At 42.3% G+C, this 61,529-nt stretch overlaps 4 protein-coding genes across 4 annotated transcripts in view; 2 read left to right on the top strand and 2 right to left on the bottom strand.

Moving 5' to 3' along the window:
* Nucleotides 1-831: 831 nt before the first annotated feature.
* hs3st3b1a (heparan sulfate (glucosamine) 3-O-sulfotransferase 3B1a) lies at nt 832-12,801 on the bottom strand (the record flags this gene model as incomplete). The annotated part of the gene is made up of 2 exons (XM_079176847.1): nt 832-2,373; nt 12,308-12,801. The coding sequence occupies 2 exons, from the start codon at nt 12,799-12,801 to the stop codon at nt 1,755-1,757; spliced, it is 1,113 nt and encodes a 370-aa protein (XP_079032973.1). The 3' UTR covers nt 832-1,754.
* A 13,654-nt stretch (nt 12,802-26,455) lies between these two features.
* On the top strand, nt 26,456-50,900 carry arhgap44a (Rho GTPase activating protein 44a; the record flags this gene model as incomplete). Its single annotated transcript, XM_079176786.1, has 22 exons — nt 26,456-26,508; nt 37,724-37,763; nt 38,309-38,413; nt 38,554-38,630; nt 38,792-38,903; nt 39,087-39,163; nt 39,308-39,422; nt 39,600-39,668; nt 39,848-39,929; nt 40,441-40,568; nt 41,218-41,329; nt 41,835-41,916; nt 42,106-42,186; nt 42,884-42,997; nt 43,083-43,174; nt 43,757-43,940; nt 44,793-44,810; nt 44,912-45,100; nt 46,214-46,726; nt 48,391-48,536; nt 48,632-49,033; nt 50,746-50,900. The coding sequence occupies 22 exons, from the start codon at nt 26,456-26,458 to the stop codon at nt 50,898-50,900; spliced, it is 2,946 nt and encodes a 981-aa protein (XP_079032912.1).
* A 5,125-nt stretch (nt 50,901-56,025) lies between these two features.
* On the bottom strand, nt 56,026-57,313 carry LOC306710043 (RING finger protein 222). Its single transcript, XM_079178418.1, has one exon. The coding sequence runs from the start codon at nt 57,232-57,234 to the stop codon at nt 56,614-56,616; it is 621 nt and encodes a 206-aa protein (XP_079034544.1). The 5' UTR covers nt 57,235-57,313; the 3' UTR covers nt 56,026-56,613.
* Nucleotides 57,314-58,417: 1,104 nt separating this feature from the next.
* ndel1b (nudE neurodevelopment protein 1-like 1b) overlaps nt 58,418-61,529 on the top strand; it is a 7,500-nt gene continuing 4,388 nt past the window's right edge. Inside the window, exons 1-2 of the mRNA XM_079178191.1 lie at nt 58,418-58,476; nt 60,455-60,551. Coding sequence (XP_079034317.1) covers nt 60,466-60,551 — 86 coding nt within the window. The 5' untranslated portion in view covers nt 58,418-58,476; nt 60,455-60,465. The remainder of the gene's footprint in view (nt 58,477-60,454; nt 60,552-61,529) is intronic.

Genomic DNA, 61,529 nt, shown 5'->3' with positions numbered 1-61,529 from the left:
TTTTAACATTGAAACCTGACCTCACTTCATTTTGTCGGGTGTGGAGCGTTAAGTGTCACCCAGGGACACAAAAAAGGAATGCTAGTGTTTTCCATAATATGTCACGTCTCTCCAGATGAGAAACCTGACACTTTGTTATGTGTTACTGGGGGTCATAGCAACAAAACCCACTCATTGGTGGCAGCGGCGAGGCTGAGACAGCATAAAGAAAAACGCTGCTGTGCTAATTAGCCAGTTGACGGTGAATTAGAGAAAGCAGTACACCTTTGCCCGCAGGGATCCAGAAATCTATACAGGTACGGTGACACAAGTTCAGCATTTAAAGAAAGTAAAACAATGACATGAACCAGTATTTTTTTATATAATGTAGTGCTAATTTAGTACAATAATCTAATATAGTAAGATTAGGGACTGTTGATGATTTTGGTAAAACATATTTATTTCTTACTTCATCAAAAAGACATGACCGCACCTCTTAATCAACTTCTCAGTCAAACCTGCTTCATTTCCATGTTTGTAAAGCAACGCATAAAGCAAAATAGTGCCGCTACAACAACGGGGTTGCAGTACATCGTTATGGAATGACGTCTGTTCAAATGCTGACAAATGTTTGTCTATAAAGGTTGAATAAAACTCAACCATACACTAAATGAAATTGAGAAATCTAACCCAAGGTAGGTTCATTGTAATTCTCCTCAGCTATGATATATATATATATATATATATATATATATATATATATATATATATATATATATATATATATATATATATATATATATATATATATAAATATCTTTATTTCAGTTGGTGTATCATGGCTAAGGGCAGCATTAACACATCTAGTATCACCTGTGGTAAAAAAAAAAAAAAAACTAGCCAGGATGATCCATGAGAGCCATTTCAGAGCAGATCAATGAATGTGATTAAGACATATGAATCATTTCCTTTTTGGAAAGAGCAATAAATGACAGGCATTATGAAGCCTGTGCAGCAGGTTTTTGGACAAAAACATCCCAAAAGTATCGTGGCACGGCCCTCTACTGGTTCCTACTCAACATTCCTTTGTAGAAATAATATAAATAGTGGTTAAGTCAAACCATTGCAGTGGAAACATATCTTATTATATTAATTTGAAGTTGGCTCAAGGGTCAACCATAAACTTACTACCATTAATGGATCCATGTTTTATTGCGGTCCTCGAGAGATCAAGGCAGTGCCATCACTCAGGTCTAATTGACATGATGAAGAGCTATTACTGTATTGATCCACCTGGCAAGTGGCACTGGATCAGCTGAGGCCTGTATCGACCTGACTAAGTGGGTCCACAGACCTCTGAGGGTCAGGCAAATGTTAAGGGGATATTACCAGTTGTTTGTAAAGTTGGATCTTGTTCAGTTTAAGGTGAGTCAAAAGAAGCATTTGGGAAAACTGGTTATCCACACAAAGCCCCAAAAAACCCCATCCTGATGGAAAACAAGGATACTGACCCTGCTCATGTTACCCGTAAAAACATTGTGCTTTTATAAAAATGTTCATGTACTCAAAAAGGCTCTAAAACTGGAACATGAAGTGTGTTGTGGATCATGAATGAACCTGGTTAGGCAGCTTAGTGAGTTAATATCATAACAATAAATTATCATAAAATAGACTTCTGAATTTTTTACACATCCACTAAATAATGTACATACACCGTAAAACAATATCTCCAGAGTGAAAACACAGACAAGGGACAAGCATGAGTCTGTATCCTCTCAATCCCAGCCAAAGTCATGACCAGTCATCTGGTAAAACCTGCTATTAAAGGGTTTATAAAAGTCCCTTAGTCTCTGCACCACCTCTGGGTCAATAGTAGGATGGGTCCTGCCTTTGGTTTTGCCCAGGCAGTGTGGCTTGCTGTTCCACTCAGGTCTCTTAAGGCAGGGGAAGCCCTTTGCTGGGTTAAAGTGAAAATGCTTCTCCGTGACCACCCTCCGGAGCCCAAGGAAGTCCTGGACGCGAGCCATCTCACCTGCGGGGTCGCTAATAAGACGCTCTCCGCTAACAAACAGCAGCTGCTCCGAAGGGAAGTACTGCAGCCAGCGCTCGAGGTGCTTGGCGTACATGCCGATTTGAACGGCGCTCCATGTGGTGTCGATCAGACCCGCTGACATGTTCTTAAACGTCAGGCTCTCGAAAGACGGGATGTCCGGCTTCTTGGAGCGAGTCTGGGTGTAGTCTGAGATGGCCCGGGTGACAGGATCCCGGACAACTATAATCAGCTTTGTGTCTTTAGACATGGTGTAGATTCTTGCGGGGACCTCCTTGGTGACATAGTAGCTGGGGGTCTTCTCCATGGTCAACTGGCCCTCTGATGACTTGGGCATCAATTCCCTAAAAAAGGACACAAACACACTGTATTACATTTGTGCTACAAGCACTTTTTATCTGTACCATTGTATATTCTCTTCTTTTAAAACAATTTACAAAAAAGCCCCGATACGGGGAGATGAGAAAAACACTGACACAGGAGCTCCGTGGACGGTTTAAAGTGCTGTCAGGCATGAAGTAAGTCCATCACCATCAAGAAGACAATCATAGACATCATAAGCAACATTAACCGAGTCTGTGAGTGTACCTATGGTGACAGGAGTCCTGTCAATCATCCGTGATTGCGTGTGAACACAATACACAGTTCATGACATGTTCTAAATACAAACCCTAAAAGGAATACATTCATCTGCCCTGCTGCTGCATTTAATCCTCTTTCAAAGCCCACAATCCTCACATTGAAATATTCCACACCTTCATTACATTATACAAAGAACGGTTTAACTGTGAAAAGGCAGCATTATGCTTCATGCCAAGACAGACGACTGTGACTGCACCTTTCTTCTCATGTTTGGCTGTAATTTTGTGTAAAATGGGAAGATTTGGAGGAGCATTGCATTCCTCGGGAGAAAATGCAAAGCTTGGGAGCTGTCTATTCCCATAACTCTATATTATTTTTCACCCTGGATGGCTCTGGTTGATCATAATATAGCCTGTTAACTGCAGCTCTGACTGGATAATGGCTAAAGTGAGCCAAGGGGGATTAGGACTAAGCCAAACACGCTGGAGCATTAGAGGCTGGTTGACTGCCTTGTTGGCTGGCTGCGTGGCTGGCTTCGTCTCTGAAGAGAGAAGGAAAGAGGGAGAGAGATATGTGGCCACGACCATGAGACTCAATGGTAAGCAGTTAATCCAAGAAGAAATATTAGTTTTTATTTTACTTCAGTAAAGTTTTTATTCCTTTTGTATATTTTTATCTTTAGTAACGTTTTTTTATTCCTTTTGTGTATTGTTATCTTGTATATTTTTTATCGTTATTGTTGTTCGCTGCTGCTGGATGGCTGAGGGCTACCAAACGAAATTTCGTTGTATTGCTACAATGACAATAAAAACCTCTTTATCTTTATCTTTATCTCTAGTAATGGACACAATAACCCAAACACAGCTGAGGCAGTGTCAGAGCGGTGTTCACTCAGCAACATCTTATGGTTCCTATAAGGTTAAGTTGCATCAAACTGCAATTTATATGAAAATGTTCCTCATCCACCCAACAATGTAACAATGTAGAACGCATATTAATTCAATTCAATACCACCGTGGACAAGAGACCCGAGAATCACAAGAGTTGAATCAACTCTTCTCTTGCAGTGACCAAAATGTACTGTTAGCATTTATTGAAGGGGTATTGCATTTGCATTCGATCTATCCAAGGTGTTTGTGTATTAACCTATTTGCATTACACATAGTATAAAAAAATAAGGATACACTCGACACTAATTATGAACTATGAACACTTCCCCACTTGTATTTGTGTAAAAATACTTGCACATGCAGCATTTCTTATGTATGAGGGTGTACCCTTATGTAGGTAAAGATACAATATCTAATTGGGTGCCAATGCTTGTGAACACACCATCCCTCCCATGTATGTTTTATACGCTCATACAGTAGCAGAAGATGAGGAATTGAAGAGATGTATTTAATATATGCTTCAAAGTAACATGTTGGTCCCTGCTGTTCACTATCGGAGTATATTTCACACAGATTCAACAAATACCTTGAAAGCAAGAACAGAGTCAGATGTCTTGTTTCCTGCTATATATGTGGATGGAAATAGATACAAACCATGATGTAATGTGTGTTCACAAGCATCAGCCCCCCACCGACGTCCCCTCCCCACGACGTACCTCATTACGGTTTAAGTCAGTCAAAAAGTCTTACAGCATTTGGTAATATACTCATGTTGTGATTGTGAGAGGTTGATCTAAATCAAACAGAAAGCAGAGCAGCCATGTCATTAAAGTGATTACAATCATTTCCAACCATCTGTTGGTACACGCACAAGGAGCTTCAATATCCCTCTCCAAACCCAGAAGCTTTCATCTTGCACATGTATGTGGCGGAAAAGAGCTTAGCTGTAGTGATTATGGGAAAAGGTGGCATCACATATTCCTTGCTTGTGGCATGCAAACACACAAGGGGTTCTCTTTCTCATGCAATTTCATCACCTAATGTCACCTGCTCATTCTTTTCTATAGCGGCCCTGGGTCTCAGACATTCATTCCACTTTTCACTCCCTGAGTGTCGTGGTCACCATTATACGAGGTAGAAAAAGCACAACCCTAATCAAGGTAATAGGTGGGAGAGGAGCAAACAAATCAATTTAGAAACCCGACAAGTATTGTCTGTATCTCTTGGCTTTACACAAGCGAAGCGCTGGAGGCCTTCCTTGGGGCCTCAAGGGACACAAAAACGTACTACTGTACCAATCAAACTTTCCACTTAGTCCCCGAGCAAAACAATCTGTGTGAGAAGGACATGCATTATTCATCTTAGCAGAGATAGAGAAGGGAAGAACGTCTCTGACTAAGCGAGGAGTGAGAGAGTTGCCTAAGGGGGGCAGATGTAGCAAGCTTTCACAATTTGTTCTGCTTAATAAACAATGTCGCCTGGAACCAATAGCTTTCCGTGCATCCTCATTTATCAATCGGCTACAGAAAGGCATCATTATTCAGCTTCAAGGCAGGAAAAAATAAGAAAAAAACAGCGCGCTGACTTTTGCCCCTTCATGAATTTTGCAAGTTTCTATTTGACTTCCGAAAACAAAAAAAACGCTGCTTTACTCTAAAATTGTAACACCTAAGTAGGCTGTAAAGTCATAAAGCCAGGAGTCTGTGCTTTAAAGAGTTTCTACCTATAATTGGTGCACTGAAAATACCTCTATATTGACGCTACACATGAACATCCTCTGCCCTCTAACCTGTCCTGTTAAACTCGCAGGAGAACTGCAGGGGCTGAGGAGATAACAGAGGGCGGCAGAGAGGAAGACTGTTAAGAGAATGAGATAAAGCAAGAGAGGAAGGAGTGGAAGGTGCAAAGAGAGGATTAGATGGAATCAGGTGCACCGTTGGAGGATGAAGTCGACCCCCCCCCCTGACCCAGAAGCCTAAATCTAAGTTTTTAAGTCACCGGGAACTTTAGATGCTGCGTCTGCCTATTCCTGCTGCAGTAGCACAAGACAAGTCACCCCTACAGCAGCCTACAGACAGATATTAATCCAGGAGTGGTGTGTTGTGTAATTTGCCAGTGTTATGTCTGCTGGGCAGTCAGGTGTGTCCATTAAAGTGGCTTCTGGGTACCAGCGTTTGAACGCTGGTGCCTTTTGCTATCAGGAAGCAGGTTCAAAGGTAGGGATCTACAAAGGCGCTGCGTGCTGGATGATGCCCTCGCTGATGAGTTCAACAAAAACAAAAACCGGTGCAGAAAACTCCGACAAGACTTACACTTTTTGCATCATGCAGTATTCTGCTTGACTGACTCTAATTGGAATCTGATATTTCAGAATTTCAGACCACCGTGCGAAGGGACTGCCCCAGAAAGAAAAACGGTGCATTATCTAATGCCATGATGAGTCCTAATCTCGCACTGCAGGGGTTGAGCTACTGTGGGAATCGCTCTCAAAGACAGGATGAGAGGTGGTGGTATGCAGCCACTTATAACAATCAGACCAATACACTGGGAGATGATTACCAGACAGATATCAAAGAGGAAAGCTTCTTAAGGGGAGGTGCTCTGTGGTCATTGCAGCTCATTTTATCATGCGTGTGAAAGTCGTTGTCGTTGCGCTCAGGACCTTCAGCGTTCAGTATCTCAACAGCATTCCTGAACAACAGTGATAGTGCAGAGCATGCCTTTTTCCCATCCTCCATTATTACTGTCAGTATGCAGAACTTAGGGCCAGACAGGCCCAGTCTGATGAGAAGAGGAGGAGGAGGAGGAGGAGGAGGAGGAGGAGGAGGAGGAGGAGGAGGAAGAGGAGAAACAGTGCATGAGACATTCTGGCTTCCCACACACAACTGTCAGCCTTACATTAACGCATAACAATTTGGACAGTCAGTTGTTTTCTAGACCCAATGAGCACTTTTTCTCAGGGTGGTGGTGCTGGAAAAACATAAACCAGCAATGCTAAACTTTTACACACAAAATCAATATCATTGGTTTGTAGCTTATGTAAATAGATATGTATATTCAGAGAAACTTTGGCGAAACGAAGCCAAATAGAGCATGAGAGGGAGTCTGACCGGCGGTTTTTGTGAGGACAGCTCAGAGGGAAGATTCAACAGGTTTGACCCTGACTTGAAAAATGAAATAAAGGAAACGATCTATAGAAATGTACCTTATTTACATGAGCCAGAATATGTTACCCTGACCAGGAGCTTACAGGGAGCACTACAAAAAAACACAAGCCAACAGTGAAACCTTGAATGGGATCCCCACCGATTTTACACAACAATGTCTGTTTACAGGTCTTGGAGTACTACTGTGCAAAACATTGAATAAAAACCGTTGTTACTCCAGAGGGATCTGTGCGGAATTTGATAAACTGCTCTAAGTGTGTCACTTGAGTCAGCATCAGTTGGGGTGGAAGACAACAAGTGTAAAAATGAAAAAAAAGTGAGGTAAGAGTTACAAAAAAGTAAGCTTTCCATACATCTGTCTTCATCTCTGCTCAAGGCTCGTCGCTTTCTACCACACTGGGTAGCTCAGCGCACGGTCGCAGTAAACATGTGGTTAAAGTTGTGAATATAAACAAAACCACCTAGGTTTAGAAAAAACATCATTGTTGGGCTTACAATATAAGTGATAATAAGTAAGTGAAATGTAAACAATGTTACATAAGTGCGGAACACGTCACAAACTTCACTAACGTAACGTCAAAATAACTCTGCAACACTGGGACACTGGTCTCTTAGTTGAAGGATTGTGTTTGTTTGACCTTTCCACCTTCACTCCCTCCTTTCCACTCTGTGTGTTTGTTTGTTTTTCATTTTTTATTTTACGACATCACACTCATGCTTTCTGAGCATCTAATAATGAATAGAGCCCGGCGCGTCTCATACTAAAGGGTGCCTTTGTGCATCGGAGTCAGATGTCGAAAGGCTTGACAAAGTGCCTGTGTTTGACGCCTTGGGAACAAAAAACAAGCTGGAATCTCTGACCAAATTGTCGGAGGGCGAGTTGAATTGTGGGCATCGTAGGTGCCAGGTTTTGGCAAGAAGGAAGAATAAAAAAAGGAAATATCTGTAGCTCTGGTGCATCCATCTGTCCGTCGTGAGTCCAACAGTGTTATAGGAGTGCAATGCTTGTCAGTACTCTTTCAACAAGCAGTACTATTGACCATGACCTGGAATAGTGAGACAAAGTACAAAGTGAATTCTCAATAGTGTGACGAAGGGACTTCAGTGAAGAGCTGAAAGACACCTGCCAGCAGCTAAAACAACTACTAAATAACTCTGATTCTGATACTAAGGGCAATAATGTCATGCTGATATATTAGCAATGAGCAAAGCAGTACAAATTGAAAACATTGGTCAACTGCAGCTGGGATTGTCAGAATGAAGCATGTTTACGTCAATAAATATGGCCATTGTTCAAAATATCCCCAGTTATGATGGTAGTTTCCATTTAATGGGGCCAATAAAACCCATTCTTTGCATATAATGAGATAATGTGGTAATTTCTCATATGCTGTGGCCTGAGAGGATCAGCAAAAGCAAACAACACGTCGGAGAAGCAAACCAAAGATGGCTGAGGCAGATTGGTGCTTTTTCTCAAGTTGCTCTGACTTGCCGTCAGGGAGCCTCTGCAGTGGCGAGAGAAAGATAGAAGCAGGAAACAACACATTCTCTCTGAAGATACTACAAAAGAGAGAGATGAGGAAGTCAACAACTCAAGGGGATATAATGGAGTGAAAATGTTTTGTTTCTGTGTTTCCAAAGTGCTGTAATAAGTGCTGCGGTTTGACAAATTGCCTCAAGCAAAAGCCCAGGGGGTTGTTGCAGCAAATTAAACCTTCAACCCTTATAGGGAGGGGAGTTGCACATTACCGGTATTGACAATCTGGTGGACTTATTCTAGGAACGCCAGCATCATTTTAGTCTATCGCAAGAAACACATTTTTTAGAGTGCAAGGTTTTATGGTTTGTGGAAATATTTTAGGAATGTTTGAAACAACAGCTACCATGTGTGAATTTTTTTTTTTTCTTTGAAGCATCTGATTATCAATGCAGTTTTCCCTTCTTTTCCTGTCAGTGTGCTGACACATTACTTTAAGATGGGGGATGTACCTATATCGAGTGCTCTCTCGCTTACGCCGATCCCCCTGTGTCCGTCCAAAGAGCTTAAAGTGTTGAGTAAGCAAAATTCCACCAGTGGACTCAAATGAACCTTCTCTTGGGAAAAAAAAACTTAACTTATCCAGATAGAAATCTCTGAGAGTCAACTTTCAGGCAAAAAAGCGTTGTGTTTGGGTCTTTTCTTGGGCAGGTTCCAATGAATGCTCTTTCTGATGAACTCCTGCTGGGCTTCGTCAAAGGGCACTTTCACCCTTCTGAGCACATTTGCATACAAAGTGAAGGCAGAGAAAACATGTTTCACACTAATTGTCTGCTCTTTTATTGTCAGGGTTAATGCAGACCTCAGGGGTTCTCCAGCATCCCCTTTCATTGAGCTCAATAATACTGTTGCGCTTTTCTAAAGACTCACTTTAAATTTACTGCCCTCTATCTGCCACAGGCCTGCAGTAAGCCTCCCTGGGGTTTTAAGGAGGATTAGGCCGTCTTCACTGACACCCTCAGTGAGTTGGTAAGAAGACCACTCATTGTTCTATATGTGGAGCCTCAAGAGGAAAAACACAATCCCAGCAATTAAGTCACATCTACAGTATATCACTCAGAAGACCTTAATATGAGCATGCATTCAGCAGATGAAGAAGACATACGGGAGGAAGTTGTTGGCGTTATTAAAGAAAGGAGGGGCCGAGGACTTGCCTTCTGTGTGAGAGTGCACAATAGTCTGCCTGCTTCTCAGTTTCTGCCGCTGGGTGACAGCGTGCTGTATTGTGGTTGGTGTCCTGCTGTGCGGGGGCCTCTCCGCTATGTGGGGCCTCCAGCAGGATGGACAGAGCAGACCTCCAGCAGGATGGACACACCAATCACAGTAGATAAATGGTGTGAGCACAACTCAATGCCACCGCAGGAGCTGATAAGCCCACCCAGCGGACTGTTCCTCTCCCCAAGCTACTGCACGCCATCAGTCTGGGGGCAATCATGTGAAACATATGGGGAAACAAATCCACACACACCTCTGCCTGGCTTTTTGCTCTTAGCTTATCTTTAAGACCAACTTCTGTGCATACAGGACATATGACTGCATGGAGAAACGTTTCAACAGGTTTGAAAAAGGCGTGTTAAACTGCTAAAATGCCATGTGAAAATGCTCATTTATCAAGTTGACAAGAACTCATCCGTCCAATGGTGTGCTGCACCATAAGGCCAGGCGAGGGGTTTTCTGAGCTCCACTAAATGATCAGTAAGAGTTGACTTGATGTCATGGTGCTTTGCTGTTTGGGGTCTCACTGTGACAACTCATGCCAAGTTGTTTTAATTAGCCAGATCACTTCTCTGGGAAAAAGATGAATCAGTTTTCCACATCCACAAGCTACCACTGTGAAAAGCTCGCTGGCATGTCTTAATTATATACAACTGCTTCTTTGACTGTTACTTACATAACATTTCAGAGTATCCATCTTTAATGATAGCTTCTGCTTCCTTTTAGACATTACTCATTGTTAGCGTGCACTACTCGTGCATCACGTGTGGATTTTAAAAACAGCATGAGAGTCAAAGAAATCTTCAAACGTGGGACGATTTCAATTTGTTCTTGTTGCTCAGCCTGTAGAGATGGACAAAGGACCACTCTCCACACACTGATCATCCAAAAATGTCCTAAACCTGTCCGGAAATTCTTGAAGGAGCTTAGGCGAGAAGTCCTTTGAACAATGCTTCACTTCCCCTGTTGTAGCTTTATGGAGCCAGCTTTGAAACAGTGTCTAGATCCTTTGACATCGCCTGTTAATCCCTCGTCTCAGTCAAATGGGCACTTGAAACCACAGCATCTCTCATTTTCTCTTATTAACAAATTGGTTACTCTGATGGAAGCCATTCAATGTCAAACCATTTCCGGGAACATTTTGGGTACATAATAGATCAATAATTTCCATGAATTTGGTGCGTTTGTGAATTATTTCCAGTAAGCGCAACAAGTTGTGTAACTGTGCAGCTGAGTCAATAGTAAAGTGCTTGCACATTGTGAGGCATGGTACAGTTGCCATGACAGAGAACACACAAATGTTGCGTTACGCAATGTTGAAGGTCTGCCTTTGACATTGTAATATATTTGTATTGAAGATCAAAACAAATAAATGCCACTGAATTAATACCCTGGATCTCATAATCTTTATATCACGCTCCTGGCTGTTCAAGGATGATGGCGTGATGTAACTTGCTGACACCTAACCATAATCCAAGGGTTGTTTCTCTCTTTGATCAGCATCCAGAATGCATGTCAAACCTAAGTGGAAGCTTTGCTTCTTCTATTACCTGGTGCCCCCTTCTTGTCAGAAAAACCACATCATGACTAAATCCAAGGACGGACATAAACATTCCCAGAACTCTGAGGTGATGAAGGTCATGCAAACAAGCAGAAAATCAATTGTGTTCTGTAAATGAACTTAGCTGAGAAGAGTTGCCAGAAATGTACATTTTTAGTCTTATTAGAAATGTGGGTATGGTGTTGTCCCCTATAACCTGTACTGACATTAGAGGTTTTGATAGCACCTGCAGTTGTTAAGGTTGCGAGGTGCACCGTGTTCAAATGTCCTGGTTCTGCTCTTCATAACATATCAACACTGTGTGGTATTCTATAAAATGCAATCACCATCATCTTCAACTTAATTTCTATCAATAACTGTGATTTTCTGTGAATTCCCTGTTTTTCAGAAAGATATTACATTATATAATAATAATAATAATACTTTAATTTTATATAGCACTTTTCTAAATACCCGAAGACGCTTTAAATCTTTGGCTTTATATCTTTCACTAATGTTTTGTTGTTCAGGCCTAAACCATCTTGAAAAGATTAGTAATGAAGTAATCAACATGAGAAACAGTGAACATCTTTAGTTTAAAGTCACTTTCAGTTTACCTTCCTATTATAAATGGAATTAAATCACTATAAAGTTACAGCACACATCAAATTTCACTACAAAAAACTTCTATCTAATAAATGAGAATAATTTTTATTCTTAATGTTTTGAAATCTACCAGTAGGTTCTTATTTGTCTTTGTCAATAAAAATGGCTTTCATTAATTGCATTGCACAGCATATCTTTCTTTTATTTTCTCACTTTGGTTATTTTTATCTTGTTTTATCAACTTGCACACCTATTATCCTTGGAAACTTTTAAAATGTATTTATCACATGTATGTTCTTTTTAATTAGCTAAAATATTATGAGACTTGTCAAGGTAATGTATTATAGCGCAATATAAGAAAGTTAAAAGATATATGACGGTGGACTTTTAAAGGAGCAAAGTATCTATTTAAAATGTGTTTTTGTTGGTCACAAAGGGTTAGGGTTAGGGTTAGGGTTAGATGTAATTGAAATGTAGCCAAGTAGCCTACTGTTTTACGGTTTTCATATGGTTAAATCATATTAAGTAGGTAAAAATGACATGAAGGTGGCACGAGGTGGAAATTGATTTTTCAGACGAGGGACAATGATGTGTGTGTTTTATTCTGGAGAAGATGTACGCTTCCAGAGAGCATGAGCTGCCCCTGAGCAAGGCACGATGCGCAGAAGCCCACTACGTATATGTGTAAATGAAGCATCTATCTCCGAATTAATGTTTTAAAACAGCGGATAAGTGAGGTACCTGTACCACTCCAGTCCCTTGTCGTAGTTGCGGTCGAAGAAGTGCGGCTCTGCTCCCACCGCTCGGATGTCTGGATGCAGGCGCAGAAACTCCAGCAGTGCCCGGGTTCCTCCTTTCTTTACCCCGATGATGATCGCCTGGGGCAACTTTTTACTTTCCGACTCATTGAGGAAACCTGACATGGCATTATCATCCAACGCCTTCGCCTCGCCTCTAATTTCATCCCACTCTTCTCCTCTGCTGTCCAAATCGTTCTCGTTATTCAGTAAGTCCCTGGACGCCCCGAGAGAGGACTCCTGATTGTCAACTTCTGAATCGTTTTCGTGTCTCTTCACCGAGCCGTAAGTCAGGTTTGGCAGAGTTGAGCAGTAGCCAACACAACAATAAACCATGTACACCCAAAGTGACAGCATTATGCAGAACACAAATAGTTTGTTTTTCACGTGGGATGATGGCACAACATGTAGATTGTGTAGAATCGGACTATATTCCATAGGACCGCCGTGGAAAAGTTATATTCCAGTTAACAGGCATTTTGGCAAAGGCGCCTCACTCCTCTGCCATGACTGAGATCCTGGAAAACCGGTGCGCAATTTCCCAAAACACAAAGTATAGCCAACATGGAAACTGATATTGAAATGCGGTCGTTCACCTTCTGCTTCAACTCCAGTTCTGCTTGGAAAAGATGATGGATGTCTTTATTCTTGATAGAAACAAAAATGTGTAAAACCAATAAATAAATGACAAAAGACGCAATAATGATATCGCCAGGTGAGCGATACGCACGTCAGGGACTGAGTTTGTCTCCCATCACTTGCTCTCAGTGTGAGCACTCCCACAGCAGCACCAAGTTATCTAGGCAACAGCATCAAGCATGCCAGAATATCAAAACCCTTTTCCGGTAGAGCCTTTCAAAGTAAACCTAGTTAGGCTCTGGCGAAGTAGGCTCAATAATATAGATATATATAATCTCCTGGGAAATGAATTTAGCCTTGCAAAATACGTCTGTTTTACATATATTTGCCACCATGATTCACATAGATGGAAGTCTAAATAATAACTGAAAGCTTATGCCAATAACAATTATGAAAATAAACTCAAGAAATTGGCTTAATGGAGCATATCCGCTCTATTAGTATCGCTATTTCTTAATACGTCTAATAATGTAGCCTTACTCGTCGTAAGTGGGTTTATTTATTTGTACATTTTTATCTATTTTGTGGCACTGGTAGGCTACTCTTCCAGTGATTTGCTGTGCTGTGCAAAATACTCATTAGCATCTTTTATTTTGAAAGCTGTGAAGGTTCCGGTCCTTTTCTCTCTTTTTCATGTCATTGACACAGCTCAGTGTCTCAGAAACACAGGAGGGCGGATGACGAGAGGAGTTTAGCAATCCCTCCAATCTGTGCATGATTACAGCATTTCTAATGTCAAACACTGGATGACATTAAAAACCAACTCAATTTTAGAGGTAAATTGTGGCTCGTTTTAGTTTGCAATTAGGATGGAATAAGCATATTTTCTTGTTACAGTATATGTAGGTCTACAGCTGTTTGAGAAGAACATGAAATCAATTATCAAGTTAGTCTCTCGTTATTTGCTATAATAACATAAAAATTACCTTTTGTGTCAAGTCATTTGAGGTTAATGCCTATTACATTTTTTAATCACATTGTGAAAATATTAAACACATACACGATGTTTTCGTCATGCTCTAAAAAAATAAACACTACAATTATCCCACAACAGCTTAGAATTGTTTACTTGCATGTTTGCATCTTTACATTCGCACTTCTGTCATTTGAAATGTATCCAAACGTCAGCTTTAGTACAGCACACAAACAAGCAACATAAAAAAGTGTTACGGATCAACTGTGTCTTTAACAGCTTCACACTTTTCCCGGTACTGTGGGGGAAATGGTCCAGTGACTCAAAGTTAATTGGCTTCATAATCCTTCCTAATTGTCCTTGTAATCATTCCAAACAACATGAGCACGCCATTCTACATAAAAAAAACAATTTAATAATTTACTCTTTACTCTGGTGGTGAAGAAGATGTGTGACCATGACTTCTGAAATGCCACCACAACGTTGGTGTCTGTGTGTGTGTGTATGTGTTAGCACCTCCTCTTGATGCAGGGTCAAAGGCCTTCAGTCCCACCGCACCCCTGAGCAAGCAGAGGATTAGCAGGATTACCCCAGAGCTGCCATGTCAGTCAGAGTTTCACCAGAGACAACCCTGCCCCCTTCATCTAAGCCCCTTATCTCATCTCCCAGACACTGCTATGTATGATATATATGCTGTGTGTATGTGTGTGTGTGTGTCTTCTAATCCTAATAGGTGCATTTCCACTGTGTATGAGCACAAGATAACCTGTTTGGGAAAATGTGTGCGTCAAGGGGTTTGGTTGGAGCTACGCAGTCATGGTTTGCCCTTTCCGCTCTGTGTACAAACCATGTTTGTCTTTGCACTGCGTACTTGTAACTCTCTGGGAGGAAGTGGAGTGGTTTAGTTCAAGTGTTGTTAGAGTATTAACTTTATGGTTACTCTGTAGTCCAAAACACTCTTTCCTGTGTTTAGCAAAAGGAAGAGGCCATTTATAGGTTTCCATGTCATTAACAGATAGTCTGGCACACAACCCTTTATTCCTACACTCAGAGCTCCCAGTATGAGGAAACCACTATACGTCTGTTTTGAAATAGTAACAACATGTTTGCCTAACTTGTCCTTTTTATGACAAAGTATTAGTCGCAACCAAAGTTTTCCTGACAAATTCAGTCGGCTCTTGCCAAGTGTAAGCCCACTGGAGCACTCGTATGGAGCGCAGCCAGGTGAACAGGGTAATATAGTATGAATGATGAATGTCTCCTTAATTGATCAAAAATATTATCTTTGGAAATGTTGCGACTGACACAAGAACATTGAATCTGTGTGAATTAAACCAAAACAAGTGTGCAAAAGTATGCAGTATTTACACCGGAAGAATTGTAGGTGCCTACAGAGTAATATTGCCGTCCCACCTGACTAATGACAGTCCAATATTCACTGAGCAAACTCTCATCCAGCTAGTTGCACAATGTGCTGTTTAATGTTGGGCAGGTGGGATACAATGGGTTAATCAGCACTTCATTGCTGAAAACAACATGATTTAATCTAATATCATTAAAATGCATCAAGCTATAGTATAGTTACCTCTTAATGTATTTAAAAATATATCCAGATATATTTATACAGCATCTAAATAGTACAAATATTTATAAATTTTACTCTATCCATTTCATAAATACTATATAAAATATCTTCCTTCTCAATTAACTACCCTTTCTATTTCTAAGTATTGGGACTGGGTCTAGGTGATGCTTTAACTTAGGATAATATATGTGACAATGTCAGTGACCCTGTCTTTGCGCTTACTAAACATATCTATGTCTGTCTGTATTCAAATATGTGTATCGAGATACAGTATGTGGGTATATACCTTTATATGTGAATGTGAATATACCGCTAATATAAATACTTTTGTTCTAGGTAGATTATTGATGGTTTCAATTGTAAAAAAAAAGCTAAGGCCTTCCATTAACTATCTTTTAGAGTCACTACCATTAAATAATGTATTCATTCAATTATTCATGTATCTCTAGTATCTCTCTTAGAGTCAAAACAAAGGACACCTTATGGGACACATAAACACACAAGCAGACAAAGTTTTTCCATTAAAATTGTGTGAGCTGATTTGTTCCATCTGTTGTGCTTCATGTTGCACTGAGACAACACCTCACACACACACACACACACACACACAAGGACATCTCACAAGGACTCAGGAGAAGTAAACCGGACATACTGAAGGGAGTGCTTGACTTGTTCTACACATCCTCAACACGATTACACTAACTGAACCGTGTTAACACACTCCTCTTCTGCAGCCTAAACAGATGACATACACAGCAGCTCATACATGAAAACCAGACGGTTTAATAAAGTCCTGCGTCAGGACACACACTGATACTGTGTCGTCTGTCGTATCGTATAGCCACAGTATAAACAAATGCAACCTGAGCTAACCTTTGTGTATTTGGTTTGCCATTCTTCCATTTATGGAGACATTTTCTAATTTAGTGGAAGTAAAAAGTTCAGAATTTTCACACGAGGAAGTTGCTCACTTCATTTTGCTTCGTTGCTTCATTTCAGGAGAAGAAAGCCCAAAGCTGTGTGTTTCTACCTAACCAGCACACATGCCGTCCCACACAACTGCCTGCACAATAGCTTTATGGTGCTGCTCACAACCTGTGCCAGTCAACATTTTTTTTTAAACTCACTTTTCAGCATTACTGCAGTTGTGTTAATAGAGTGGGAATCAGGTGGATTCGTGAGCCCTGCGTGCTCTGCGTATAATCACAATCTATGATTAGGTCTAATGTGCACATATTGTCTAATAGACAAATAAACATATCACGTTGCACTAACGTCACTGTTGGAGCAACCTCCAGATGTCAGAGATCTGAGCCCATTAGAGGGCAAAGTGGACTGATGGATGATCTCATCCGCCGCTCTATCCCAGAAAGAACAAACAAATGCAAACAACAGAAGGACCGACAAGGTCTTACACACGCAAAGCCCTCAAGCTAATGACAGGGTTATTAGGTGAGCCTAGAGGCAGATCAAGACACTGCTCTGGCTCCTTAAGTCCTCCTTCAAGGTATTCAACTCTGGTTAAGGCCATTTAAAATGTCTATAAATTCTCTGAATCCGTGCTAGAGACCATCTTATCTTCTGTTGAGGAGTAGCCTTAGCCTGAGCGGATTTCCCCACCTTGATCCTGTTCAAAAGGTTTTATTTCTCACTGCTGTCCACCTGGACCTGGACGCAGCCCTGTGCCAGGTTGGCTTAGTTTAGATGTTCTGGTCCAAGTCTTGCACAAACCAACAAAACAAAACAAATCCCGTAATGCTGTTAGCTTGTTTATCTTAGGTGAGTGAGACACAGTTGCTCAAACCAAAAATAAAAATGCGTTGACTTTCATGCTTTTGGGAATGAGTATTTGTGAATCTGGATGCAATGCTTTCAAAAAGAAGAATCCGGATCTCTCCTCAAACTGCTGATGACAATCACTTTAAAAGCCTTTATCAAGTCAGACTAATGAAAGCTCTACAAATGCATGTTATATTATTTAATTAAGAGAATTACCTTTGTTTTGCCCTTTTGTTACCGTAAAATGAAGGTTTTTTTGTATTGCTAGTGTACAGACCATAACGTTTTATAGCACTGAGGTTGAAGTTGTCTCAAATGTTCTTCAGCATCAAAACAGGTTTGGAATTTCTGTAATCATATGAGTTGTCTTTTCACAACATCCAGATGGTTCACGACTTCATCATGCAGTATCGGGTATGATACAACACTTCATTTTCAGGTCTATTTCAATTTAGTTTATGTACACAAGAGTGTATATAGAGCAACAATTTTCAAAGTTAAGTCAAATTATCAGTACAAGTGGGCCATGTCAGAGCATGGGGCTAACATTTCAGTTACATTTTTTATTTAATTATTAGCCATTACATGCTTTTTAGCTGTTCTGTCTTCTGTCTTTTGTCTTGTAGTCATAATTTGATTGAGGTCCTAACTAGGGATGTCTTGAATGTCATAAATGTCAGAAGATGGCAAGTTCCATCAAAAGCAAATCCTATTTTACAGCTGCTTGTGCTTCATACTTCTCCTGAGAGACGGTTACCATAATCACACCAGGGTGGATCACTACGTCTAATTATTAGTGGAAAACCATAGGTTTGGATATGAGATGCCTTCGATATCTCGTGGAGTTTTATTATGTACAGGAGGATAATGCTTTTATTTATCCTTTCTTCCTCTTTATTTACAAGCTATCAGTGTGTTTTTTCAACCCACTGCTTTATTATCATAATGCAGCTTTACCATTTGACCATTTCTAAAGACAGATCTTACCAGTCAAAGAACACAGGTTGACTGTGTTCAAAGGACTGCGGCGAATATTCACTGGCATCAATGGCAACTAGAAACCCTCAAGTTGAAGGCTTGGAGGCTGTTAGTCCCTTAGGGGGTATATCCTGGATGAAAATGTGGCCCATTATTCGAGCTGGGAACAGGTGCTTTCGGCAAAGAACACTGCATCATTATGGCCCTGTGGGAAATGAGGGAAAATATCAAGGTCCAAGAATTTACGATGTGGCCTTTTAGAAGCAAAGCAGATCAGATGCCGGGGTTGTGAGTCAAACGAGAGAGGCCATTTATAGAATAAAGATGGGAAAACAAGGAACGCTTCTTCTACATTAAACAGGAATGGAAGAGAGTTTTTCTCAACCAGCATACTGCGAGTTAATTGGCCACGCACATGAATATTATGATCTGGGCAAAAAGTTATTTTGATTGCGCCATGATGGATTCCATTCATTATCGTAATTATCATGTATCACTAGATGACTCATGTTGCAGCTATTTTATATTTTAGCATCTAATAAAAAATAAATAACTCTTTAATGGAGTTCTCTCCGAGTTCTCCAAATCATTTTGTTTTATTTTTCTTAGAAGCACAAAACAAAGAGCTGAGCATGCTGCGGCGTGGTTCTTAAACCATTTGCTTGGTTTGTGACTTAATTATTTGATCTTTGCGCTCAGCCAGTATTTATTGTTCAGTGGAGAGACTGTGCATGTCAGCAAATACTCTGAGGTCACAAGAAAGCAGATCTGTGGCCAAGAAAAAGTTCTCACTGCAGCTCCGTCTAGGTGGAGGTCCTCATGAGACGCGTTATGATCCACATTTCCACCACCTCTCCTTCCCTGTGCTTTTGTTTTAACATTCCTGGCGAGCCTCTTTTCTCCCTTCCCTGACATTTAACTCAACAAGTACTTACCAAATCCTGCTTTCCTACTCAGACATCTTGAGCATCTCTTGAGCAAAGTTAGACGAACCATTGGCTCTAAAGCTATAACTCACTCAGGGTGACCTACATGGATGCCTCTTGCCACCCATGTTGTTGATCAAGCCGTGCTCTGCAGCTCCGTGCTCACTGTAGCCTTCATCCGGGGCCATGGCTGCTGTCAGACAAGAGCACGCACTTTGATCTGGGCTGGGATGACAAGGCTGTGTGGTCCCAGCGCCCCGGGCCTCCTCTGTCTCCACAGGCAGAATATAACAAGGTCACTCAGGGGAACACACGCAAGGTCTCCAATCTACCTGTATAATTGTGCGCAACACTGGGTGTGGGGAACACGACTACCGAGGGCCCGACGCTGAGGCACTACAAACTTACGTTACCTAAATGATGTATTGAATTAAAAGTCAAAGATGTGTATGTGCACAGTTACGTTCAGGGCAGGTACATTAGCATAAACCAAAACAGATTACTGGTCTCCACTTGTTCTGGGATTAGGTTAATATTGACGAAGTCCATTTCATGTTTTATTGCATGATGAGTTAAGGGCGAAACGTTTTAGTAAAATTACATTTCTGATTAGTTCTTATGAATTGATGGTTGTTTTTAAAAAATAGATGTTTTTTGTGTATGGGGGTGGGTGGGTTTCAGTTATATGTTCATGTCTGACAAACATTTCACCACTACAGCTTTGTTTTTGTTCTCATAAAAGTCTATGAAGTCTCTCTGCATGACACAATAAATAACACAACATAACTATATAGCTGTACTAAACTGTAGACATGCAAGCAGTGGATATAGCTTGTAATCATTTGAGAACAGCAAATGATCTGTGGAGCCTCAGTGTTGCAAAATGTGTGTAAGAATACAATCACCACTCTGATTGAAAAGTAACTAACTCAATACATTTCCAAGCAGACCACTTAAATAAATCAGAACGAGCTCAAACACACATGCTGTTTGTCTCTGAACTACACTCGTTAGAAATATATCATCATTTTTCAGTCTTTCAGTCACGCAGTTGTCGTTTCCGCTGACTTTTATTCTCTGCGGAAAGCTGTCTGAAATGAAGTAAAGCTGGTCTGTGGGCAAGTAGTCAACCCCCCGAGGAAGAGACAAGACAAACATGATAAGAGGCTGCTGGTAAAATTACAGAGTGCAGCCAGCTCTTAATGGAGTTCAGCGCAGGGTTGAGGGAAGTAAGGTCAGTCAGTCATCGAAGCTCCTACACTGACATGACGCTTCCTACATTCCTCAACACCAATGTCAACAGGAAAAGAGGCCGATTATTATTATCAAGTTCAACCTTTTAAACACAATCCTGAGAGGACAAACTTGCAAACTTTAAAGTACTTTATGTCCACAAAAAAAAACATTCATTTGGATGATAATAAACTGAACCCACATTAACAAAGCATAAAGAAGCTGTACGAAGCCAATATAAACAGTGCATTGATGATTATAAAGTCTCCCCGCAGGTCTAACCATGCTCATTAGCATTGGATAAACACACTGCCGGTACTTGAAACATGTTTAGCGTATGCATATTTCATAAGGGTTGTGACAGTCCATTGAAAATTCATCTCTTCCAGATTTACAGCACACACTACAGCAGCAAGGGTGGGCAAATACCATAAACCACTTAAACCACCTTTGCTATACTTTCCTGAGGTCCCGATCAAGATTTTTTGCCAAATGTGCATTACACAGGTCTTAGCTCAGGGATTCAGAGCTCTCTGAACATTTGATTTATGGACCCGTGAGTGTTCAGTTTGGCGAAACCATTCTTGACCTCTCTATAGCTTTACGTTTAGGTAAGTGCTGTTGGTTCCAGCGCTCTAGCTTTGTTGGCTCCGTCCACATTTTACTTTTCCCATGGTCTATGAGCAATCAGCTGTAATATCCTGCCTGTAAATCTCTCTATCACCAGTTGCTGCCAGCCCAGAGAGGAGTTGGCTTGTCCCTCAGGTTGCTCGCCTCACATCATAAATCCTGGACCATCTGAGCTCAATCTGTCTTTCAGATCCATGAAATGCCAAGGCCTTGGTTTCCAAAAGTCTAGGTCTCAATTCAAATGTGCTGTGTGTGTGTGTTTGTGTGTGAGTGTGTGTGTGTGTGTGTGTCGATGTGTAAATATTCCATCTACACTTGTACTACAACAATATCAAGATGTGGAATAAACAGCTTTAGTCTGAAGTGGTGCAAGGACTGCACTTTTTCCATTTTCTCTTTTATTATTGTTATTTTTATGCCACTATAATTTATGATTACGATAAAACTTAATTGTTCCCTAGGAGGAAATGAACAAGCTTTGCAGCAGATATATTGTATACAGTAGTTAAAATAACCCTACCGTTACCAGTTTCAGTATTAACATGATGCATCAATAATTACCATCCAATAATATGATGTAAATTATTCTGAACAGAGCAATATGCATAATGAGTGCTTTTACTTTTGGTCCTTGTATATATTTTTTTATATATCTTTTACTTAAAGTTACTATGAAGTACTTGATTTTGACGGTCCCTGTGGACAAAGCCAGTAGCGTTTTTGAGTACCAGAATCTAAAAACTCTCATTTTACTGCAGCAGGGTCTGAGAGTCTGCTCCTCTCAGTCCTGGTTGTGGTTCTCCTGTGCCTCCCAGCGTTAGTTCCCAGCGGGGACCGGCGGAGCAGCGAGGAGAAGCTCTGAAGAAGAGGGGCCTCGGCTGCCGGGTGCTATAGGCTCTCCTTCGAGTTTCGACTGCTGATCGAAGGCGGCAGTGAAGCCGGATCCGGGTCTGTCTGCGGTTGGTTTGGCGCTGCTAGAGGCATTGCTGGAGTCCGAGCTGAAAGAGTTTCTGGTGCATGTTTTAATCTGATTTAAAGAGGAATCCGACCCAGTTGGACCGATGACAAGCATTAAGAATAACCACATATAGACAAGATCTTCTCGCTGATGGTCTTGTTTACTTATGAAAGTCATATGGAGGCATCAGTAATGAATTGAGACTGTTTCATAACTAGTTCAAAGTTTCTCACAGTAACTTTAAGTAAAACTGACACTTCTGATGGTCGGTCACATACAGTAACAATATCATTGAATATCATTAACCTCTAAAAGAAAAGGCTAAGACACAAAGACAGATACATTTTTCAGTTGTTGGAACGCTGATCAGAGTTACAGTGAGCTGTTGATATTTAATCTTTGCATTGTGTTTCTTATTGTAGTCCGATAACGAGTGGTGTCATCTCAAAGCATCAGTCAACGCCACTAACTGCACCATTTGTAACCGATGCTAGTTTGCAATGCCAATACCTGGATGGGCCTTTAGAATACAGAACACTAGAGAATAGATACAATAACCATTCAATGCAATAAAAGTACCATTCACCAATCATTCACGACTACATGACTGACGACTGTATCAACTTGAATTTAAAATGATACATTTTAAGCTCTGTGGATAAGGGGTTCAACATATTGATCCCCCAAACAGAAAAAAACATCTTTTCTAACAGACTTCTGTTTTCTATTCATGCTCTCTTTCAAGCAAAGCCTACCATTTATTACCTGAGTGTGCTTGCATGTACATACATGCTCTGTCTCTGAACACAATATATTCACAATACACTGCAGCTGGAGCTCACCACACCCCGGCAAGCAGTTATTGAGTTGGTATTCGTTGTATCCTTGAAGATCTATGTGATGAAAGGTGTGGTGTGAAAGGTGACACCTCAATAGCTGATATGAAAGCAACATCTTCTCAATTTTATGTCCACACCTTAAAAATAGCATCCATGAGTTATCTTGTTAAAGTGACGAAGTCTCCACCATCTTTGGATTTCCCAACGAAAGAAGCATTTTCCTGTTATATTTACTTCTCTCTCTAGAGTGTACAACATGCCATCAGTCTTAAGTGCTCAGCTCTTGTCTCTCAACTCCAGGTCGACTCACCAGCAGGCCTGCATTTAGCGTCTGAAAGGTGTTTGTGATAACCATCATTTTCTGTCATTTTATGCAGTTTAAAACGGCCTCTGTAGTTTAGACCTGTAATATCTTTCCCACTCAGATGTTGCAGCGTTTTCATTAGGCCTGGCGCTGGGCTAACTGGGGCTCATTATGGCCTTAGAGATCCCTTTAAAGACTCACAACAAAGTCTGGCCTCGGCACTCCGGCTTACCTGAGAGGGCTGATGTTAATGCCTATGGTGAGCTTTGTCTCTCCACACCCAGTCTGCTGGAGACAAACTCTATCAACTACAAAGAGAAGCAAACCTCCATGCTTCTTGCACGTTGTTTGACTCAAATCGTAATCAGTGATTGATCCCTGATTATATTGGGTGTGGAATTAACATAAAAGTGAATATCTCTGGATTAAAAAAGGGACTCTGAGTTATAGCCAGAGGGTGTACAACTCATGGTGCCTGCCTGCTGCCTTGCACACACCTCCTTGATGAATATGTCACACTTTTCTTTAATGACAGACCAAAGGCTTGTAGCGACCCACCCCTCACGCCCAGACTGATTGATCTGGGTAATACGATGCTATTTGTCTGAAGATAAAACACAAGCAAGATGTACGTGGCGATACCGCAAATCTTCCCCTCTGCTGACCGGGTAGCTTTTAACCTGATATCCTACGGTGCCATTAGGTCCTACCTACGCTCTACCCTTGTTTGTTTTGAGCAAAGCTAACACTTGATGCTCCAACATTTTGTTTCCAGCAAGACCTAACCCATCTAGACTGCATGCAAAGGTCTTGTACGTGTCGCTCTGATACCACGCCTCAGTGCAGCAACCACAGGTCAATGTCAAAGTGCAGCGCACATATCACGAGCAGGAATGGGTCATCAGGTGGAGAGGGTATGACCTGGGATAAGGCTTCAATTGGTGAACTGGGGGCCCAATTAGTCCCGAGCTGCCCACTAGAGGAGCATTAGAGTGAGAGGAGAACACTCAGTCATCCCACTCACAGAGAGGAACAGCAGGAGAGCAATTGAAGAATGGTCGTTCAATTTTTTCTTTTCTTGTTTTGGTCTCATGAGATGCAAACCTGGGAACTATTCAATGATATCTGGGGGTTGAAATCCACCTCTGAATTCCCTTGTATAGTTTGACTTTATGTTGCTCCCCCTGCTCTTTCTCTGTTCGCTGTCGAGGGGATTAGCAGTGAGAGCGTTTCTGAAACAGGCTAGCGGATGTGAAGAATCACCCATGCTGATTTAGAAGTGTCCAGAGACACTCCGGAGCAGTATACGTTTTGGGGGTTGGGAATAGAGTCAAGAAGACCCCTGGAGATGCTTTCAGAAATGCTCCCTGTTTTTAGGGGGGGGGTGGGGGGGGGGGGCAGAAGGGGTGTCTGGACTTGGACTGGCCAGTTCGTCTGAGTGGGAACTAATGAAAACAAATGATCTGACAAGGTCAAAAGGTTGAGATCAAGGCTGAAGGATCCTCCGCCCCTCTCAATTTCCAATTTGGGAGATTAATGAGGGCATTGAACAGCCATTTCTCAGTATCATTTACTCCCTGAGGCCTCGGGACCCTAGAGGTGTGTAGCCCACCTGTTGGCCTGTTAGGGCCTTATGACAATAAGCCAGAGGGCATCAGTCTTAAATTGGGTTTGCAATTCCTCTGTTCTGTTGCAGCACGGACAGGAGCAGATATTAAAGTCTTTACTCTAAGCCTCCAAAACTTCCTAATTGTCTTGTGTCATCTCGCCACCATGAATATTCAGATTGGAAAGTTTAATGTGAGACTTTTTGCTCAATGACGTTTCTCATAACGTGCTTTGAAAAACTTCATAGAAGCCTCTCCCATGTGACTAATGAAGTTGCTTTATAATTTCACAGTTGTTGAAAAGAATTTGCTGAACTCAGCAGATAAACATACACCAAGTGAAGCGTTTCATGTGGTATGTCTCTGTGTTTGAACATATTCCACGTTTGCAGATATCCTTAATCAACAGCCCAGTCATGGTGTAAAGCCGGTGCTTCACATTGTAGTGCTGAAGATGTTAAGTGGTTTATAAGACCAGACTGCTCCCTTCTGGACAGTTGAAAGCAGTACAGAGTACCAAAAATACATCATTAGAAAGTCAGAACTGCCAAAATCTTTTACTTTCAGAAGAAAATAAAAATGAAGGACCCTTAAATAATTTATAGTTTCTATTAACATGTACAATTATTTCATGAACGCTAAATTTATTTAAAAAATGTATTTACTGTGTTATTCTTACTATCATTAGCAATCCCATTATGAGCATAACGACAGCAGCCAAAGTCTAGTCGGCTATATTTTATTTGTCTTTGAAACTAAGAATGTGTTGGTGCCACTTTGTAACCTTTAGTTGCATTGGCACACAAAAGACACCAGATGGAGATGTTCGCCAGTCTGACTCACAGCAGAGAAGGTTTTGTTGGATCCCACTATTTCAGGGGGGCGTAATATGATAGAATAGCAAATAATACCACATAAAAGTAATCATTGAAAATCTGTGAAGGAAAATGTCTCTCTGCGGATTTATAAATGTTTTTCAGAATTTGTTTGAATTATTGGATGACTATTTAGTTATTATTATTATTATTATTATTATTATTATTATTATTATTATTATTATTATTATTATTATTATTATTATTATTATGTATTTATTTATTAGACTGTTATTATTTGACCCTTCAGATTCAGCCGTGTTTGTGTTTCCCCACACACTTGAAGTAGCCTACTCTATAGCCACTGCCTCTGGATTTGAGCAACATTATACTGCAGCTAATTAAAGTGCTATACAGACAAAATGTATTATTAATTCCATTGTTGTACTCAACAGCTGAAATAGACTAAACAATGGGATTTAAACACGTATTAAAATAAACGCCTGTTTGATCACGCCGCATAGCCCTCTGGGAACCGGCTAGGTTGGATTCTTTCTTGAGCGTCAGCCTTGATTTACTACATTTCCCACACTGCATTGCTGCGCAGCCGCGACTTGTCACTGCTGTCGCTCTCTGCCTGTGAGTGCTCGCGGTGAATTGGTCCAGCATCCCTGCGCAGGCAGTGTGGAAAATGTAGATGTAAAAATATCATTTGAAAATATGTAATCCTGGAGTAGGTTTTTTTTGGCGATGGCAGTTTGCGATGAGGGACGGAAAATGTGGCAGACTGGATTTTGTGTTGCGCCTCTGTGGAGCACGGACCGTTATATTGAGAGAAATAATGCGGAATATTTCCCCCTGTAGGTGTTAACGCAGAAAATACAAGATGAAGAAGCAATTCAATCGGATGCGACAGCTCGCCAACCAAACGGTGGGAAGGTAAGCAAACCCTTTCAGTGCGCTATTCTCGCCGGGCCAAGTCAAAGGGAGGAGAAACCCCCTGTATGGCCCCAATTAGATGTGAATCACCTCCATGCAAATAGGATTTATTTGACATGTTATTAGGCTGAATATGCGGAATAGACAATGGTCAGTGCAGTCGTCCTAATGCTAAGGAACAAAAGAATACCCCATGTTCATATTGATGCGTAATGACCATTGGAAGAGGCTACCGCATAGGCAGCGTGTAGGCGCATTGCCCCAGTGCAACCTGCCCACGGAAATACATTAAATATAGACATTCGCAGCACCACAGACCTTCACGGAGAGACGGCCTCCTCTTAAAGACAAGCCATCACCCCTGGAGTGTGAAAAAACATGCATATTGTGAAGTTACGGTGTGATTAAATGTACCTCCTGTCACAGAAGCTGTCAGTAGGTGAATGTGATGCAGACGGATGCGGTGTGGGCTGCGACGTGAGGGAAAATGGAAAAAGGCGCAATGTTTTCATTACGCAGTAATATCAGCTGTGAGGAGGGAAGCACCTCCTAGGCGTGGGTTAACAAGTCAGTCAATTCCTGAAGGTCGTATTCCCCATCTGGCTTTTATCTAACATACTTTTAGTTAGAATAATGGGATTATGTTATCAGCCTTCACTGTTTTATCATACCACTGTAGCTCCTTAAAACAGGTCCAACTGAGAGGTCTATGTGGGAGGATTTTCCATCCCTCTCCTCGCAGTCTTCTATGTCCTGTACTTGCCCTGCATCTGCGTGGTTCTAAAATCCCTTCCCACCTTTAGAAATAGATGTATTGAGACATTTTACTCAGGTCTTATGGGTTTATCCCCCCCCCCCCCCCCCCCCCCCCCCACACACACCCTGTTCATCCCTCTCACATGGAGACATAGCAGCTTGTGAAGCCACACTGGGCCAGAGGGTGTTCTCTGCTCCCGTGTACGGATTAGGACCAGGAGGTGTGGGTCATTATTATCACAGGGCTGTGTGGAGAGGCATGCACTCAGACGGGAGGGGACACACCTTGCAGGCTCTGTTTGTGCTATCACTGTCAGTTGGTCCAGGCTGCTCCAGTCTTTTTTTAATTACTTCTGTGTGACTCATTAGTGTGTGTGTGTGGGTTTGATTCTGGATAAGTGTGTGGGCAAGCAGGTTGTGGGCCTTTCATGTGAGCAGAGAAGGCTGTGTTTCCTTGTGTGTGTGTGTGTGTGTGTGTGTGTGTGTGTTCATGCACTCCCCACATTTAGCCGGTGCTGTTGTGAGTATAATATTCCTCTCACACTCTCCTGTTTTCTGAAGCTGTCTGTCTTGGAGCAGCAACAGCTACCTGCTGAGGTGGTCTGCCTGTACCACAACACCATGATGAGCAACAGCATTCCCCTTGCTAATGGTACCTACTGTGCTGTTCACAGCCAGCACCACTACTCCCAAACCCTCTGCTGAGCTTTGGATCGGGGCAAGAAGTGACAGGTCTGACCCTATGGTGACCGTGAGCAGTGTCAAACATTAGTCTGGTCTTACTGGGAGAGATGGAAAGAAAGGAATATCCAAATATGTGCCATCCTGGGACAGCAGGTTTAATGTATGTGAATGAAGCCACACCACAGAAAGCTTTCTAACACTTCTTGGTCCTGCAGTTTATCTGCTCATGCTAAAATTACACACAATCACAGTACCATAAGGTGCTCTGGATACATTTGTCCAATGAAAGTGTTTCATGTTGTTAAGGAAATAACAATCTGGATGATCTCTAAAGGGCCAGCATGTTGTTCTTGTTTATTACATCTTGCTTTTCATGAGAAGACTGTTACCTTCTTCTCTGCTAATAATGTGTTGTGTTGAGTTTTTAATGCTTCTTTCTTATATCTGCGCCCTAAAGGGTGATAATGTCCATTGATTGCACCACCTATAGAGGAAAAATGAGTGTGTGTGTGTGTGTGTGTGTGTGTGTGTGTGTGTGTGTGCATATATTACATAGTGACAGTGTGATGCATGTGTCCTTGCACACACATGCCTGGTTCTGTTAGTGCAGGATCAGCGGGTGGGGGTCAGACAAATGTGTGTTTGTGCAGATTAATCAGGCATCCTAAAGTAAACATTCACCAAACATGTTTTGCCGCGTTCTACTGTCTTTACTTCACACTCGAGCTCATTTCCTTTCCGCTGGTTTGCCATTCGAGCTGAGTTACGAGGCCCGGCAAAGATTAGATTAATTAAATTAGCATATAAGGAAAAAGTCTGTTCACTATCAATTTCGCCGATCATAGTTACGCTCCGTCTTGCACTCACTGAGGCTTCAGATAATACTATTCTGCTGACTCAAGCGTCACCTATCTTCCGAGTGGAATGAGGGTTACTCTGTAGGATTGAGTATTTGACCTTCCTGATCCTCAGCAGTCTCAGTAGAGCCCCTAAAACCGCTGACCAGTCCTCAGTCTTTTCAAAACAACTCAACAAATCCACATAAGCGGACTGTCCATGTTGGAAATTGTATGACTTTGATAACAACGATCTGTGTGAGTGTTATTAGCAGGAGTGTGTCTTCATTAAGAGATAACACGTACGCTTTTTAACAGTGGACATTTAATCTACTCACCTCCCTCTGGCATGTGTTATCATGTCTGTAATGGCGAGTCTCTCTGCATGCACAGTATGGCCGTGAGTCTTTCTTATGTATGTCTTATGCAGTATGTGATGGGGATTGAAGGTCTTCTTCAGTGGGGGGGTTGGCGATCAGGTGTGCTGTCTCAGCATCTCTCTGGCTCTCTGAGGCTGCTGCTGCTGCTGTCGCTCGTCAGGATGAGATCCATGTCACGTGATCGTCAACTTGACCAATCACCTCTGTGGAGCAAGACTTCATACTGGAGGATGTGCAGCCATGCATACTCTATAGCAGACAGAAATGTGTTGTGGCACAGTGGGAGGGAACAACAGGGTGTCACGGCTCTGAAGAGAGTCTTTGTGTGCATTTTGTTATAAAATTGTCGTGTTTTTTGTTAACTAAAGACATTATTTTGGGAAGTTTATCCCTGTGTTTGAACCTTAATAGAGGCCTTAAGCATTCTCCTTGATGTAAAAACATTTTTTAGAAGTATTTGGGTTTTTCTTCCATATGCACTGTGATTTTTTTGATGCCCTCACATACACAAAATGAGCCAGGAAAATATAGCGTTGCTCCAGCCAGCTCCCACCCTCCATTTCCCTTGACCTATTTCTCTATTCCCAACTCACTGTCCTATCTAGGTCCAGGACAGCCTGGTTAAACGATTCCATGATACAAGTCTGTAAGTCTGTCAGAGAAAAAACACAATTTAAATTGAACATTTCTTCCCTTTCTACACTTGAAAAGGGCACCATTGTATCTTAGGGATGCACCAATATTGATATTGGATGTTGGGCCGATACTGACTCAGAAAGCTGGATCGGGTATCGGTGACAATGGCGCTGATCTATTCAATTTAATTCTATATATTATAGACAGGAATTTTTATTCCTGTTTAAGTTTTAACCAATTTGTCGCTGCATTTAAAAGGTTTACCCTCGCACTGTAATGCATGTTCATTTTGAAGAGTCTTTGCCAAGTTGCTGGTGCACAGATGAATGTGTTTATTTGTTACATTGTGTTTTACAAAGGTAGAAAAGCAACGTTTAAGTCAAGCCGGATGTTACCTTACACATAAAAGAATGATCCCAGTACCAGGTTATTAATCAAACACTGGTATCTAATCAGTCGGTATCGGCCGATACCCAAAGCCCAGATGAAGGTATCGGTACTGAAAAAGTGCATCCCTACTGTCACTAGCCCTAACCTCCTGACAAAGCCTCTCGACCCCACCCACCCTCACACCCAACCTGCATCAATCACCTGTGTGATGTTCACCAATACCACCAGTTTATGGTCATAACATTCTTCCTGCTCATGCCTTTAGACTTTAGCTCACCACTCCACGATGCACTTATCAGAAAATGGCAGCCATTTGTGGGCTGGCACATGAGTTGAAGATGCTTTCTCTCGCCTGCATTGTCTCACTCTCACCCTCTTTCTCTTTCCCTTCTGTCTGACAATGTGGCGCTCGCACAGATTTCTTTGTGTCCAAAGAAAGGGTTTACACGAATGTCACATAGAAAGAGGGAGAAGGACACAAGACAAACATTATGAATTGTGTATATTGCATGTTTGTGTATACTTCAGCGAGAAGTTTGAATGTTGATGTGCATGCACTTTGAATACTATGCATACATGCTAAATGTGTCCCATATTAATCTTGGAAACTAATTTCTGTGAGCATAAATGATAACAGCCGTGGCTGTTTTTACATTCAGCACAGCATTTGCACGTGCTGCGCCTCTTGGCAAGAATGTGTGTGGGACTCTAAACGAGCGTAAGAGCTGACAGGTAACATGAGACGTTAGAGGCAACCCTGTTGAATGCCAATGCAGCATCTCCTCCTCTGTCTCTCTTCCTCCTCCACCTCGGTGCCTTGATTCGCTTATGTGGCCTTCACAGGGCAGGTGATTCACTGCTCTCCTGGGTTCACTTTTGTATAGTTTCTGGCTGATCACATTGTTAATCTTGACTGGAAATCACAGTGTCAGCATTTTATTTAACAAGTCAAGGCCTTTCCATGGCAAAAGTTTTATAGTTTTGAGGCATTAGTCATCGGCAATAAGGAATGCGTCATTACTCAGGTTCTAGAATGTGTATCTTTATTTGAAGCAAGCGCTATTGCTGTACTTGAATAGTGCCATTTAGGGAGTGTCAGAGGTCCATGTTGATAACCCCCCCATAACCCGGTCAGTGCCTCTCAGAGACAGCCTACTACACGATAGAGTTAGTGATAAAGAGCCTTTGTCAGGGGACCATTTTGGCCATCAAAAGAAAGATGATGTAATATCGGACAGAAGCGCTGTTTCTCCCTTTCTGTGTCGCTAATTCAATCAAAAGAGCCCATGTTCTGGCAGTTCACTACAAATTCAGCACTAGTGAATGTTACGAGCACATGTGTAAGAAACAATACACTAACAGCTTTGGGGACATCTGCTTGTCGCCGACAGCCTCTCATTTGCACTTTGATTTCCTTTTTGTCCCTATTGACCTGCTGCATATTAAAAGTTGCTTCGATCACGACTGTGATGTGTTACGAGTGTCAGAGTTGACCCAGTCTGTTGCTCATGATCTCAGGGACCTCAGGGCCTGACTGAAATGCAGCAAATGAATCAGATGCAATTCAAGTTGCGAGGCATTCAGCAGTGAGACGGGGTCTAAAGAGGATACACTGCAAGCCCTGCTATGACAAATAGCGTCTCAATTGTTATTGTAAAAGTAACATAATCCTCTATTTCAATAACTTCAAGACAAGAGACATTTCCATTAATCATTTGGTTACATTTATGCGAATGAATTGTCTTTGAAATAAACAGATTATGGAAGAAAAACAGAGGAGGTAGTCATATGTTTTCATAAAAAGAAATAACTGTATCTATTTAAAAGCAGTATTGTATGAAGTTAGTGCGGTAGGAATATTCAGAAATCTTTATTGATTTTCTAACATGGTTTTCTGTTTCTTTAAAGTCTTTAATTTCTCGTGGTGCCTTAGCTACCGTACATTTAGTGAGCTGCCACATTATTCTGATACACAGCTGTAAGTGAGAATAGCTACAGTAGAGTGGTATTGTTGTTAGAAATAACTAAGTTCTGCAAAAGAGAAGGGCGACTCCCTATCATCATGCCCACTTCCTTCCATTCAGGAATGCCGATAGACTCAAAACAGGAAGCACCAATCCACTAATAACAATATCCTGTTTTGTTTACCTGTCATTCTAAGAGTTCATTATTTTTCATTCAAAACCTTGCTCTTCAACTATAGAAGATGATTCTTCATCTTCCTTTTCTATACAATGGATTTAAAATCCTTCATTTGCTTTGGTTGCCGAGAAACGCTCATTTGGTATGAGCTGTTTCATCACATTCGTTCGGCTTTGACAACCCACATGTTCACATGTTAAATACAAAAATGGCGGAGAATATTTATTTTTTAGAACTAACAAAGAATGATGGCCTGTTCAATCATGTATTGCTCAACGTTGTTGCCTCATTCTACTGTTTATTTGATGCTCTCTACAGGCCTTTTGAAATAATTTAGGTGCAGTGTGTGTGTGTGAGCGTGTGTGTGTATGTGTGCGTGCGTGTGTGTGCACAATGCTCGGGCAGATGCCAAGTGTTAAAGCACAGTAAAGTCATAGAGTGCTTCTTGTGGAGATTATTCACCATGAATAAAGTTATTAGCGATAACTCACTGCTTGTGTTTCCAGTGAAACGTTGCTGAATGCTGCAGGCTCTCTCTCTCTCTCTCTCTCTCTCTCTCTCTCTCTCTCTCTCTCTCTCTCTCTCTCTCTCTCTTTTCCTTCACTCCCTCTCTGGACATGTGTGTGCTTTGTGTGTGTGCGTGTCTGTGCATGCTTGTGTGTGCACACTCCTCTCACAGTTATTCTTGCATACTTAACAGAACTGTGACCTAGTTTGCTGGACAACTACAGTAAGTGGGTTTTTCTGTTTTAGTAACCTTGTGTCCCATCAGCCCTCCGCCTTGTCATTTGGGAGGAAACCGAGCGGGCCTCTAGATGCGTTTGCAAGGCAAAGGTCTGGGGAAAGCAGTAAATGGAGAAATATCCACAGAGCAGATAGCATGAGCACTGCAGTGTGTTTTTGAATGTGTGTCTGTGTGTTCGTGGCTGACTGTGGAGCTCATGCCATTGCTCCAGGCCGTGTGGTGCCCTGCTGAGGCCCAGGGCCACCATTCTGCTCCACTACCCTCCCCTCGCAGCACAGGGCCTACCATCTAGCACAGCTCCTGCAGGGCCCAGAGTAAGCACTTTTGTTAGCCAGGCTAGCAGTGTGAGCAAACCAGAGCATGACCACTTTCTCTTTGTTCGGACGAATCAGATGGACCTGTGGACGGAAAGTGTTACGGCCAACAGTTGGCTAGCTGACAAGGCAACACGCTCAAGACTGTGGATGTTAATTTATTCACATTTTGATTATGTCAACATGGATTATTCATGCTTTCATAAGCCATGCACAGTGCTGGGGGGCTGAGCATGAGGGGTTCCAACATTAACATTTCTCTAGATAGAAGTATTTATTATACAACATGTGTTTGTATGGAATGAGCAGCTGATGTTTAGACGGGCAACTGGGTATTTGGTGCACACATGTTACTTCCAACTTTATGGAATTACAATGACTTGGAATGTCTAAGGTCCCTGGGAAAATATGCACAGTAAAATTACATTTGTCTTTGGCCAGCTGTGAATACAAAACCCCAGATGTTTCAGAGCCTCCTTCTTACCAGCACTTTGTTAATGTCACCAGAGGTGAAGAAGGAGTTATTCAAATTCTGGCCCACAAACTGTCTGTGTGAATATTATCTCAACTAATTAATCTTCCTTCAGTTCTCCATGTTTTGCATTCCAGAAAATTATAGTTAATTTCTGCTGTTGCAAAGAAAGCACAATTGTGTCAGCTTTTGAAATGATATTGTATGTGTTGGTCTGAAAGATTATGTTAAATTTCAGCATTTGACTTGAGTTAATTATTTTGTATATTTATAGATGTGCGTTTGTGTGTGTGTGTGCGTGTGTGCATGTTTGTATTGAGTCATCAGCAGCTCCAGGTAAAGGAATGCCTGCAAAGTGGCAGATGGTTGGCATAACCCTGGCAAAGTCTTCCTCTCCCTCCATGAGCACACCGCCCACATGGCTGCCAACTCTCCCACGTGTTTACTTTCCTCCCAGGGCTCATTCTGCACATTATTTGCTGAGAGGACATTCACTCCTCACCTCCAAAATCTCCTGCGAGTTAGCTGTGAATCAGGTTGTAGAGCAACTGCAGTACCCATTGTACAGGACGGTTATGTACGATACTGCTCTCCTAAGAAACCAGCTCAGGGAACAAAACAGTCAAAATGGTGACATTGTGGTCAATTAGAACACCATGCCTGCGTTGAAACTTTGTATCGCTTGTTCTAAAGAGAAAATGCAATTGACTAGTTGTGTTTTTTCCACCCTTTTGGTTTAGACTGTATACACGAGTCAAGCCTTCAAGAAGAACTCTCACACAAACACTCACAGGACACAAACAAAGAAAGAGGTTTAGGAATAGGATGCCCCCCCCCCCCCCCCTACTATATAAACGTTCATATGCAGCTGTCATATTGTTTAGTTTGTCAGAAGAGCTCCAGACAGCCAGGCCAGAGAGTCTCACAGGTTGTCCACGCATCTCCTGTCAAACATCGCTAACTGAGTAGCTTCCCCACATCCCTGTCACTGCTGAAGCCCCTGCCCTATCTGTGCTGTTGACCCTTATTAGGGTCCCTCAGCCCGCCAGAGTCTCCCAAGGGACTCCTCAACCAGCCAATGTGAGGACACATAGGCATTGACGAGCTTACAGCTGCATTGCAGACACCCCGGCTACACACTCAGCGTGGTGTATACATGCGACAGTCTTGCCTGCAAGTGCTTTTATGGAACATGGAGTTTCAGAGATCTTTTGAGGCTGTTGGAATGTCGCAGCAAAACAGAGCCAAATTTTGGTGCAATGCTTGGGTTATTTTGGTCCCCCTTTGTCATGTAATCAGCAATCTGCTATCACACTTGTCCTTACAAATCATGCCAGAAACTTGTCCCTCTACAACATTCTCCCTTTCAGTCTTCGGCATGCACACACACACGCACACATTTCCTGTATTTTTCTTCCTACCTCAGTGAGCAGAGCAGTTTTCCAACAGGCCGATTGTGATAGGATCCATTGGTACATGGTTTGACCCAGTTCCCATGGTTCCATGCTCACGAGAGCTTTGATTCTAATAACTGACATCATTAAAGCTCAGCTTTCTGTTGCTGGCAACTACATATGGAATATGTATCCACAACTACATGTCAACATTAAACTGGCAACATTAACATTTTTCTGGCATTTTCAGACAGATGTCCCTTTTTTTTTCTTCAACACAATTGCACTGGGTTCGACAGAGTGATAAGGGCATTCCATATGAAAAGAGGATTTCAGTTATGTGCTACTGACGTGTATTTGTCTGGCTGATGAATAGTAGAGCACAAACCAAGGTCTTTTCCATTCTCTTGGTCAACAGTAACATTCGTTTTTTTAAACAAATGAGACAAAAAAAGCTATTATCCACAATTGGCATTGGCATGGTTGGGGCACAATAGCAGGAAGAGGTCGGGCAGACAGGAAGGGGAAGCGCTGAGAGAAAGTGTGCACCACTGGGTGGCTGCTGGGGGGTCGGCAGGTCTGGTCTTGACTCATTTTTAGGAGGTTGGCTCCCTTGTTAGTCGACAGCCCTTTTGAGCAGGAAGTACATGTTATCCTCCACTCTGATAAGGTAGTCTTCATAGGTTCTGAATTGTTGCTTTAGATACCTGCTTTGTTGGTGTCCAAGTGTGTTTAAAGGAATTCTGGAAAACAACCAATATTGATGGAATACTGACAATTTACCCATTTCATCTTTTCTTGGAGGATTATAAAAGGCATATTGAGCTCTGTTGGGAATCCTTGCACAAAAAGGACGAACGTCTTAAAATATAAGCTGACTGAACTGAGCTGACACCATGTATTTATGATATCCAGTGGTCTGCTCTTTTCTGAGCTTATGGCTCATTCAGTACTCCGGATGAGTAGTTTTATCTGCTTCAGCGGCAGTGCAGCTCTGCCCTTTCCTTCAGTCTTTGGCTAAGTCCCCAGTCTTCTGGATTCACAGTGGGATGTGATGCTCCTCAGTGGGAACTTGCATATTTGAATCAGTGGCTGTCCTGCTCGTTTTGCTCACGCTGGTGTTAGAACGCTTCGGCGAGTTTACAGCATGAATAGTTTGCCTGATAATTAATGTGTTCTTCTAACGGATTTTCTAAGATCATCTAAGATCTGAGAGAGTCAGCCACTCAAACGCATGTTCTCACGTGCACACTTACTCATGCTCCAAAGGGACAGGTGCATCGATGTGGCCCACCCATTTTGGAGCACTGCCACATTGATGATGTGCAAAAATTCAGTGAATGAGTCAACATCCAATGCAATACAGCTGGGACTTTATTTCACCACTGTGAAACATTTTGGCAACGACACACCAATATTTGGATAGAGTGCCTCAAATTATGAAAATATTTGTATTATGTAAGATGTCACATTTTCACATTATTGTTATCTATTTTGTTTGTATTACATATACTTCTTTTGTTTCTGTTTTTACCATGTAAAGCGTCTTTGAGTACCTTTTAAAGTGCTATACAAATAAAATGTATTATTATTATTATTATGTGTGTCAAGGAAGAGGCCGGTCCATAGTGGCAGAGGAGGTTGCTCCTCCTCTATATTTGACAAGCAAGAGGGAGATCAAAACATAAAAATGAATAATAGTTTTTTTAAATAAAGCATTACCAAATCTCAGTATCAATTGAAAAGATGTTGTCTCACCTCTTTGTAAATCACTATTAGCGGCAGCGGTAGGACGCCGACGGGAAGGGAATGGAGAGCTCCGCTCTGCTGTCGAAGCCTCGGGCGTTGCTTCCTCATGCTGTACGAGCAGACCCTCGACGGGAAGGGCATTTTTCTCACACCAAGAAATTCTGGCAGAACCTTTGCAGATCTGTCATTGATAATGTCTTTAAAGACTTCACATTATTATGGGAAACTGCTGTTTGGTTTAATCAAAAACCCAAGAAACGAAGACAAATGTTTTTTTTATAATACATTCGATAATGATGTTGGCAAAATCTATTATTCATAAATATAAAATGTAGAGATAAGTAGCCAACTAGTGTAACATAGAATGACACCACGGGTTGGTTTTTCTCCTGTCCTGACTTTAAGTCACACACCACCACTGGGGTGTCATAATAACACTTTTTTTAAAAGGCCTATGATGATAATAGGATAAGGATACTTATGAGCATGTTTTCTGCTCTCACGTTAAGAGTACAAAATGAATCTGTAATAGTCACCATCACAAGCTGTTTGTTGAGTGACCTGATGGAGAATATTTGTACAAGTTCAACCACTGTGACTTTACAGAACGCAAAGCTGCATTCATTGCCACAGCTAATACTTCTAGCTCAAACAGAACAACGCCAGCATGTAGTTTCCCCTGGATACCCTAACCCTTATACACTTTTATCTTTACAGGGCAGAGAAAACAGAGGTGTTAAGCGATGACCTTCTACTGGTAAGTTCTGGTGTAAAAGTGTGTGTGTGTGTGGGTGTGTTTGTGTGTGTTTAAGCAGGGAGGGCGATCACAACACCTGCAAACAGGTGCTTGATGGAATTATGGTCTATAGCAGTTAGTGCTGTCACCGTTCATGCTGTGTTAAATTAAATAATGTATTTAGTGTTGCTCGAGGGCTCTTTAACGTAGTCATGTCATTTAAATAGCAACTGGCTAACGGAATTCTTTCAGTTAGAACAGAACAAGGCGAAACAAAACCATGTGATTGGTTCACGCTACACTGAGTCTTTAGAGCGCTGAAAAAAAGATGAGACCAGCTAAACTTTGATTTGTAATGCGCCCAGGCCCGCCACGCAGCGACACGTCACCAGATTCCATTCAAAATGACTTGTAGTGTGTTGCTGTGTCACTCGTAGTGTGAACGCAGCATTAGGGTGCAGCACTGTGTCTGTGGTATTACATGGGTGCATGTATTAGTACGCCAAGAGGTTTCTGATGTGTGTGTGTGTGTGTGTGTGTGTGTGTGTGTGTGTGTGTGTGTTCAGGTGGAGAAGCGTCTGGATCTGGTCAAGCAGGTGACACACAGCACTCACAAGAAGCTGACTGCCTGCCTGCAGGGTCAGCAGGGGACTGATATGGAGAAGAGATCTGTCAAGTCACCTTCTGTGAGTACCTGCGTCCATCATTTTCTCAGACACTGACTACTGATGCAAACTGATAGAATGCAACATTCATAGTCGTGTATGATTCTCACAGGAGCTCTAGTAATGTTATTTCTCTCTACTATCAGAAAAAACTACCGCTTACAATCCTGGCCCAGTGTATGGTAGAAGGGGCGGCAGTGTTGGGGGATGACTCTCTCCTCGGGTAAGTCAGTGACTTCCACAGGCCTTTTGCTCACTTACTGCCCTGGAGTCATCTTAAATTATTGATTCGGCTGTTGAATTATTCTCTGCCCTCATTACCCTTGTCTGCATTTTAATTGTATTTGCTTGCTTCTGACTTCGTGTTTGGCTGTCACCAAACAGGAAGATGCTGACGCTGTGTGGGGAGACAGAAGAGAAGTTGGCCCAGGAGCTCATCCAGTTTGAGTTCCAGATAGAGAGAGATGTGGTGGAGCCTCTCTATGTGCTCGCTGAGGTGAGTACCAATTAAGAGAAACCCCCTCCCTGACGTGACTGAATTACAGAGTCACACGCTCTCACTTTTCTATTTCCGATTATTAAAGGATTACAAGGAGAATATGGTCCTCATTTACCTGAAAAACGCTGCTCTGTTATTCCCTGACCTGACTTTAATCATGCACTTAATTTTCTTTTATAGGTGGACATTCCCAACATCCAAAAACAGAGGAAGCACTTAGCTAAACTTGTATTGGACATGGACTCCGCTAGAGCAAGGTGACGTCCACATTTAAAAGCCAGGCTGCAACCTTCTCTTGTTCATTTATATTTTAAATAAAGGCTCAGATTTTAAATGTTTGTGCAGAGAGTATGACATATCCAATGCAGTGGCCATTTATTTTTTTTACCTCATGCCCATAGATATCAGCAGTCGTCCAAGTCATCCAGTCACCCGAGCACGCTGCAGCCCGGGGCCAAGTCCGAGTCCCTCAGAGAGGAGATGGAGGAGGCAGCCAATCGGATGGAGATATGTAGGGTGAGTCGCCAATCGGAACCACTCAGATATTCTTCCCTCCTCCAGATCCCTTGCCCTCCATTTGATTTAAAGCCCTCCTTCATGTAGCAAATACAAATTGACTACATTGCCAGGATGATATTACAGTAGGTCTGGATCATTTCTTATGGGATGGTTGCTCTCTTCTTTCTGTTTCAGGATCAATTGTCAGCAGATATGTACAGTTTTGTGGCCAAAGAAATAGACTATGCAAATTACTTTCAGACAGTAAGTATATTTTGTCATCAAAGTTCCAATCTCTTTCTTTTCAAAAGACAAATAAAAATGCTTTTCTCCATATTAGCACAGGTCACAATAAACATTGTAGATTATCTAATAACACAAACAGCATTTCGGGATACACACTTGTCAGGGATTGTTTGTTTTAATCTTTTCTCCTTCTATAGCTGATAGAAACGCAAGCAGAATATCACAGGAAGTCATTAGAGATTCTTCAAAGTATCCTGCCCCAGATTAAAGCTCACCAAGGTGAGTCTTATGCTCTGCGTGTGTGTGTGTGTGTGTGTGTGTGTGTGTGTGTGTGTGTGTGTGTGTGTGTGTGTGTGTGTTTGTGTGAGAGAGAGAGAGAGAGTGTGTGTGTAGAGAGATCTGCTCCATTTCTGCACCTGAAGCAATATTAAGATGAGAGGGAATGGAGTTAATAGCCCTGACATGTCACATAACGATCTCATTAGGCTATAATTATCCACCTCCATTTTTGTGCTACCAGCTAGTTAACGGGGTGTGAAACCAAACAGAGGGCTTAACATCACATGTTCCTATTAAGATACTAGAAATAGAGATGTGGCACCAGGAAAACATTGAACTGTGATCTAATCTTGAAAGTCACATTAAGTTGCAGTTTGCATTTAATTGATGAATGTTGCCTCCTAACTTTATGCTCAGTCATTGGTCTAAAGTCGTTCGGGAGAAGAGGCTGTTATGGTGCGTAGGTTTGTTTGTGTCTGCCTGTGATTCAAGCCGCTGTCTTGTGTTGCAGAGGCGTGGGTGGAGAAGCCGTCGTTTGGCAAGTCTCTGGAGGACCACCTGAACATTAGCGGGAGAGAGATCGCCTTCCCCATCGAAGCGTGTGTCACAATGCTGTTAGAGTGTGGCATGCAAGAGGAGGTAGAGGGCACACACACACATCAGACACATCATTTAGGAATTTTAGGTGTGAGATACTATGCTTATTTTGGTCATCTTCAATCACACTTGAGTCTGTGCCATGAAAGACACTCCTGGTGCTTAAATGTAATCCTTATTGATCCTTGTATTTAAAAGATGACATTGCAACCACTTACATATGTGTGCACCTTCACACACAAATATTCCATCAAATTCATTTTATATCTGTAGTATAATTGGCATAAATTACGACCATTTCAAAGCATAGAGCTGCTGTTACTTCCCATATTCAGTAAATACACCTGACTTTATCCTTCCTTGTCAGACTGGAAAGACTCAAAATTCAAATTAACTTAAGTTGAGGAAGAAGAGAAAAGACAAGTAATATCTTTGCACCACAAAACACGACTCTGAGATAGAGGTTACTCATCATCTTTACAAAGTTTTTTGTGGCAATTAAATCAATTTAAAATGGTTGACAGTAATATACTCACACATTAATGGACAAAAACATGCAAAGCCACCAGTTTCTCCTTTGTTATTTATCATCAGCCAGTGTCAAATGCACCACAAGGTTATTACAGCATCATGTTAGATGTGATAATTACACATGATTATGTGTTTACTGTGTGTGTGTGTGTGGCTGCAGGGCCTCTTCAGAGTGGCTCCGTCAGCTTCCAAGCTGAAGAAGCTGAAAGCATCCCTGGACTGTGGAGTTTTGGATGTGCAGGAGTACTCCTCCGACCCACACGCCATCGCAGGTGAACAACACCCACACCAATGCCTTGTTCAAAGCCCATTTCCATAACAACAACCCCTACACATTGTCATTGTAAACTGTAAAAACTAGCTTTGCTGTAAAATACATATGTTAAAGGCAATTATTTTTACTCATCTGCCAGTTTTTTATGATGTGGAAAGGTCATTTGCACTGTACAAGTGCAAATAACTTTTCTGATTGATTTTGGACCTGGTTGGTGGAAAATGTTCTTCATCGGGCGAATATAGTGCAGTCTTCATCAGCTTTGCCCTCTGTGCTCTTTTCCCGAAGGCTTTCTGTTCTGATATTGCTGTGCATTTCACACATTAGCATAAAATCTGTGTTGAGCGATATGAATCTGGCAGCTGCAGCTAGCTGCAAGGGCCTGCTGGAGGGGAGTGGAAATATGGGACATGGCCTCGCCAGTACTCTGAAGAGGGAAAACAACCCTCCTCTTCTAAAAGCGAACCATTTTTTCACTCTCTCCCTGTTTTTCTCACCCATAGGGGCTCTAAAGTCATACCTCCGTGAGCTCCCCGAGCCACTGATGACCACTGAGCTTTATGATGAATGGATTCAGGCCTCAAAGTGAGTTGCTGTTTTCTTCTTAAAAGCATGTTCTTCAATTATGCCATTGGCCTCTATGAAAAACAGAAAAATAGTCCAAAGTCTTTATAAAGAGGGGTCTTTATAACTGCCAACATGAATAATGGTGACGTTTATCAAGAAATGGAGCAACAGTAAACCATAATGTTTTTTTTTGTTTTATTTCTCCAGCATTCAAGATATGGACAAGAGACTACAAGCATTAATGGCGGTGTGTGAAAAACTCCCCACAGACAACTTGAACAATTTCAGGTCAGTCGCTTTCCCCCATTTTCTGTCCTATCGTTTGTACGTGCCATGTTCTCATATGGCTCTCGTGGATTAAAAACAAGAAGGGGCACTCGGAGAGTGCAGACCAGCTTCTAAGGCTTGTTGAGGCTCCATCGGTAAAAACGTAATGCGTGTGTCCGCCCCGTGATTCGGATCCACTTCAAAATTGATCGGGTCCCTCCTTTGGCCCATGCTTCATCATTCCACCTCCAGACATGAAAACAGGGCCTGTAGTTTTTTGATAATCCTGCTGACAAACAAACCAAACCAAGAAACACAATTTCTGAAGAGAACCAACCTGCACCACCTACAGGCAAGAGAAATAACCGCAGCAGCAGGTTTGAAATGCAGATGCTTCTCAGATGTCGACACCTGTCGGCAATGACTTTTACAGCTGTACTAACTTGTTGCATACAAGTGGTAAGTATTAAAATTGCTTGTAGAAGATGATCTGCCGGTTTAAACTGCTGCTGCTATTACTTTACTTACAGTAGGTGGCACAGGTTGGGATGTGCACAGCTATAAGGATAACGTGAGGAGAATAATGATAATTATTATTCATTAATCATGACGTTATCTCTGTAGAGTTATATATGTGTGTGGCTTAACAAGTCTTAACATGTCTGACTAAAAGGAATAGATAAGGTGTGAAATATCCTCTTCTATGTCAATCCCACAGATATCTAACCAAATTCTTAGCCAGGCTGAGCGACTACCAAGACGCAAACAAGATGACACCTGGAAACATGGCGATTGTTCTCGGCCCTAACTTGCTTTGGACACACACTGAACCGTATGTATTTTTTTAACACAACTACCTGAACTAAACTTAGCACATAAGAGTCATACTGCAGTTCAATTCTTTGTTTTCTTTCCAGGAACATGACAGAGATGATGACCACGCTGTCCCTACAGATTGTGGGCATCATTGAGCCCATTATCCAGCATGCTGACTGGTTCTTCCCTGGAGGTGGGGATCACATACTATGTATGTAATATTGTTGTCAGGCTAGGCGCCATAAACATTTTATTGATCTTCAATAAATTGTATAATCGGATTTTATATATATATAACTGGCAACTAAATATATGTAGTATGGTATGACCCACAATTTTACCAGTTTTGACCAAATTAATCTATCAAAGCTACTAAATACTTATTATTTTATTTTGCTCAGCCGTATATGAATACGACGATACCTTGTGATCGTTCTTCTTTATGGTTGTCAGTTCACATAAACAACACATTGCACCATGAAGCCATAAAACACACCAGCTGTAACACAACAAACACATAAATGAAGCATAATAAACAGCTCATAGGTGATGTACACACCATGGTATCTGAACACGATGTTTTCGAAGCTGCAGCATCATGTTACACCTGCAGTTACTTGGTGCAGCAGTTCATGCTGCGTTTGCTCTTTGCTCGCTATAAGGGACCACTTCCTGTTACCTCGTCTCAAGTACATACACGCACAAACAGTAAGCATCGGCATGCAGTATACCGTCATTATACTGTATGATGATGGTGTTTCTGCTCCTCCCTCAGAGATTGAATTCAACCTGACAGGCAGCTACGGCAGCCCGATCCACACCAACCACAACTCCAACTACAGCTCCATGCCCTCACCAGACCTGGACCAATCCGAGCGCAAGCAGCCGCACGACCAGAGCCGACGCCCACTGAGCGTCGCCACTGACAACATGATGCTGGAGTTTTACAAGAAGGATGGGTATGATGCCAAGTGCATCCTTCTGCTGCCCACATCTCACTCCCTCACTCTCTCTCTCTCTCTTCTCTCTCGTTCCACCCACGCCTCCTCTCAGGCATCTGACATTTAATAATTATATTTGAGTGCATGCACATTAAGAATTGCTCGAGACCCTTCATAGGCAACAGAGAGGTGAGCATTGTAACGTATATACAGTATATCTCAACTGGCAATAAGTCCAACACGTACATCTCCTATTATCAGGATTCATCGGGACGAGAGAAGCCTCTCATTTGAATACATGACGCTGAATTGCCTTGAGTGGCATTGTCTCTATGGCAACGTGTCGCTGATGAAGGGCTGCTGGTTACCTCTATTTTTCTCAGGAAATATTTCTCCAGGATTATCTTCCCATCCTCCCACATCCAGCTCCTCCTTCACAGTCTGGCTAGCACGTCACCTGGCCTGAGTCATTCATCCAGCTGGTGGAAAATCACAGGCAGAATTAGAAACCGATGCCTTCACCGAAATACCCCCAATACAACTTAAGGAAAAAGGCCGTGATATCATGCATCCCATAATATCAATGTGGGGAGATAGAAAATAGCTTTTATCTGTTTAGAGTTAGCAGCTTATGATAAAGCGTCTGTCGGTGCGTTTGTGCATTTCTCAGACCAAACGGGCTTAATTAGAAAAAAACTGTTGGCGCTCGGTAGATGTGTGCACCTCTGAAACGTCTCCTCTGCTCCCCCCTGCCACTGTGGATCTCATCTCCCCCATCATATTCAGTGTACTGTGTGGTTAAGTATGGTGTTGTGAAGTCTGCATTCTGACCTCATATCCCCTTTGCCTCTCTTCCCCCTACTAACGCAGCATTAGGAAGATACAAAGGTACTGTATCATTCCCTTTTCCCCACTTCTTTCCTCACCACCCCCACTCAACCTCGTTCTTCATCAGCGTGAATGATTATTGATAATGTGTTTGTCTCCAGCATGGGTGTCCGGGTTATGGATACCTCCTGGGTGTCTCGTAAGGGTTCGGGCACGCTGGTGCGCAAGACCTCCTCCACACCCCCAGGCCTGCAAGGCCCCGGCTCTCCCGCAGACACTCTCATCCCAGAGCAACCCGGAGAATTCGCCACTTCCCCGTGCACGACACCGCCACCTGGAGAAAGGGTTTGGTAAGTCACAGTGGAGATGCTGTCCCCCCCCCGTCTTCCTCACGCATCCTCTCCTGTTCATTTTTGTGGTCATCACCATCGTCATCATCAACTTTCTCAGCTCTGTGTGATCAAGATCATTGGCTGTTTTTAACCATACTATTATTTTGCAACTCTTCGTGTCTCTGTCTGTTTTTATTATGATTTCTCACACATTTCTTCAGTTCTCCCCGTTGTTTGTCAGGTTCCTGTCTGTCATTGTGGGTAACATTTTCAAAAGGGTAATGATATTTTAAGACTCTAATTCTGAAGGGATTTAGTCCAAATACTGTTTGGAAGTTTTGTTTCTTTACATGGCACTAAGCTTCAATTTGCAAGTCCTTTGCGAGCATGCTAATATTTCCAATATCCCATTGTTGTGGCTTGGCTTTCTTAGCTTTGGTCGTGAATTATTTCCTTTTCTTTTTGACACTCAGACTGTTTTCACCATTTTTTGGTATGATTATCATAGTTAAACACGCGAATAATCGCCTCATGGTTGCTGCCTATGCCTGTGTTGCAGGCATAAGATATGGCTTCTGGCTTGGCTGGCTTTCCCCACTTCTCCTGTGGCTCTTTCAGCCGATGAAAGGGTTTTGTGTCTGTTTCACACTGCCCTGGGCTGACTGCAGGACCTGCAATGCAAACAAGTCATAAACTGTAGGATACGGGCAGATAGGGTTTCCATATATAGCAGAGAGGAGATATGCAGTCATCAGCTCAGCTTGATAATATTGTAGACTGCAGACCGGCACTTTGGCTTCAGAGACAGATCCTCACAGCTCCATGCAGTGTGCAAACACAAGGTGATCACAGAGGAAGTCCTTCACACTTTTCCTTTGGCGACAAAACTTTCTTTTCCTTTGCTGTTTTTTTGTGCTTGTCTTTGTATTTGCACTAAGCTGACTGTGTGCTAAGCTTGGTGCCCACCGCCCACCTTTCTTTCTTTTTTTCTTCTGCTTTTGGCTTTCGGACCGACTAACACACTAACACCCTAATCATCAAAACAGCTTATCCTATATCGCTCCAATGCGTCTCCCTGTTCAGTCACTAGAGCTGTTTTTTTTGTGCTGTCTATTCTCTTAATATCTACAGCTCTGACAACGTGTCGCCCAATCGGCCGGACACCTCTCATGCCCACCCACCCCCAGGGGAGGACCGGCCACCCCCCCCTTACCCCATCTCCTCGTGCCACACTGCCCCCCACCTCTTCTATCCCAAACCCCCACCCTGCGCTCGCCCTGTGGCACCGGGTCCAGAGTCCCAGCCCCCCGCCTCTCCCCCGCCCCCGCTGCGCTGGTCTGGCTTCACTCCCCCAGCCCCGCCCCCTACCTCCTCTTCTTCCTCCTCCTCCTCGTCACTTGACATCAATTCGAACCCCAAACCCAGCTGTCTGCATTTCCCCAAGCACAGTCCGCCTGGTGACATGTCGCATGCTCCCCCACCGGACATTAATGCTTCTTCACTCTACATCAAAACCTCCTTGGTACTAGCCCGCCATGACCAGTCCCTTGGCAACCCCCCTAGCCTCCCTTCGTCCGCGCCCCCACCCCCGCCGTGGGCTGCCTGTCCATGTGCCCGAGAGAGAGGACCCCCCAGGCTGACTAGGTAAATACAACACACCCATGGCCACGATGGATGCATCACAGAGTGGCGTCTGTATCTCTCCTCTCCTCTAGCTCGCTGGCTCATATTTTCTTTTTGCATTTTTTTTTTATTTCCTCCCCCTTCAAATTACATCCCTCCGATTCTGTAACATTCAGGTTGTCCAGGGATGCCTCTCATGGGGGTTGCCTAGCAACAAAGGATGTTACTGGCTTATATAGCGCTCGGTTTCATGCTGGTATTGAGTGGACGATAAATACATGGACAATGCTGCGTATGGCTATCAAAAAGCATATGAATGTATTTATTCTACAGCAGCATTTTGTTACTAACCAGCAGACGGAAAACATTTTTAAGGAAGTAAAGATTTTAAGGTTAGTAATGTAGAATTGTGTTCGCAATTATGTCCTGTATGTACGGTATAGAATATCTTCATACAGTTTGCGCATCTTCCAGCTTGACCCGAAAGTGCGGAGTTTGTATGGAGTGACTGTGACAGTTTCCTGACTCATATGTCTGTGGTGTTACAACCACACTGGACAGTGTGAATCATTACTGCAAATAAGAACAGCTCGCTTGATAATGCTCCCTCTCGTGATTTGGTAGCTCTATGACATCCCATTCAGATGGATTATTTTAGGGGAAAGACTGCTCAAAGGGACTACAGTTAAATAAGATGTCATGTATTCAAAAATGTGACTACCGTACTACAGTACCGGTGCTCTTTGTGGGGTGTTGGATCACATGAGTTTTGCAACCATACTTGTCTATATTAGTGAGTATATCCACATTGCAGACATTAAATACAGATAAACTTACGTCTTACAGTGAGAAGACTACTTGTTTCTATTTGTTACTGGATACAGATATGTACACCTTGTTTAGCTCAGTGGCGTTTTTGTCAGAAGTCAAGCGTGAAATCTTGTCCAGTTGAGATCCCAGCTGAACTGTAGTTGAGTCTCTCAACATCTATATTTTTTTCTAGATCATTATAAGCCCCTGCATCTACGGAGAAGAAAGACATTTAAAGTTTTTTTATCAAAATGCTACTATACTGTATATATATTTCAGGATATAAAACAACAATTGATCCAATTTACTAGTGTTGTGAAAAACATGTTTTTTTCTTACATCTTACTTTTTATTTCGTTAAAACTGAAATGTGTTTTATAACAGTAATGGTGAAATACTAATCTGGTTTGTCAGGCAGTCTGATTGACACGCCAATGCCATCTAACTAAAAAGAATCCCTGATTGATCGATTACATTTTCACCAACGAAAAAGACAAAATCTTTGCAAATGCAACTTTTCATCTTCGCTTTGTGGACTTATGTGCTGATGTGCACCATTTGTGTTATTTAACAGGTGTTTAAATAGATGTGAAACCATTTGCTTTTTAAATACTTACCTTACCTTGATGTGGCCTTGCTTGACATAAGATCTGGGTTTAAGGAAACATTGAGTAATATTGGTAACGCTGTACTTACATATAGTGAAACACTCATAAATGATGATGGCGATGATGATGATGATGATGATGATGATGATGATGGTGGTGGTGGTGGTGGTGGTTGTTGTGGCACGGAGGTATTGTACATGAGATACTGTTCACAAACCTATTGCGTCTGCTGCTGTTCACACACTAATGTCTTGCTGTCTTTTTCAGTTCATTCAAGAGTAAAGAGCTCTCCCCTGTAATTGGACACAAAGCCATCCAGGTGGCAGGTCCAACTGTCCCCCCCAGCTGTAGTCCTCAGAGCAGTAGCCACTCCCTGCACTCCACAGAGCACAGTCCACACACCCTGCGTAAAGGTCAGCACATCGCTCAATCTCGAGCCGGCTTTCTTCAGTTTAAGTGAATGCATTTTCATTTTTAACACTAATGTAACTGCGTTGTATGTTTCCAGGTTCCAAGAAGTTGGCCCCTGTGCCTCCCAAGGTCCCTTACAGCCAGTCTTGCGGGATGTCCGACCAGTCCACAGGTCAGCCGTCACCGGTCAGCCTGTCCCCCACACCTCCTAGCACCCCCTCCCCTTATGGACTGGCCTGCCCTCCAGGGCAAGTGCCCCCATCCTCCCCCGGGCAGACCCCATTGGGGGCGCCCCACTCCCTTTCGTCCCCACCCTCCCTGACAGGAACGCTCACCAAGTCGCGGCCCGCCCCTAAGCCCAGGCAGAGACCCAGTCTGCCCCCTCCACAGCCGCCCACAGCCCCCCTAGGGTTCACTGGCCCGCCCATGGCCCCAGTTCCCCAGCCCCTGGAGCAGGGCCTCCTGGATGGACTGTCTCCCGGGGAGAGCATGTCTACAGGTAAACATCAGCCCTTGGCAACAACTCCCCCTCCGCCACCACAGGTGGGGCTGCAGCGGCCCTCTCTCAGACTCGCTGTGGCTCTGTCCAATGGAGACGGCGGACGAGTGTAGGACTCTGTAGGACTTGTCACTGTAGATATAAAAGATACCTTTCCCCTTTATTGACTGCTCCCAAACGAATGTCTGAATTAATAAAAGTTGCCTTTTAGACACAGATGCCTGAGAATTATGTAAATATTAGCATTTCCGTGCTACCGTAGTGAGCAAATCTCCTTGACCTATGTATTCATTGCTTGTGTTATGTGATGATGTTTCTGGGTAATGTGTGGAAACATCGGAGAAGCATAGCTCGTCCTGCTTGTATGGAAGTTGCCATTAGATTCATCATGTGCTCTCTGTTTATCTGTGTTACCCAGACCCCCACATGGCAGAGGTAGGTCAGAGGCTTACACACCAGTCCAGTCTCTCTCTCTCTCTGCGTAGCAGGCATGGAAACCTAGCCAGACAAACCCCACATTATAGCTAGAGTATGATGTCTGATGATGAGGTGTTCTGTCATTATATACCAATCATTCTGTCACTTTGCAATATTTATCATTCTCTTGTCCCCCCCTGCTACTATTGTGTACCTTGCAGCTGTGTGAGGCCAGGGATTCAGTGTGGGCTAAGTGTGAGGGGGACTTTTAGGGTAAGCCAGACCGTCCCCGCCCCATGCGCTCCATCTCACTGCCTGGCCTCGTGCTGTGGCTGCCTCTGGGGTCTCCTGCAGCCTGCCTCAAACATACCTTACCTGTTGCTCTCAACCAGAAAATGTTCGCTATATCCGTGGCATTATTGACTCTTTGCATGGTGTTGTAGTTCAACCGATAATGCATGGCTTAAGGACTTCCCAGAGTGCACCACACTGCGCTCACATTGCAGACGCCGTCGCTTACAAAGGTCCATCTTTAGAGTCCCCTTCCTTTCGTTCCCCGTTCCCAGACCTGTGCCGGCAGACATCCCCCTCTAACGCGCCTGCCACCGGTATCGGGGGGGGGGGCCACAGGTAACCCCCTCTCCCCCTTTGGCAGGTTCATCGCTTTTTATAACCTCTGCTCCCTTTAACTACACTGCCACGCTCCATCTCATTCCGACACAGGAGTAGTCATCAGTCTCTGCTTTCAGTAAATGCAGCAGCACATTAGAATATATTCAGAGCAAATACTGTATCCGGTCCTTATTAGATTTCCATCGTTACTTCAAGCCCACTTGGTGTCTTGGTGCCACTTTTCCACAGAGTTCCACACACATCATGTTGCCTCTGTGTTGGTTTACCTGGCCATTGTTGTAAACGTGTACAGTAAGGTGTCATTGTGCAGTCATTTTGACCTGTTATTGTATTTTATCTGAGAAAATATCTGTTGTTGTTGTCTCAAAAGACACAAAAAGCTGTGACATACCACACTAGCTTGTTCAAGTGTAACTAGCAACACACTTAAAACATCCCTGTGTACAATGTGAAGCACATATATTTTACTGATTACAGACGTCATATGCCACTTCCTATGAGTTCAGACTCAAAAAGATTAATATTATTTCTGCTCTCTTCCGTTTTTTACACCTCATTATCATCATCATATGCCCTCTTCTCCTCCTCCTCTTCTTGCTCATCATCACCATTTCCACCATTCTGCTCATCATACTCACCTCTCCCACCATGCTCACCATTAGATATCTTCAATTATGAAATCCCCTCCATCAATGTCAATCTGGACAGCCTCATCGATGAGTTCAGCGGTGTCCCTTGCAGGAGGTCCGTGGCAGTGACAGACTCTCCAGAGGGGGACGCTGTGCCTGAGGAGGAGCCACAGAGCACCACTCTATGACCTATGACCCTAAGGCATCACAGCTTACCAGCACCCCTGTGGCTGTACATACTCTTAACTGTCGCCACCAAGGCCTGATGGAAACACCAATTGGCCTCACCAATGCCCACCTGAAACCAGAACTCGAACACATCTGCTACAGGCTGCAAAGAAACTAATCTTACAATCGCTCGCTAGTACATAAATGTGACGACAAAAAAAAACACCAAAATGCCATAGTTGAGGAACAGTTGCCTTTAGGAGGAAAGACTGGAATATAGATGACTATTTCATTAAGATTTTTCAATTTATTTGTTTGTTTTTTTTTGCTTCGCTTTTGTTCATCTTTGTTGTTTGATGCAGTGGTCTGTATTTCTGTGAGTTTTCCAATTTGTTTTTGCCTTATCAGAACATGCAATCAAATTGCAATATGATATTCACAAGTTGTGCAACTTTTGGTAAGGGAAACTCAGAGCCTGACATAGTTAGGAGCAAAGCCCATCCTCAGGGTGAAACAGAGAGACAGAGAGTAGTCTTGTTATATTGCTCACAGGGTATTCAAGCTTTGTGCACATTAGGAAAATGCTGAGCCGAAGAGACAGGTTTTGCATGCAGGATGAAACATTTAATGCAGTTTACTTCTTATTGTCACTCCCAGTCTTTACTTCCGCTCTTTTATCACATATTACAACTGTAGTTCTTTATCCAACATTTACCTTCATACAGGTAAGCTCACTTTAACTCACTTTATACCAGCACAGTATGAGAAGAATGTTACTGTAAATTCAATTTTTGTTGACGAAAGCACCACGATGTGTTTGCATGACAAGCCAATATGAACGGACTGCTTCGGATCAAGGGCCTCAGAATGAGAGTGTTTTATTTTGTGTGAGTGTTTCTGTTGTTGTTGTCCTTGGAGTACATTTAGACCACCCATGTGCTGTTACAGCTTTATGAGAATGGATGGATGACTACACTGCCTTTAGGTTCGTATGATTCTCTCTCTTAACTTTGTTTCAAGTGCTTCAGGTTCAGTGACCTTAGACCCCTAGTGTAAATACAAAGACTGTACAGAAATTGATGTATATAAATATGAGAGGAAAAGTATATGTAAAATGCATATCTTGAATATATATAATAATAATATATGTGCTGATATTTATCATGTGTAGAAAATGTAATGATTAAAAATGTGCTGTTATTTTTGTCCCTGCACACAATGAACAGGTTTACTGTAGATTCATAGTGTTTTACTTTAACACCAGGTAACAATGGTGCTGCAGCAGAAATGCAGAAGGTTATTTCTGCTAGAAATCAATTGTGGTTTTTCTAATTCTGACTCCCGAGCATTGACTTCAAACTTGCTCGAGCACGCATGAGTTGCACACCAATGCCCTATCTTTTCTGCTTTTCCTTTTTAGTCAGTTATTTAATAGATTCCTGTGTAAATAATTAGATTGCTTTTAGCACACTCTGACCGTTTAATTAATTCACAATGAGGATAAGTGTAATCCCAAACCTATACTGTGGGACTGACTAAAAGTATACGCTCAGTCAATTAGAAAGGCGAATGCGTAGTTAGATTTGGCACACCTGCGGTATCAGCTGCAAAAATGTAAAATTGTTGAGTCCTTTGTTGTTATTCTCACCGCAGACAACTAATCAGAGATAGTTCGAGTTCATCAGATAACAGATGCTGCAGTGTCACTTTTTTAATTCCATAAAAAATGTTTTCGGATTATGATTTTGTCAATTAAAGTGCAATTACAGTGTTAACTGATCCACCTCAATCCAAAAAGTGGTCAAAGTCACCCTTCCCAAGCCTACAGAAAAGAAAGCCATTCATTTTATTGCAAAGCAATTCATTTATTCTGTTTGTTTTATGTGTGAAGTTTCTTCTGACAAAATGAATTCTAGATTAACCTTTCTCCAAAAGTGATCAATGGTATGCCTCAGTGTGTGTTCTCTATGAAGATTTTGGTGACGTTGATAACTATATTGATAGTCGTGGTGATTATTTGACAACAATTGCAAGTGCCCTCACTCTGGTCGTTATTTTGGAACTATAGGCATAATTAATGTGTACTAGAGGTTTTATTTTCTGTGCTGGATCCATACATTTATACGAGGAGGCAGGGGTATTTCTCTCTGTGTGCAGACTGAATGTGACTCACTCATTTCAAACAATACGCTATCTGATTTTGTAATAACTAATAAGCAAATGAGAGCTTGTATTTGGATGAAGGTTAGTTAGGGCCTGTTGGCATGTATTGTTATAAGTGCAGTGCAGTATTACTGTAATGCTTTTGTGCATCATAACTGGAAATTACAGCCACCTAAAAGCATGCATTCATATTCATTTTAGGTTTGATTGTTATGCTTCTGAGAATAATAAAACACCTGTACCCTCCCCCAAAACACAAGTCATAATTTCATATCTAATTTCTGCCAGTAACTTTACGCCGATTTTCAAGAGCATGACAGAAGTCACCTTTTTCACCAAATGGTACACTCTTAAATAGTTTTATCAAGCATTTTAAGTACTGTCACCTCACCACCAAGTTGGTCTAAACTAAAGCTCAATTTGTTTACATTTTGTGGGGGGGGGGGGGGGGTTAAATGAAGGGAAAAAAAGTGTCATGCATGCGCTTAGATAGTCTTTTGATAATCCACGTTTTGTGTCAATCACTGTCTTTTTAGGGATTGTAAAAGGGGTGAAATGTAGAGATGGAGAATGTGGATCACAACAAATGGTCCTTTGTGGGGTTTTGAGCAATACGGTAGAGGAGTGGATGTTGCCTGTGGATGTACTGCCTCCTTCTGCTTTCACTACATGTGTACAAACAAAACCTGCCGCTTGTCAAGCCAACTATGTCCACCCCTTCCTCCTCTGCTTAGCATATCAAGTGGAACACAGTGTGTACTGTGAAGCCTACCTGCAATCCTTATCAGAATGTCAGAAATAAATATATATATATATACATACATATATATATTAAACTCTACATTTTCAATAATCTCACCTGATTCATGTGGGTTTTATTTCAGTGTATGAGTGTTTTTAATTGGGCGTATGATGATCCCTGATGACAGGACTAGCAGTCAGGATGTACATTATAATTCTGAGGTATGTGTACTTTATGTATGAGTATTTCTGTCTTTTGCCACATTTACTCTGCTTCATTTTGGAGAAAAAATGTACTTTTAATCCACTCAAACTATGTTTATCCAGTGGTGGAATTTAACTACATTTACTCCAGTAAAAAGTACTCTTTTCCATGTGATGCAACTTCATAGTTCTCCACTACATCTCAGAGGCAAATATTGTACTATTTACTCATTACATTTACATTTCAGCAAATTACAGTTTTCCCTCCCCTTCCACTTTCCACTGAAAACGTGTATCTCCAAACTTGGTGACTTTAAATGTTTCTGCCAAACAGAAGAATGAAGTGTTCCTCAATGGGTTGAGAGAGTTCTCCTACTTTTTAAACTCTTGTATCACCTGGAAAATGCATCGTCACAAAGCTGATGACAGCGCTCTCATTCTGAGCTGAGGAAAAGTTAGCGTTTTACAGACGTTGTCACAGGACAGTGATGCTATACATGAACATGAATGATGATCTTATTTAATATGATGCATTGCTGTAGATAAAACCACCCAACAATGTATAAAGAAGTTAGAATTAGCACAAACTGAAACATTGACAGCAGTACAATGCAAAATATACATTAATGTAGCAGGAGTATTAATCCAAAAACATCCTCTTACTGCACAATGAGTACTTTTACTTTTCGTACATAATGCACATTTTGCTGATTATACTTTTACTCTTTTGAATGCAGAACATTAACTTCTAATGGAGTATTTTCAAAGTGGCATTAGTACTTTCATTTAAGGATATAAATACTTCCACCATGTAAGTTACCAATTACCTTTCAAACATCAATCATCTCACAACCCAGATATGTTTTGGTAGCAAAAACACTAGCTCCACATTAACCAGCTACAACAATATTAATATAATATATTGTAGTAAATCAGTCACGGGGAACATTTTACTGCTGAGCGGTACTTACTTTGATGCTCAGAACATTTTGATTATTTTGCTTCTATAGGATTTTTTTAATTCAGGACTCTGACTCGTAATTGAGTATTTAAAGGATCTGAGTGCTTCTTCCACCACCACCTGGAGATTAATTATGCCACATGAATGTATTCATCAGAGTGAGCAGAAACCTAACAGCTGGTTCTTTGAGAAATCTCTCTTTGCCTTGAAATTGGTGTGCCTTGAAACTTGTTACAGTTAATTTGGATATATCCACTGACATGCAAGCCAATATCATCAACAAAAAAAGTTATTTTAATCAAATGAATTAAATAATTGTTGTCCTCTCACCCACTGAGAAACTGGGTAAGACTGAAAAACAGAGGCCTCTTCAGGTGTGTAACCTGTAGGACTGGCCCAGCAGGGTGGCTGAGGGATTGCTACATTGGAGGAAACTAGGAGTGTACACGTTTGTCAGGATGGTGACGATACTGACAACTATAGTCTTTTGTGGATTGTGAGCTATTTGTTTGAGAAAAATCATCATTAGACTTTTTCCAAGACATTTTTGTTTTACAGGCGGTAATTTAATGCCACAGTCCAGCAGTGTATCTCCTTACAGCCAGGCGCAGCTCAGCTCTGCCTGCTATATATCTCCTTCAGACTGCCATGCATCAATTATTTCTAACTGAACGTTTTGAAGGTGGCTCTGTTTACACTGTCTTTATACACTCTACAAGGAGAGGCAGTCGCGCGCTGTATAGGATCGGGATGTTACCGGGGTCTAAGAAAACCTCTGACTCCCTCCAGGTTGCGTTTTTACTTGATCAGCATGTGTAAAGTGAATGCTTAAAATAAAAATTGCGTGATATTTAAAAAAATGTCTGACATTGTTCCATCTACTGTAAGGAGTAGAGGAAGTCTGTCAACATGATACACTGACTGTTGTAACAAGGACTTTACTATTACACTTAGCTCCATCAATAAACCAAGCTTATGTCTTGCTGCCAAAATGTAACCCCATGTTTTCTTTATTTTGAGGACATATGCAGACACTCTGAAGGTGGAAAAGATGTTAGCTCTGAAGTATACAGTTTTGTTCTGCTGCTTGGAAACAGTTTATCCAACAACAGGGTAACACAACAATGACTTGAGCTGCTTCAACAAGCAGGGTTATACGTTTTTCATTGCATTTCTTTCAGCCAACCCCTTTTTTTTGTATTATTGTTGAAATTATCATTTCAAAATGTCCACTCCTCTTGGATTTACAAACTTTTGGATGTGCTTTGAAATTGTTACAATTTCCTGCATGGTAGCTTCCCGTAAAACAGGTAGAACATGTCAGACAGGAATGCGAGACTAAAGACTTGAACCTTTACTTTACCTCAGACTGTTGCTTGGTAATGCACATAAAGGACATGGACATGCTTATAAACTCTTTGACTTTTTCTTAAGGCGGAAGGAAAAGACAACATCTTAAATCATTGTAGCAAACCAAAGTAATACCATATTAACGAAATTGTACATTTCCAGTGTATTTATTATTTCCTGAAATGCATGAGATCCTTTTTTTTCAGTTAGACAACTTCATTGCATCGCTGGAAGGTAAACATCATTCCATTTTCTATACATGTCAGTTCATCGTTCCCTGATGGCCCTTCATAATCCAGACACCCATCACTGGGCTATGCCAGCAAAATCCAGGGTAAAGTAGCAGCCACTAGTGCCAGTATAGTAAATGCTGACAGTAAAACGAGCAGGCATCGCGCAGTTGTGCAAATCCTGCGCCTTCGCCTGCGCCGGGGTTGAACCACAGTCATCACAACGCTGAGCGCATCGTATTCGGCCATGGGGCGCCCTTGAGCGCTTATGATAAAGATCTGAGATGCGTTATGGCTGGGGCTGATCAACCTCTGTCGACGGAATCGACCGGACACTCCCTTAAAGCAGCGAGCAATCCAGCTAACTTCTCCCGGTAAAGTGTCCCCGGAGTCGCGCCGCGCGCGCTGGACCTTTCTCGGTGGGAGCGGTACCTCGAGGGTCTGCCCTTCACCTGGATCCTTGTCCGCCGTGACGGCTACGGGCGCTTCCTGTTGTTTCTTGATGAATGTAAGATGTCGGCAGATGGGGCAAACAATATAGTCTCTGATGTTTCCATTGCTGTTGATGCTGACCAGCGTTTTGACCAGACAGTCGTGGCAGAATACGTGCCCGCAGCTCAGGGTCCTCTCCGTGCCCGACAGACACTCGTAGCACACTGGACACTCTTGTGCGTCCTCCTGGCTGTCTTCCTTGTACAATGCCATTGAAGGAAAATCAACCACCGCAGCAGGAGATTAAAAGTCGATTCCTGCGTAAATGTAGCGTGAATTCCCTCAGCGCATGACTTTCTCTGGCTGAGGGTGGAGGCGAGAGCTGCGTCTTGTAAAACAGGGCCAGCCACCTCTGGCTGCCAGTGACTTCACTGATTGGGTCCCCTGCGGCATTATTGTCAGTTCATGTGGCCAAGCTGGTTCATGTTATATGTTCTACAGCAATATGCTACACTGACATTCCTGAAATAGTTGCAAAACAAGCACATCTGACCAATTGGCGATCACTTTTCAACCTACAATGTCGGCTACCCAAAGATTTGCTCAAATAAATTCGTTATATTTGTATCTTTTGTCTTTATCCCATTACAAGAACGACTTCATGTAAGTTATTAAACATAGGCTACATTTGACTCAATTTAATCAAGATTTGTGTAATTCATATACCGACTTTAATAAAGTTGGTTGAACTTTTTTTGTTGTTGTTGTGCCTTTTCACATCGTATTTAAGTCTAATGAAGTTACTGTAACGAGTTTGTCCAACTCAAAATATCAACAACGTCACTAAACTCACAAAGAAATGTTGTTGTTTTGAGTACGCCACAATTTTGTATTTCAAATGCATCAGATAAATAATGTAAGTCTGTAGCCTGTGTTTTCCGTGAGTTTCTTGAATGAGGGTAATGATACATTATATTATATTGTATTCTATTGATAGCTTATAGGTAGTGTAACAGAAAAGAAAAATACTAGACGATAAAAAATTTAAGTAATAATAATGATGACAGACTAAACATGCAGTTGTGTAATACAACTGATAAATTAAGGGCAAATGTAGCTCTAATATTGTCCATAAACAATACAAAAGTAAAAGAATATTATGGAAGCCTGGTTTGTCTTCTTCGTCCCTGCCCCTGTGTTTTGGTCTCTGGCAAGCATGCGCCACCTTGTGGTCACTGCCTGCAGTCGAAAGAAGGTGCGGCTGATTCTAGTAGATGTATTTCTATAGCAGCCCTGCCCAGATCTGACGTCAACGTGGATTACGTCAGAACGTACGTCTGTCGGCGTCACACGGCGGTTCCGGGAGACGCGTTGGCAATTTCCTAAACATCATTCGAGGCAGGAGAGAGAGAGGCGTGTGCGCGTGTGTTGGATGTGACACCGGCTGGTAGGCGACCCCCCCCCCCCTCTCCCCCTGAAACAGAAGATAGCTGGACGCCGATTTGACATGAGCAGGTACTGAGTTTAACTTTAAAAAACACTCCGTTGTAAATGTCTGAACTGTTTGTGAGTCTAGCTGTCGTGTTCAGCTGCTGCTTCTGTGTCATCAACGTTGCCGAGAGAAGAGCTCGAGCTCGATTTAAATGCCCAATAATCGCTTTGATTATTGCTTCATATGATATTCAATTTCACTTTTTTTTGTCATGTGGAGTCTTGTGTTTTTCTTTTTAACAGCATGAATCACAGCACACTGTCGGTCATCGCCTGTTTAACGCACATTGATGGTGCTGTTTATTAGCTAACAGACCTAAATTACAAGCTTCCGCCAGTCGGAGACATCTAAACTGGGGACTACTTTTTTTCCTGGAAATGCTGTGTGATACGTGTCAAACGTCATTTTTGTTGTAAAGCCTCCTTCTGTTGATCACGTGATGATCAACAGTATGACTGTTTTGAACCTGTAACATTTGTTACATGTTCTTTTAAAATGTATCACAAGGGACCAACACATGGGCCCCTGTCAGAGGAGCCCTACCACCACACCCTGTAGAGCTGTAGGTCTGGTTGTTGTTCACATTAGAGCAAAACCAACAAGACTACAAAGAGGCAGTTGACTCACCCCTCTCACAGGCCCCGTTATCAAAAAAAATGTGACTACACGAGTGTCGGGCGACTCTTTAGTAAGCACCTCGTCATCGGCAACAAAAGAAGATGTAGAGACAAGAATGTGGGAAAGGAAACTTTCTCTCCACTTCCTCCCACTGTCGGTACAGTAGCTTCCAGATGTCACCGCCTCCTGCCTCCTGCTGCCTGACCCTGGTGTTGTTAACAACAAACACATAAATCCAGGGGGTCAAACTGACACCAAAAGGATGCTGAAATGAGAGATAACGGGATCCGAGTCTCGGCTCTTGACCTGTTGCGTGATGTAACTGAGCCTCTGTGGTGTTATTATGTCACCAGTACTGCACCACTATACTCGCATCTCCTAAATATGTGAAATAGCTTTGGTAGCTCCTGGTCTCCAGTGTGCCGACCCGTGAGGCGCCTGTAGCGGGTAGGTTGTTGATGACGCCATCTCGGAGGAATGTTTAAAAGGGAAGGACAGAGGGTCCTGCCTCTGTGTCTCATGCTTCTGAGTCTAGACCGTCTAAGCCCGAGACGGGCAAAATAAAAAAACTCCCATGAACTGTTGAGAGTAGTGTGCTTGACCCTCAGTCCAGTTTCCTGTGCCGCTATCCTCTCTGGTTGTCTGACACATCTGCAGGAAATCCTGAAGATCTCTTGTTCGGATTATGAATGCTCCTGAAGCCACAGCAGTGGGAGCTGTGTTCAACCCACACACACACACACACACACACACACACACACACACACACACACACACACGGGTCGTTCCAGATGTGTTAAATCATTTCCTGAACCCGGCCTCGTTGGTTCATTAGCTCACCAGAAAAGAGGAACAACCGTTTTACTGAAGTGTTGTTTCTGCAAACAGGATGGAAGATAGAAAAACGTTAGAGCCGGTTCTACAACAGACCGCTTAATTCACTCGTTCATTTAACGAGGTTTAGTAAAGGGGGCACACTTCTACTGAGCGTGTCACGGCGGCCACTCGGTCAGTTTATCATAACTTCTAAATAATCCGAGGATATGGTCGGTGATTCATGAGTAACTGAGGATGTAAGGACCCAGATACCACAGGGTGACGTGGCCGATCTGCCTTTTGTTTCTCACTTTTGAGTAAAGAGAGATCTGTTATCTTCTTGAGGAATGAGGGAAATGTTTGAATCCTGATTTGGTTGTTCAGCCCTGAGATAAGAGCGCATGATTCTACATGCCAAAGGAGACATGCAGTGAAAGTGTTGTAGTCACCTGTAGTTTTATTTTTCTTTTAACCTCACGAGCGCTGGCCTTGTGCTGATTTCACGTGTACTTTTATGGTCAAATGAAACTGCTGTGAGAGTAACACGTACGTCTCTTTAATCCTCAGGGTGCCCTGACATGGAAAAAGAGATGATTCCCAAATTTACGTCAAAGGATGAGGAAGTTGATTACTGGAAGTCCCAAGCGCTCAAATATAAGAAAAGGTAAGTCGTGTGCTTTACTTAATCGCTGACTTTTACATAAAAGGCAGATGAGAAAATGCTGAATATTCAGTCTTTGTGGACTCGTCTCTGTTTAAAGTTACACAGAAATCCATGTTTAGCCATATAAGGCAAACCAGCACCAAACAGACTTTTTTTTTAAAATCCGTGTCCACAAACATCTGTGGCTTGCTTTAGTAGGAAGTTACTACATCTGTGGCTTCTTAAACGGACATCGCAGTCGTATGTCCGCAGCAGTGGTGCTTGTGAGTGTTGTGTAATCTGTGTTGGACCCGGTCCGTCTGTCTTTCCTATTTGTGGAGCCGGGCCCCATTCGTACCCTCAAAGGAAGTGTAAACCTGCACAGAGGGGGTTAAAGCCCTGGTGGTTTCTAAGAAATTCCTGACGTGGGTACACAAGAGGGAAAAACTTCAACCAGTGGAAAAAAACTCCAAGTACGCGGTGGCTTGTCTCACACATGTTTTTGTGCATATGTGTTCCCAGGAAACCGCTCACAGTGGCGGCGTGTAGTCTTTATTAGTTACCTATTGAAAAGTTAAATGATATATTTTAACTTTTTTCCACGCTCCTCAGACATCATACAGTTTATGATTATCCCTAAAAGATGTAATAGTGTGAGCTGTACGTGTGTTTCCTGCATCCAAGCAGGAGCTGTTGTGTAATAAAGTTATAGGGCCCAGCGTGCTGATGAAGCAGCAACTGAGGCGTTCGGTATGTGTGGAACGACCTCGGCACAACAACTGATTCACGGATTCCAGTGCTCTGTGGAGCCGATGTGAGGCCATTATCGCAGCACAGTGTTAACCGCGGTGTCCTCATGTGTTTGCACACCCTTGATAGGGTGAAGAGAACTACGGTCCACGTACATAAACTCACAGATATTTTCCCTTCTTCTTCTATGTTTCATGTTTATTTGAATGAATCTACACGTTCAGAAGTAGCCTGCGTTATTGTGTGTGT

Source organism: Pholis gunnellus (assembly GCF_910591455.1).
Source record: "Pholis gunnellus genome assembly, chromosome: 17".
In the NCBI taxonomy this organism is placed as follows: domain Eukaryota; kingdom Metazoa; phylum Chordata; class Actinopteri; order Perciformes; family Pholidae; genus Pholis; species Pholis gunnellus.
The sequence above is the reverse complement of the archived record's forward strand: the minus strand, read 5'-3'. Positions and strand labels throughout refer to the sequence as shown.

What these genes read in the sequence shown, in the direction of transcription:
- LOC306710043 (XM_079178418.1), bottom strand. Translation starts at nt 57,234, where the DNA reads ATGGCATTGTACAAGGAAGACAGCCAGGAGGACGCACAAGAGTGTCCA.